General features: G+C 37.3%; 5 pseudogenes; all 5 read left to right on the top strand.

Moving 5' to 3' along the window:
* Window positions 1-2,025: 2,025 nt before the first annotated feature.
* On the top strand, window positions 2,026-19,358 carry LOC129778517 (FAS-associated factor 2-like; annotated as a pseudogene).
* Window positions 19,359-32,708: 13,350 nt separating this feature from the next.
* On the top strand, window positions 32,709-34,204 carry LOC129774862 (FAS-associated factor 2-like; annotated as a pseudogene).
* A 6,680-nt stretch (window positions 34,205-40,884) lies between these two features.
* LOC129772790 (FAS-associated factor 2-like) lies at window positions 40,885-42,176 on the top strand (annotated as a pseudogene).
* A 13,007-nt stretch (window positions 42,177-55,183) lies between these two features.
* On the top strand, window positions 55,184-56,857 carry LOC129773993 (FAS-associated factor 2-like; annotated as a pseudogene).
* An 8,986-nt stretch (window positions 56,858-65,843) lies between these two features.
* Window positions 65,844-67,592, top strand: LOC129780628 (FAS-associated factor 2-like; annotated as a pseudogene).
* Window positions 67,593-72,089: the final 4,497 nt, after the last annotated feature.

The following is a 72,089-nucleotide window of genomic DNA, read 5'->3' as shown; positions in this document are numbered from 1 at the left end:
TTCTTCAGCAGCTATTGAAACAGCATAGAATACATTTTAAAATACTTTATTTAAATTCGGCCAAATTTCTTTTAATCAACAATTCAAACAGGAAAATTCCTAATGGGGGTGAATGTTCATCTTTGCTTAAGTCCAAGTCCATCCCTCGGTGTGGTCTTCCATCTGTGTATAAGGAATAATCCTTTTATAAATTTGCAAATCATATATATGAAATAAATACTTAAATCACATACCAATTTTTTTACGCTTGATCCTACGCTTCTCAGGATTCGCCAGGATATTCGCCTAGAGTCTATAAGTGACAAAGAAGAATAATGTTACTTCAAATTTGTTTGCAAATCGTTTCAGTCGTAAATAAATACTTACATTATATATCCTCTGTGGTTACTTGACTTGAAGCCTTGAACTTTTTTGACCAGCAGCTCAGAACATTTCATGCAAGAAAAAAAAACATTAATAAAATCATTATCGAAAAATCGGAATAAAAAACATATGATCAATATCTCAAATGTATAATAACAATATATAATATGAATAATATTAACCTATAAATATAATATTAAAATCCGCAACAGAAAATAAACAACGAAAAACCCAACCAAAAATCCATAATCAATTTCTAATTACTAAAAAGTCAATAAATACGAACATGAAAACAAGACAATCAACAACAAAGCAAAACAAGGCAACCAAAAATCAACTAAACTCATATTAAAGTCAAAGTAGATCCTGCAATACGAAATGGTAATAAAAACGAACAGCAACAATAACATAGAACGCAATAACAATAGAACAACTCGCAACAAGAAAATCAAATATAACAAACACGCACAATAAAACAACTCAACACAACACAATAACACACGATCACCACTTCATAATTTAGTTTATATGATTAATTTAGAATTAATGAAATACTGATTCCGCCACCTCGCCTACCACAAACAGGAGGAACCTGAAGCAACAACGATTAATGAGGCTCACTCCTCTCATTGCCTTTAGCCGCCGATTCTCCTGTTGAAGCTTATCGTTCATTGCCTTCAATTTCCAGAGCTCTCTTTCGGTCTTTATCCTCCTAAAAATGGCATCTTCAATTTCGGACATGTTGTTTGGTTCCCAATCACACACTTCTTCGTCGTCATCGACAAGATTTGTGTCACTGGGAACAAGCATTGGCGGTGTTTCGTCCTCTATCCATCCTTCGTTCATATCACTGTAGTTCCAAAACCATACCTGGGCGTCGTTGGGAATTAACTGTGGTGGAGATTCATCCTCAATCCTTTCTTCGTTCGAGTCGCTGTAGTTCGAGAACCATTCCCGATGTCTATTCTCCGATTGAAGACCTTTTTTTGCTCCATCTCCAGTCTTCTGACGGGGATAAGAGCTTTTAGCTATCCTCGGTCCTGTGGGAATCCTCGATGCAACTAGTCCTCGCTTCATTTTGGATGCTTCCGGTGATTATAACTGCTTCTCTCATGTAGTTATAATCATCAGTGAGAAAAGGCAACGTATAAACAAAATGTTTGCTTTGATTGAAAATAAAAACTCAAAATATGATTTCCAGCCTACTTTTGCACATTTTTTTCATTCTGACATCATTTCTTGTGTTGTTGTTTTTCTGTTTCATGAAACATTATTTTTCACACAGCTTGAAAATCCCTTTCTCCCAGAAATTATGTGGTTCTTCAGCGAAAAATACCGATCAAAGTGCTTCATGTAGGATTACGTTGAACATGAAGGTATAGAATGATTTACAATGATTTACCTACACTAGCAGTCAGCATTAATAAAATTGCTTCGATTCTTGACCGGTCAACTGAAAAAGTTATGTCACTTCGTTTTGAATGTGATTTGAAATAAGCTCGTGATTCTTGGATGTGGATAGTGAATTATGTACCAACATTACTATGCTGACAGTATTAACCATGACGAATTCAAATTGTTCTCTTTCACCAGCTGCACTCAATCTGGTGAGACACAGTGAAACACAGAGGCTTACCTGACAGCTGAAGTAGCCTTCTAATCATGGACAGTGATGGCCTATCGAATGAACAGACGGAAAAAGTATTAAAATTCCAGCATATAACCGGTCTGGAGGATATTAATGTATGCCGGGACATTCTGATTCGTCATCAGTGGGATCTGGAGGTAGCTTTCCAGGAGCATTTGAATATACGGGAGGGCGTCCATCTGCGTACGCTTCTGAATCCGGTGCGCCACAGGTCGTGAACGATCGCTTCCTGCAGCATGTTTTCGCAGCCCAGCGCGGACCGGGAGCCCCCGTACCGTCCGGTGTGGGTGGAATGATTGGTTTTGTGGGCAACTACGTGTTCAATTTCTGTTACAGCACACTATCCTCGATCGTGGCCGCATTTCTGAACATTTTCAAGGACAAAGAAAGAAGTGAGTACTCTCTACTCTCTACAGTAGTTAGTAGAGAGCAAACAGTAGTGAGTAGAGAAAATAGAGACTAAAGAGCAGAGAGTAAACAGTAGAGAGCGTAAAGAGTGTAGAGTGAAGAGAAAAGAGTACAAAGAGTAGAAAGCAAATAGCAGGAAGTAGAGAGAAAAAAGGATAGAGAGAAAAGATTAGAGAGAGTGAGAGTAAAGAATTGAGAGTACAGAGTAAGATGAAAAGAATGTAAAGAAAAGAGGGTCGAGAGCAAACAGTAGTTAGTAGAGAGAATAGAAAGTAGAGAGCAAACAGTAGTGAGTAGAGAAAATAGAGACTAAAGAGCAGAGAGTAAACAGTAGAGAGCGTAAAGAGTGTAGAGTGAAGAGAAAAAAGTACAAAGAGTAGAAAGCAAATAGCAGACAGTAGAGAGAAAAAAGGATAGAGAGTAAAGATTAGAGAGAGTGAGAGTAAAGAATTGAGAGTACAGAGTAAGATCAAAAGAATATAAAGAAAAAAGGGTTGAGAGCAAACAGTAGTTAGTAGAGAGAATAGAAAGTAGAGAGCAAGCAGTAGTGAGTAGAGAAAATAGAGACTAAAGAGCAGAGAGTAAACAGTAGAGCGCGTAAAGAGTGTAGAGTAAAGAGAAAAGAGTACAAAGAGTAGAAAGCAAATAGCAGACAGTAGAGAGAAAAAAAGATAGAGAGTAAAGATTAGAGAGAGTGAGAGTAAAGAATTGAGAGTACAAAGTAAGATCAAAAGAATATAAAGAAAAAAGGGTCGAGAGCAAACAGTAGTTAGTAGAGAGAATAGAAAGTAGAGAGCAAACAGTAGTGAGTAGAGAAAATAGAGACTAAAGAGCAGAGAGTAAACAGTAGAGAGCATAAAGAGTGTAGAGTGAAGAGAAAAGAGTACAAAGAGTAGAAAGCAAATAGCAGACAGTAGAGAGAAAAGAGAATAAAGAATAAAGATTAGAGAGAGTGAGAGCAAAGAATTGAGAGTACAAAGTAAGATGAAAAGAATGTAAAGAAAAGAGGGTCAAGAGCAAACAGTAGTTAGTAGAGAGAATAGAAAGTAGAGAGCAAACAGTAGTGAGTAGAGAAAATAGAGACTAAAGAGCAGAGAGTAAACAGTAGAGAGCATAAAGAGTGTAGAGTGAAAAGAAAAGAGTACAAAGAGTAAAAGCAAATAGCAGACAGTAGAGAGAAAAAAGGATAGAGAGTAAAGATTAGAGAGAGTGAGAGCAAAGAATTGAGAGTACAAAGTAAGATCAAAAGAATATAAAGAAAAAAGGGTCGAGAGCAAACAGTAGTTAGTAGAGAGAATAGAAAGTAGAGAGCAAACAGTAGTGAGTAGAGAAAATAGAGACTAAAGAGCAGAGAGTAAACAGTAGAGAGCATAAAGAGTGTAGAGTGAAGAGAAAAGAGTACAAAGAGTAGAAAGCAAATAGCAGACAGTAGAGAGAAAAGAGAAAAAGAATAAAGATTAGAGAGAGTGAGAGCAAAGAATTGAGAGTACAAAGTAAGATGAAAAGAATGTAAAGAAAAGAGGGTCGAGAGCAAACAGTAGTTAGTAGAGAGAATAGAAAGTAGAGAGCAAACAGTAGTGAGTAGAGAAAATAGAGACTAAAGAGCAGAGAGTAAACAGTAGAGAGCGTAAAGAGTGTAGAGTGAAGAGAAGAGAGTACAAAGAGTAGAAAGCAAATAGCAGACAGTAGAGAGAAAAAAGGATAGAGAGTAAAAATTAGAGAGAGTGAGAGTAAAGAATTGAGAGTACAGAGTAAGATGAAAAGAATGTAAAGAAAAGAGGGTCGAGAGCAAACAGTAGTTAGTAGAGAGAATAGAAAGTAGATAGCAAACAGTAGTGAGTAGAGAAAATAGAGACTAAAGAGCAGAGAGTAAACAGTAGAGAGCGTAAAGAGTGTAGAGTGAAGAGAAAAGAGTACAAAGAGTAGAAAGCAAATAGCAGACAGTAGAGAGAAAAAAGGATAGAGAGTAAAGATTAGAGAGAGTGAGAGTAAAGAATTGAGAGTACAGAGTAAGATGAAAAGAATGTAAAGAAAAGAGGGTCAAGAGCAAACAGTAGTTAGTAGAGAGAATAGAAAGTAGAGAGCAAACAGTAGTGAGTAGAGAAAATAGAGACTAAAGAGCAGAGAGTAAACAGTAGAGAGCGTAAAGAGTGTAGAGTGAAGAGAAAAGAGTACAAAGAGTAGAAAGCAAATAGCAGACAGTAGAGAGAAAAAAGGATAGAGAGTAAAGATTAGAGAGAGTGAGAGCAAAGAATTGAGAATACAGAGTAAGATCAAAAGAATATAAAGAAAAAAGGGTCGAGAGCAAACAGTAGTTAGTAGAGAGAATAGAAAGTAGATAGCTTACAGTAGTGAGTAGAGAAAACAGAGACTAAAGAGCAAAGAGTAAACAGTAGAGAGCGTAAAGAGTGTAGAGTGAAGAGAAAAGAGTACAAAGAGTAGAAAGCAAATAGCAGACAGTAGAGAGAAAAAATGATAGAGAGTAAAGATTAGAGAGAGTGAGAGCAAAGAATTGAGAGTACAGAGTAAGATCAAAAGAATATAAAGAAAAAAGGGTCGAGAGCAAACAGTAGTTAGTAGAGAGAATAGAAAGTAGAGAGCAAACAGTAGTGAGTAGAGAAAATAGAGACTAAAGAGCAGAGAGTAAACAGTAGAGAGCGTAAAGAGTGTAGAGTGAAGAGAAAAGAGTACAAAGAGTAGAAGGCAAATAGCAGACAGTAGAGAGAAAAAATGATAGAGAGTAAAGATTAGAGAGAGTGAGAGCAAAGAATTGAGAGTACAGAGTAAGATCAAAAGAATATAAAGAAAAAAGGGTCGAGAGCAAACAGTAGTTAGTAGAGAGAATAGAAAGTAGAGAGCAAACAGTAGTGAGTAGAGAAAATAGAGACTAATGAGCAGAGAGTAAACAGTAGAGAGCATAAAGAGTGTAGAAAGAAGAGAAAAGAGTACAAAGAGTAGAAAGCAAATAGCAGACAGTAGAGAGAAAAAGGGATAGAGAGTAAAGATTAGAGAGAGTGAGAGCAAAGAATTGATAGTACAGAGTAAGATCAAATGAATATAAAAAAAAAGTAAGATCTCAATTCTTTACTCTCACTCTCTCTAATCTTTACTCTCTATCTTTTTTTCTCTCTACTGTCTGCTATTTGCTTTCTACTCTTTGTACTCTTTTCTCTTCACTCTACACTCTTTACGCGCTCTACTGTTTACTCTCTGCTCTTTAGTCTCTATTTTCTCTACTCACTACTGTTTGCTATCTACTTTCTATTCTCTCTACTAACTACTGTTTGCTCTCGACTCTTTTTTCTTTATATTCTTTTGATCTTACTCTGTACTATCAATTCTTTGCTCTCACTCTCTCTAATCTTTACTCTCTATCCTATTTTCTCTATATTGTCTGCTATTTGCTTTCTACTCTTTGTACTCTTTTCTCTTCACTCTACACTCTTTACGCTCTCTACTGTTTACTCTCTGCTCTTTAGTCTCTATTTTCTCTACTCACTACTGTTTGCTCTCTACTTTCTATTCTCTGTACTAACTACTGTTTGCCCTCGACCCTCTTTTCTTTACATTCGTTACTTCTTACTCTGTACTCTCAATTCTTTACTCTCACTCTCTCTAATCTTTACTCTCTATTCTTTTTTCTCTCTACTGTCTGCTATTTGCTTTCTACTCTTTGTACTCTTTTCTCTTCACTCTACACTTTTTACGCGCTCTACTGTTTACTCTCTGCTCTTTAGTCTCTATTTTCTCTACTCACTACTGTTTGCTCTCGACTCTTTTTTCTTTATATTCTTTTGATCTTACTCTGTACTATCAATTCTTTGCTCTCACTCTCTCTAATCTTTACTCTCTATCCTATTTTCTCTATAATGTCTGCTATTTGCTTTCTACTCTTTGTACTCTTTTCTCTTCACTCTACACTCTTTACGCTCTCTACTGTTTACTCTCTGCTCTTTAGTCTCTATTTTCTCTACTCACTACTGTTTGCTCTCTACTTTCTATTCTCTGTACTAACTACTGTTTGCCCTCGACCCTCTTTTCTTTACATTCGTTTCTTCTTACTCTGTACTCTCAATTCTTTACTCTCACTCTCTCTAATCTTTACTCTCTATTCTTTTTTCTCTCTACTGTCTGCTATTTGCTTTCTACTCTTTGTACTCTTTTCTCTTCACTCTACACTCTTTACGCTCTCTACTGTTTACTCTATGCTCTTTAGTCTCTATTTTCTCTACTCACTACTGTTTGCTCTCTACTTTCTATTCTCTCTACTAACTACTGTTTGCTCTCGACCCTCTTTTCTTTACATTCTTTTCATCTTACTCTGTACTCTCAATTCTTTACTCTCACTCTCTCTAATCTTTACTCTCTATCCTTTTTTCTCACTACTGTTTGCTATTTGCTTTCTACTCTTTGTACTCTTTTCTCTTCACTCTACACTCTTTACGCGCTCTACTGTTTACTCTCTGCTCATTAGTCTCTATTTTCTCTACTCACTACTGCTTGCTCTCTACTTTCTATTCTCTCTACTAACTACTGTTTGCTCTCAACCCTTTGTTCTTTATATTCTTTTTATCTTACTCTGTACTCTCAATTCTTTACTCTCACTCTCTCTAATCTTTACTCTCTATCCTTTTTTCTCTCTACTGTCTGCTATTTGCTTTCTACTCTTTGTACTCTTTTCTATTCACTCTACACTCTTTACGCTCTCTACTGTTTACTCTCTGCTCTTTAGTCTCTATTTTCTCTACTCACTACTGTTTGCTCTCTACTTTCTATTCTCTCTACTAACTACTGTTTGTTCTCGACCCTTTTTTCTTAATATTCTTTTGAATTTTTTCTACCCTCTCTACACTCTACTGTATACGTTTTAATTTCTTTTTTCTACTATATTTTACCATAGCTCTATGTTGTACTCTTTGTTCGCGCCACGTGTAGCGAGCGCTTACGTGTTTTGACATGTAGGAACAAATCAATTGAAATCCTCTATTTTGTCAGTAACAGAAATTTTCCATTCACTACTCGAAGCAATTGCTCTCCATTTCATTCCATCGTATCACCCCGCAACGCGCGAGAGCGAGATGAATGGAGTTACAACATTACAAACGAACAGCATCCGAGCGAGCCGAGCGGAGCCTACAGGACAATCACCCCACCAACATCCGACAAACATAAAAACAGCGCACAACGTGGTTCATCATCCCAGTTTTTTCCTAACTACCAACGACAAAGTGGTTTACCAAGTGATGCGTAATTAGTGAAATATAAGAGAAAATTTGAACTCCAGAATCTTGTGTTTTTCAATTTCCACAGTGTGCTTAGCCAGAACCATCCAACCGCAGTTAGCCCGGTTTATTCTTCACTCGTTTTCCTACGTTACTTTCTCTACTCTCTACTATCAAATCTTCACTCTCTCTTCTCTATACTCTTTACTCTCTTGCTCTACACATTCTGTACCCTTCATTTTCTCTTTTCACCCTCTAGTTTATCTAATCTCTACTGTTTATACTCTACGCTTTAGAGCTCTCGCAGATTGCAGAATTTGTAACGGTCTATAGTTTGGTCGGGTTGGACTGTTAGCCCAACCAAGCCAACTAAACAGCCGGGTTGCCTTGGTTTGAAGCTCAAATTTTACAAAAAAAATACTGAATCCGTATAATGTACCCATATACAAATCTCCATAATGATTAAGGAAACGACCAAACTATCGACCAATAAAATGTCTGTGGTCCGCGAGGGCTCTCACTCTCTATTTTGTACTCTCTTTAGACCCTACACTTTTCATTTTACTTTTTACGTTTTACTCTTTACTCTTTAGTCTCTATTTTCTCTACTCACTACTATTTGCTCTCTACTTTCTATTCTCTCTACTATCTACTGTTTGCTCTCGACCCTCTTTTCTTTATATTCTTTTGATCTTACTCTGTACTCTCAATTCTTTGCTCTCACTCTCTCTAATCTTTACTCTTTACTCTTTATTCTTTGCTCTCACTCTCTCTAATCTTTACTCTCTATCCTTTTTTCTCTCTACTGTCTGCTATTTGCTTTCTACTCTTTGTACTCTTTTCTCTTCACTCTACACTCTTTACGCGCTCTACTGTTTACTCTCTGCTCTTTAGTCTCCATTTTCTCTACTCACTACTGTTTGCTCTCTACTTTCTATTCTCTCTACTAACTACTGTTTGCTCTCGACCCTCTTTTCTTTATATTCTTTTGATCTTACTCTGTACTATCAATTCTTTGCTCTCAGTCTCTCTAATCTTTACTCTCTATCATTTTTTCTCTCTACTGTCTGCTATTTGCTTTCTACTCTTTGTACTCTTTTCTCTTCACTCTACACTCTTTACGCTCTCTACTGTTTACTCTCTGCTCTTTAGTCTCTATTTTCTCTACTCACTACTGTTTGCTCTCTACTTTCTATTCTCTCTACTAACTACTGTTTGCTCTCGACCCTCTTTTCTTTACATTCTTTTCATCTTACTCCGTACTCTCAATTCTTTGCTCTCACTCTCTCTAATCTTTACTCTTTATTCTCTTTTCTCTCTACTGTCTGCTATTTGCTTACTACTCTTTGTACTCTTTTCTCTTCACTCTACACTCTTTACGCTCTCTACTGTTTACTTCCTGCTCTTTAGTCTCTATTTTCTCTACTCACTACTGTTTGCTCTCTACTTTCTATTCTCTGTACTAACTACTGTTTGCTCTCGACCCTCTTTTCTTTACATTCGTTTCTTCTTACTCTGTACTCTCAATTCTTTACTCTCACTCTCTCTAATCTTTACTCTCTATTCTTTTTTCTCTCTACTGTCTGCTATTTGCTTTCTACTCTTTGTACTCTTTTCTCTTCACGCTACACTTTTTACGCGCTCTACTGTTTACTCTCTGCTCTTTAGTCTCTATTTTCTCTACTCACTACTGTTTGCTCTCTACTTTCTATTCTCTCTACTAACTACTGTTTGCTCTCGACCCTCTTTTCTTTACATTCTTTTCGTCTTACTCTGTACTCTCAATTCTTTACTCTCACTCTCTCTAATCTTTACTCTCTATCCTTTTTTCTCTCTACTGTCTGCTATTTGCTTTCTACTCTTTGTACTCTTTTCTCTTCACTCTACACTCTTTACGCGCTCTACTGTTTACTCTCTGCTCTTTAGTCTCTATTTTCTCTACTCACTACTGCTTGCTCTCTACTTTCTATTCTCTCTACTAACTACTGTTTGCTCTCAACCCTTTTTTCTTTATATTTTTTTGATCTTACTCTGTACTCTCAATTCTTTACTCTCACTCTCTCTAATCTTTACTCTCTATCCTTTTTTCTCTCTACTGTCTGCTATTTGCTTTCTACTCTTTGTACTTTTTTCTCTTCACTCTACACTCTTTACGCTCTCTACTGTTTACTCTCTGCTCTTTAGTCTCTATTTTCTCTACTCACTACTGTTTGCTCTCTACTTTCTATTCTCTCTACTAACTACTGTTTGCTCTCGACCCTCTTTTCTTTACATTCTTTTCATCTTACTCTGTACTCTCAATTCTTTGCTCTCACTCTCTCTAATCTTTACTCTTTATTCTCTTTTCTCTCTACTGTCTGCTATTTGCTTACTACTCTTTGTACTCTTTTCTCTTCACTCTACACTCTTTACGCGCTCTACTGTTTACTCTCTGCTCTTTAGTCTCTATTTTCTCTACTCACTACTGTTTGCTCTCTACTTTCTATTCTCTCTACTAACTACTGTTTGCTCTCAACCCTTTTTTCTTTATATTCTTTTGATCTTACTCTGTACTCTCAATTCTTTACTCTCACTCTCTCTAATCTTTACTCTCTATCCTTTTTTCTCTCTACTGTCTGCTATTTGCTTTCTACTCTTTGTACTTTTTTCTCTTCACTCTACACTCTTTACGCTCTCTACTGTTTACTCTCTGCTCTTTAGTCTCTATTTTCTCTACTCACTACTGTTTGCTCTCTACTTTCTATTCTCTCTACTCACTACTGTTTGCTCTCGACCCTCTTTTCTTTACATTCTTTTCATCTTACTCTGTACTCTCAATTCTTTACTCTCACTCTCTCTAATCTTTACTCTCTATCCTTTTTTCTCTCTACTGTCTGCTATTTGCTTTCTACTCTTTGTACTCTTTTCTCTTCACTCTACACTCTTTATGCTCTCTACTGTTTACTCTCTGCTCATTAGTCTCTATTTTCTCTACTCACAACTGTTTGCTTTCTACTAACTACTGTTTGCTCTCGACCCTTTTTTCTTTATATTCATTTGATCTTACTTTGTACTCTCAATTCTTTGCTCTCACTCTCTCTAATCTTTACTCTCTATCCTTTTTTCTCTCTACTGTCTGCTATTTGCTTTCTACTCTTTGTACTCTTTTCTCTTCACTCTACACTCTTTACGCGCTCTACTGTTTACTCTCTGCTCTTTAGTCTCCATTTTCTCTACTCACTACTGTTTGCTCTCTACTTTCTATTCTCTCTACTAACTACTGTTTGCTCTCGACCCTCTTTTCTTTACATTCTTTTCATCTTACTCTGTACTCTCAATTCTTTGCTCTCACTCTCTCTAATCTTTACTCTTTATTCTCTTTTCTCTCTACTGTCTGCTATTTGCTTACTACTCTTTGTACTCTTTTCTCTTCACTCTACACTCTTTACGCGCTCTACTGTTTACTCTCTGCTCTTTAGTCTCTATTTTCTCTACTCACTACTGTTTGCTCTCTACTTTCTATTCTCTCTACTAACTACTGTTTGCTCTCAACCCTTTTTTCTTTATATTCTTTTGATCTTACTCTGTACTCTCAATTCTTTACTCTCACTCTCTCTAATCTTTACTCTCTATCCTTTTTTCTCTCTACTGTCTGCTATTTGCTTTCTACTCTTTGTACTTTTTTCTCTTCACTCTACACTCTTTACGCTCTCTACTGTTTACTCTCTGCTCTTTAGTCTCTATTTTCTCTACTCACTACTGTTTGCTCTCTACATTCTATTCTCTCTACTAACTACTGTTTGCTCTCGACCCTCTTTTCTTTACATTCTTTTCATCTTACTCTGTACTCTCAATTCTTTGCTCTCACTCTCTCTAATCTTTACTCTTTATTCTCTTTTCTCTCTACTGTCTGCTATTTGCTTTCTACTCTTTGTACTCTTTTCTCTTCACTCTACACTCTTTACGCGCTCTACTGTTTACTCTCTGCTCTTTAGTCTCTATTTTCTCTACTCACTACTGTTTGCTATCTACTTTCTATTCTCTCTACTAACTACTGTTTGCTCTCGACTCTTTTTTCTTTATATTCTTTTGATCTTACTCTGTACTATCAATTCTTTGCTCTCACTCTCTCTAATCTTTACTCTCTATCCTATTTTCTCTATAATGTCTGCTATTTGCTTTCTACTCTTTGTACTCTTTTCTCTTCACTCTACACTCTTTACGCTCTCTACTGTTTACTCTCTGCTCTTTAGTCTCTATTTTCTCTACTCACTACTGTTTGCTCTCTACTTTCTATTCTCTGTACTAACTACTGTTTGCCCTCGACCCTAATTTTCTTTACATTCGTTTCTTCTTACTCTGTACTCTCAATTCTTTACTCTCACTCTCTCTAATCTTTACTCTCTATTCTTTTTTCTCTCTACTGTCTGCTATTTGCTTTCTACTCTTTGTACTCTTTTCTCTTCACTCTACACTTTTTACGCGCTCTACTGTTTACTCTCTGCTCTTTAGTCTCTATTTTCTCTACTCACTACTGTTTGCTCTCTACTTTCTATTCTCTCTACTAACTACTGTTTGCTCTCGACCCTCTTTTCTTTACATTCTTTTCATCTTACTCTGTACTCTCAATTCTTTACTCTCACTCTCTCTAATCTTTACTCTCTATCCTTTTTTCTCTCTACTGTTTGCTATTTGCTTTCTACTCTTTGTACTCTTTTCTCTTCACTCTACACTCTTTACGCGCTCTACTGTTTACTCTCTGCTCTTTAGTCTCTATTTTCTCTACTCACTACTGCTTGCTCTCTACTTTCTATTCTCTCTACTAACTACTGTTTGCTCTCAACCCTTTGTTCTTTATATTCTTTTTATCTTACTCTGTACTCTCAATTCTTTACTCTCACTCTCTCTAATCTTTACTCTCTATCCTTTTTTCTCTCTACTGTCTGCTATTTGCTTTCTACTCTTTGTACTCTTTTCTATTCACTCTACACTCTTTACGCTCTCTACTGTTTACTCTCTGCTCTTTAGTCTCTATTTTCTCTACTCACTACTGTTTGCTCTCTACTTTCTATTCTCTCTACTAACTACTGTTTGTTCTCGACCCTTTTTTCTTAATATTCTTTTGAATTTTTTCTACCCTCTCTACACTCTACTGTATACGTTTTAATTTCTTTTTTCTACTATATTTTACCATAGCTCTATGTTGTACTCTTTGTTCGCGCCACGTGTAGCGAGCGCTTACGTGTTTTGAGATGTAGGAACAAATCAATTGAAATCCTCTATTTTGTCAGTAACAGAAATTTTCCATTCACTACTCGAAGCAATTGCTCTCCATTTCATTCCATCGTATCACCCCGCAACGCGCGAGAGCGAGATGAATGGAGTTACAACATTACAAACGAACAGCATCCGAGCGAGCCGAGCGGAGCCTACAGGACAATCACCCCACCAACATCTGACAAACATAAAAACAGCGCACAACGTGGTTCATCATCCCAGTTTTTTCCTAACTACCAACGACAAAGTGGTTTACCAAGTGATGCGTAATTAGTGAAATATAAGAGAAAATTTGAACTCCAGAATCTTGTGTTTTTCAATTTCCACAGTGTGCTTAGCCAGAACCATCCAACCGCAGTTAGCCCGGTTTATTCTTCACTCGTTTTCCTACGTTACTTTCTCTACTCTCTACTATCAAATCTTCACTCTCTCTTCTCTATACTCTTTACTCTCTTGCTCTACACATTCTGTACCCTTCATTTTCTCTTTTCACCCTCTAGTTTATCTAATCTCTACTGTTTATACTCTACGCTTTAGAGCTCTCGCAGATTGCAGAATTTGTAACGGTCTATAGTTTGGTCGGGTTGGACTGTTAGCCCAACCAAGCCAACTAAACAGCCGGGTTGCCTTGGTTTGAAGCTCAAATTTTACAAAAAAAATACTGAATCCGTATAATGTACCCATATACAAATCTCCATAATGATTAAGGAAACGACCAAACTATCGACCAATAAAATGTCTGTGGTCCGCGAGGGCTCTCACTCTCTATTTTGTACTCTCTTTAGACCCTACACTTTTCATTTTACTTTTTACGTTTTACTCTTTACTCTTTAGTCTCTATTTTCTCTACTCACTACTATTTGCTCTCTACTTTCTATTCTCTCTACTATCTACTGTTTGCTCTCGACCCTCTTTTCTTTATATTCTTTTGATCTTACTCTGTACTCTCAATTCTTTGCTCTCACTCTCTCTAATCTTTACTCTTTACTCTTTATTCTTTGCTCTCACTCTCTCTAATCTTTACTCTCTATCCTTTTTTCTCTCTACTGTCTGCTATTTGCTTTCTACTCTTTGTACTCTTTTCTCTTCACTCTACACTCTTTACGCGCTCTACTGTTTACTCTCTGCTCTTTAGTCTCCATTTTCTCTACTCACTACTGTTTGCTCTCTACTTTCTATTCTCTCTACTAACTACTGTTTGCTCTCGACCCTTTTTTCTTTATATTCTTTTGATCTTACTCTGTACTATCAATTCTTTGCTCTCAGTCTCTCTAATCTTTACTCTCTATCATTTTTTCTCTCTACTGTCTGCTATTTGCTTTCTACTCTTTGTACTCTTTTCTCTTCACTCTACACTCTTTACGCTCTCTACTGTTTACTCTCTGCTCTTTAGTCTCTATTTTCTCTACTCACTACTGTTTGCTCTCTACTTTCTATTCTCTCTACTAACTACTGTTTGCTCTCGACCCTCTTTTCTTTACATTCTTTTCATCTTACTCTGTACTCTCAATTCTTTGCTCTCACTCTCTCTAATCTTTACTCTTTATTCTCTTTTCTCTCTACTGTCTGCTATTTGCTTACTACTCTTTGTACTCTTTTCTCTTCACTCTACACTCTTTGTGCTCTCTACTGTTTACTTCCTGCTCTTTAGTCTCTATTTTCTCTACTCACTACTGTTTGCTCTCTACTTTCTATTCTCTGTACTAACTACTGTTTGCTCTCGACCCTCTTTTCTTTACATTCGTTTCTTCTTACTCTGTACTCTCAATTCTTTACTCTCACTCTCTCTAATCTTTACTCTCTATTCTTTTTTCTCTCTACTGTCTGCTATTTGCTTTCTACTCTTTGTACTCTTTTCTCTTCACGCTACACTTTTTACGCGCTCTACTGTTTACTCTCTGCTCTTTAGTCTCTATTTTCTCTACTCACTACTGCTTGCTCTCTACTTTCTATTCTCTCTACTAACTACTGTTTGCTCTCAACCCTTTTTTCTTTATATTTTTTTGATCTTACTCTGTACTCTCAATTCTTTACTCTCACTCTCTCTAATCTTTACTCTCTATCCTTTTTTCTCTCTACTGTCTGCTATTTGCTTTCTACTCTTTGTACTTTTTTCTCTTCACTCTACACTCTTTACGCTCTCTACTGTTTACTCTCTGCTCTTTAGTCTCTATTTTCTCTACTCACTACTGTTTGCTCTCTACTTTCTATTCTCTCTACTCACTACTGTTTGCTCTCGACCCTCTTTTCTTTACATTCTTTCCATCTTACTCTGTACTCTCAATTCTTTACTCTCACTCTCTCTAATCTTTACTCTCTATCCTTTTTTCTCTCTACTGTCTGCTATTTGCTTTCTACTCTTTGTACTCTTTTCTCTTCACTCTACACTCTTTATGCTCTCTACTGTGTACTCTCTGCTCATTAGTCTCTATTTTCTCTACTCACTACTGTTTGCTCTCTACTTTCTATTCTCTCTACTCACTACTGTTTGCTCTCGACCCTCTTTTCTTTACATTCTTTCCATCTTACTCTGTACTCTCAATTCTTTACTCTCACTCTCTCTAATCTTTACTCTCTATCCTTTTTTCTCTCTACTGTCTGCTATTTGCTTTCTACTCTTTGTACTCTTTTCTCTTCACTCTACACTCTTAATGCTCTCTACTGTTTACTCTCTGCTCTTTAGTCTCTATTTTCTCTACTCACTACTGTTTGCTCTCTACTTTCTATTCTCTCTACTAACTACTGTTTGCTCTCGACCCTTTTTTCCTTATATTCTTTTGATCTTACTCTGTACTCTCAATTCTTTGCTCTCACTCTCTCTAATCTTTACTCTCTATCCTTTTTTTCTCTCTTTTTTTTTTGTACTCTTTTTTCTTCACTCTACTCTCTTTACGCTCTCTACTGTTTACTCTCTGCTCTTTACTGTCTACTTTCTCTACTCACTCTATTTTCTATACCTTATTCTCTACACATTACTCTCAACACACTCCTCATTAATTTATACAAATCAACGACGAGAGAACAACGCAACCGAAGACAATGAAGAACAATTAAACCGAAATTATGAGCGACAGGTGCAATTTTTTGTAATAAGACAGCATAGAATATTTTGAAATACTTTAGTTGGAATCAGTCAGATTTGGTTTCTTCAGCAGCTATTGAAACAGCATAGAATACATTTTAAAATACTTTATTTCAATTCGGCCAAATTTCTTTTAATCAACAATTCAAACAGGAAAATTCCTAATGGGGGTGAATGTTCATCTTTGCTTAAGTCCAAGTCCATCCCTCGGTGTGGTCTTCCATCTGTGTATAAGGAATAATCCTTTTATAAATTTGCAAATCATATATATGAAATAAATACTTAAATCACATACCAATTTTTTTACGCTTGATCCTACGCTTCTCAGGATTCGCCAGGATATTCGCCTAGAGTCTATAAGTGACAAAGAAGAATAATGTTACTTCAAATTTGTTTGCAAATCGTTTCAGTCGTAAATAAATACTTACATTATATATCCTCTGTGGTTACTTGACTTGAAGCCTTGAACTTTTTTGACCAGCAGCTCAGAACATTTCATGCAAGTAAAAAAAACATTAATAAAATCATTATCGAAAAATCGGAATAAAAAACATATGATCAATATCTCAAATGTATAATAACAATATATAATATGAATAATATTAACCTATAAATATAATATTAAAATCCGCAACAGAAAATAAACAACGAAAAACCCAACCAAAAATCCATAATCAATTTCTAATTACTAAAAAGTCAATAAATACGAACATGAAAACAAGACAATCAACAACAAAGCAAAACAAGGCAACCAAAAATCAACTAAACTCATATTAAAGTCAAAGTAGATCCTGCAATACGAAATGGTAATAAAAACGAACAGCAACAATAACATAGAACGCAATAACAATAGAACAACTCGCAACAAGAAAATCAAATATAACAAACACGCACAATAAAACAACTCAACACAACACAATAACACACGATCACCACTTCATAATTTAGTTTATATGATTAATTTAGAATTAATGAAATACTGATTCCGCCACCTCGCCTACCACAAACAGGAGGAACCTGAAGCAACAACGATTAATGAGACTCACTCCTCTCATTGCCTTTAGCCGCCGATTCTCCTGTTGAAGCTTATCGTTCATTGCCTTCAATTTCCAGAGCTCTCTTTCGGTCTTTATCCTCCTAAAAATGGCATCTTCAATTTCGGACATGTTGTTTGGTTCCCAATCACACACTTCTTCGTCGTCATCGACAAGATTTGTGTCACTGGGAACAAGCATTGGCGGTGTTTCGTCCTCTATCCATCCTTCGTTCATATCACTGTAGTTCCAAAACCATACCTGGGCGTCGTTGGGAATTAACTGTGGTGGAGATTCATCCTCAATCCTTTCTTCGTTCGAGTCGCTGTAGTTCGAGAACCATTCCCGATGTCTATTCTCCGATTGAAGACCTTTTTTTGCTCCATCTCCAGTCTTCTGACGGGGATAAGAGCTTTTAGCTATCCTCGGTCCTGTGGGAATCCTCGATGCAACTAGTCCTCGCTTCATTTTGGATGCTTCCGGTGATTATAACTGCTTCTCTCATGTAGTTATAATCATCAGTGAGAAAAGGCAACGTATAAACAAAATGTTTGCTTTGATTGAAAATAAAAACTCAAAATATGATTTCCAGCCTACTTTTGCACATTTTTTTCATTCTGACATCATTTCTTGTGTTGTTGTTTTTCTGTTTCATGAAACATTATTTTTCACACAGCTTGAAAATCCCTTTCTCCCAGAAATTATGTGGTTCTTCAGCGAAAAACACCGATCAAAGTGCTTCATGTAGGATTACGTTGAACATGAAGGTATAGAATGATTTACAATAATTTACCTACACTAGCAGTCAGCATTAATAAAATTGCTTCGATTCTTGACCGGTCAACTGAAAAAGTTATGTCACTTCGTTTTGAATGTGATTTGAAATAAGCTCGTGATTCTTGGATGTGGATAGTGAATTATGTACCAACATTACTATGCTGACAGTATTAACCATGACGAATTCAAATTGTTCTCTTTCACCAGCTGCACTCAATCTGGTGAGACACAGTGAAACACAGAGGCTTACCTGACAGCTGAAGTAGCCTTCTAATCATGGACAGTGATGGCCTATCGAATGAACAGACGGAAAAAGTATTAAAATTCCAGCATATAACCGGTCTGGAGGATATTAATGTATGCCGGGACATTCTGATTCGTCATCAGTGGGATCTGGAGGTAGCTTTCCAGGAGCATTTGAATATACGGGAGGGCGTCCATCTGCGTACGCTTCTGAATCCGGTGCGCCACAGGTCGTGAACGATCGCTTCCTGCAGCATGTTTTCGCAGCCCAGCGCGGACCGGGAGCCACCGTACCGTCCGGTGTGGGTGGAATGATTGGTTTTGTGGGCAACTACGTGTTCAATTTCTGTTACAGCACACTATCCTCGATCGTGGCCGCATTTCTGAACATTTTCAAGGACAAAGAAAGAAGTGAGTACACATGAGCGGCGTTTAACGGATCATTTCTGAATAATGACTTCAATCATTACAGTTGTAACCGACCCTTTGGGCGATGTGCTGAAATTCACTCAGACTTACAACGAAAAATCAAGCGTTGAACGACGCCAAGCGTGAGTTCAAACTTCTCTTAGTATATCTGCATTTCGAGTCAAGCACGGAGGCGAACACGTTTTGCCGAGACACGCTTTCTAACGCTCAGGTCATCGAATACGTCAATAGGCGGATGCTGTACTGGGCCTGTGATACGACGCATGGAAACCGACGAAGAACTGATACGACGCATGGAAACCGTTGTTAATGACAATGAAGTTTGGCACAATCAAGCCCGCCAGGATCGATTGGAAAGAGATCTCACACAAACACTGCGCCAACAGCAGGATGATGCATACCAAATGTCGCTACGCGCGGTCCAGGAGAAACAACGTCGGAAACAGAAGGAACTCGAAAAAGCTTTGGCGGCTCAACAGGCAATCGAAGCCGATAAGCTAGCTGAGATGCAGAGGTTGCAAAACATCGAGATGCTCAAAACGGAATTAGCTTCTCAAGTGCCTTCCGAGCCAGAGCCGGGAGCACCCGGCACGATCAGCATAGTCTTCAAACTACCGAGTGGTTTGCGGTTAGAACGGAGATTCCTTGCGTCCCACACCCCACAGGTAAGATATTTGTTTGCTATAGGAAACTGTATGACTATATCATTCGTTTGCTTTTAAGATGTACATAATTTTATTTTCTGCCATCCGGAGGCACCGGACTCGTTCGAAATTACCACTAACTTTCCGAAGCGGGTATTACAGTGTGCTCCAACAGAAGATCCGTTGCCCACATTAGTTGAGGCGGGTTTGAAAAACCGCGAAGTGCTGCTCGTAGCCGATCTGAACGCATAGAGTAAAAGATGCAAATAACGATATGTTGAGTGTGAGCAAAACAATTAAGATTTAAAAGAATGGATTTTGAGACTGGATTGGATAAACATAGGTTTTGAAGAAGACATACTTGCAGAGGAAAGGCAGCAATTTTTGTTTGCCGGGAGTGATGCTTTTTTCCCTTTTACAGAGAAGCTTTTTTTTATGGAAAACCCTTAGCAAGGTTCCAAAATTTACAAAGTTGTCAATAATAAAGTATATAAAGGCGAATGAACTTCAAAGTTTAAAGCCTCTTAAAAACAAAGAAAGAAAGAATAAAACAACGCATTTGATGCCCTGATGTTGTGATTATGTTGGTTTTGTGTTTTGGTTCTCTTCTAAATTGATGATTGGACATTATCCGTGTAATTTAATAAGTATATGCACACGGGCTATCAGCAGCCCTCAGGTCTGGAAGATAGGAGTCTTTTCAGCCTCATGTTTCGCCTGAGAAAACACAATAGTGAGAAAAATTATTCATTATGTTATGTTTTATCAAACAGTTCATATTCCTCAATTATTTAAAGGTGAAATAAAATATTCTTCATGAAATCGGACACTTGTTACTGTAATAAGATGGATAACATCTCCAACGGTGAGGCTATTAAATATTGGCTCATTTGAAGAATATCTGTAGGTATTTGTCACAAGGTGGTGTTGACAATCATATAGGGCTCTTGCTACACATACATGCGGAGCATCTGTTGGGCATACATCGCTCGTTTACATTCGTATAGCGAATTCGTTTTTAAAATCGGTTAGTTCCAAACCGACTAATAAAAAAACGTTTTCGGCTTCACGAATGAGCCGGTTTGTTGGTGTACGTTATATAGTCTGATTTGTTTATAATTGCGATAACAAATGTAAAGTGTCGACGTCTGATGGCAATATGAGTGCTTGGAGGTAAATTATATTTTTTGTGTACGTATTGTTTTATTCTAAAAGTCTGTTTGTTCGGCATGAAAGCCCATTACTAATTATCAATTCATTACCAATCAATCATCAGCATTGATGCCTGATTTTTTAATTGTTTTGATTCAGTACGTGGAAATAAATTTATGGTTAAATCTTCTTCTTCTATATCTGTAAAAATGGATTTCTGTCTGTCTGTCTGTCTGATTCTTATGGAGTCGGAAACTCCTGAACCGATCGACATGGAAATTGGTATGTAGGGGATTTTGGAGCCGAGGAAGGTTTTTATGATAGTTCGAGACCCCTCCCCCCTCTCTAAGGGGAGCCTGCCATACAAATGAAGGATGAATTTCTGCATAACTCGAAAACTAATCGATCGAATGGAGCCGAATTTGGCATGTGAAGGTTTTATGGGACACGAAACGTTTCAATGGTGAATAGACACTCCTCCCCCTCTCTAAGAGGGCGCTGCCATACAAATCAGGCATAAATTTCTCCATAACTCAAGAACTGATCAATTTTTACTCTCTCTCTCTATATTCTTCGTTCTCCACTTTCTACTTCTTACGCTTTGCTCTGCTCTGCATTCTATATTTTATTTTACCCTACTGTCTCTTTTTTCTCACCGCCTTAATCTTTACTTTATATTCTCAACTTTTCCTACTTTTCGTTCTTTCTAATCCTTCTATTCGCTTTTTTACAGTTTATTCCCTGCTCTTACTCTTTCTTCTTTCCTCTTTCCTCTTTTCTTTCCTTGCTCTCTTTATTTATCTTACTCTTACACTAGACTCTCTATTTTCTATTCACTACTCTTCACTTTTATCTCTTTATTCTCAACTCTCTACTCTCTCTCTCTCACTATTCTCTACTCTCTACTTCCTCCATTCTCTCTATCTTACTCTCTACTCTTTCCACTCCTTACTCTTTCTACTCTTTATTTTCTCATTCTCTACCCTCTCTACACTCTACTGTATACGTTTTAATTTCTTTTTTCTACTATATTTTACCATAGCTCTATGTTGTACTCTTTGTTCGCGCCACGTGTAGCGAGCGCTTACGTGTTTTGACATGTAGGAACAAATCAATTGAAATCCTCTATTTTGTCAGTAACAGAAATTTTCCATTCACTACTCGAAGCAATTGCTCTCCATTTCATTCCATCGTATCATCCCGCAACGCGCGAGAGCGAGATGAATGGAGTTACAACATTACAAACGAATAGCATCCGAGCGAGCCGAGCGGAGCCTACTGGACAATCACCCCACCAACATCCAACAAACATAAAAACAGCGCACAACGTGGTTCATCATCCCAGTTTTTTCCTAACTACCAACGACAAAGTGGTTTACCAAGTGATGCGTAATTAGTGAAATATAAGAGAAAATTTGGACTCCAAAAACTTGTGTTTTTCAATTTCCACAGTGTGCTTAGCCAGAACCATCCGACCGCAGTTAGCCCGGTTTATGCTTCACTCGTTTTCCTACGTTACTTTCTCTACTCTCTACTATCAAATCTTCACTCTCTCTTCTCAATACTCTTTACTCTCTTGCTCTACACTTTCTGTACCCTTCATTTTCTCTTTTCACCCTCTAGTTTATCTAATCTCTACTGTTTATACTCTACGCTTTAGAGCTCTCGCAGATTGCAGAATTTGTAACGGTCTATAGTTTGGTCGGGTTGGACTGTTAGCCCAACCAAGCCAACTAAACAGCCGGGTTGCCTTGGTTTGAAGCTCAAATTTTACATAAAAAATACTGAATCCGTATAATGTACCCATATACAAATCTCCATAATGATTAAGAAAACGACCAAACTATCGACCAATAAAATGTCTGTGGTCCGCGAGGGCTCTCACTCTCTATTTTGTACTCTCTATAGACCCTACACTTTTCATTTTACTTTTTACGTTTAACTCTTTACTCTTTAGTCTCTATTTTCTCTACTCACTACTATTTGCTCTCTATTTTCTATTCTCTCTACTATCTACTGTTTGCTCTCGACACTCTTTTCTTTATATTCTTTTTATCTTACTCTGTACTCTCAATTCTTTACTCTCACTCTCTCTAATCTTTACTCTCTATCCTTTTTTCTCTCTGCTGTCTGCTATTTGCTTTCTACTCTTTGTACTCTTTTCTCTTCACTCTACACTCTTTACGCTCTCTACTGTTTACTCTCTGCTCTTTAGTCTCTATTTTCTCTACTCACTACTGTTTGCTCTCTACTTTCTATTCTCTCTACTAACTACTGTTTGCTCTCGACCCTCTTTTCTTTACATTCTTTTGATCTTACTCTGTACTCTCGCTCTCTCAAGAGCGTAAAGAGTGTAGAGTGAAGAGAAAAGAGTACAAAGAGTAGAAAGCAAATAGCAGACAGTAGAGAGAAAAAAGGATAGAGAGTAAAGATTAGAGAGAGTGAGAGTACAGAGTAAGATCAAGAGAATATAAAGAAAAAAGGGTCGAGAGCAAACAGTAGTTAGTAGAGAGAATAGAAAGTAGAGAGCAAACAGTAGTGAGTAGAGAAAATAGAGACTAAAGAGCAGAGAGTAAACAGTAGAGAGCGTAAAGAGTGTAGAGTGAAGAGAAAAGAGTACAAAGAGTAGAAAGCAAATAGCAGACAGTAGAGAGAAAAAAGGATAGAGAGAAAAGATTAGAGAGAGTGAGAGTGAAGAATTGAGAGTACAGAGTAAGATGAAAAGAATGTAAAGAAAAGAGGGTCGAGAGCAAACAGTAGTTAGTAGAGAGAATAGAAAGTAGAGAGCAAACAGTAGTGAGTAGAGAAAATAGAGACTAAAGAGCAGAGAGTAAACAGTAGAGAGCGTAAAGAGTGTAGAGTGAAGAGAAAAAAGTACAAAGAGTAGAAAGCAAATAGCAGACAGTAGAGAGAAAAAAGGATAGAGAGTAAAGATTAGAGAGAGTGAGAGTAAAGAATTGAGAGTACAGAGTAAGATCAAAAGAATATAAAGAAAAAAGGGTTGAGAGCAAACAGTAGTTAGTAGAGAGAATAGAAAGTAGAGAGCAAGCAGTAGTGAGTAGAGAAAATAGAGACTAAAGAGCAGAGAGTAAACAGTAGAGCGCGTAAAGAGTGTAGAGTGAAGAGAAAAGAGTACAAAGAGTAGAAAGCAAATAGCAGACAGTAGAGAGAAAAGAGAATAAAGAATAAAGATTAGAGAGAGTGAGAGCAAAGAATTGAGAGTACAAAGTAAGATGAAAAGAATGTAAAGAAAAGAGGGTCGAGAGCAAACAGTAGTTAGTAGAGAGAATAGAAAGTAGAGAGCAAACAGTAGTGAGTAGAGAAAATAGAGACTAAAGAGCAGAGAGTAAACAGTAGAGAGCGTAAAGAGTGTAGAGTGAAGAGAAGAGAGTACAAAGAGTAGAAAGCAAATAGCAGACAGTAGAGAGAAAAAAGGATAGAGAGTAAAAATTAGAGAGAGTGAGAGTAAAGAATTGAGAGTACAGAGTAAGATGAAAAGAATGTAAAGAAAAGAGGGTCGAGAGCAAACAGTAGTTAGTAGAGAGAATAGAAAGTAGATAGCAAACAGTAGTGAGTAGAGAAAATAGAGACTAAAGAGCAGAGAGTAAACAGTAGAGAGCGTAAAGAGTGTAGAGTGAAGAGAAAAGAGTACAAAGAGTAGAAAGCAAATAGCAGACAGTAGAGAGAAAAAAGGATAGAGAGTAAAGATTAGAGAGAGTGAGAGTAAAGAATTGAGAGTACAGAGTAAGATGAAAAGAATGTAAAGAAAAGAGGGTCAAGAGCAAACAGTAGTTAGTAGAGAGAATAGAAAGTAGAGAGCAAACAGTAGTGAGTAGAGAAAATAGAGACTAAAGAGCAGAGAGTAAACAGTAGAGAGCGTAAAGAGTGTAGAGTGAAGAGAAAAGAGTACAAAGAGTAGAAAGCAAATAGCAGACAGTAGAGAGAAAAAAGGATAGAGAGTAAAGATTAGAGAGAGTGAGAGCAAAGAATTGAGAATACAGAGTAAGATCAAAAGAATATAAAGAAAAAAGGGTCGAGAGCAAACAGTAGTTAGTAGAGAGAATAGAAAGTAGATAGCTTACAGTAGTGAGTAGAGAAAACAGAGACTAAAGAGTAAAGAGCAAACAGTAGAGAGCGTAAAGAGTGTAGAGTGAAGAGAAAAGAGTACAAAGAGTAGAAAGCAAATAGCAGACAGTAGAGAGAAAAAATGATAGAGAGTAAAGATTAGAGAGAGTGAAAGCAAAGAATTGAGAGTACAGAGTAAGATCAAAAGAATATAAAGAAAAAAGGGTCGAGAGCAAACAGTAGTTAGTAGAGAGAATAGAAAGTAGAGAGCAAACAGTAGTGAGTAGAGAAAATAGAGACTAAAGAGCAGAGAGTAAACAGTAGAGAGCGTAAAGAGTGTAGAGTGAAGAGAAAAGAGTACAAAGAGTAGAAGGCAAATAGCAGACAGTAGAGAGAAATAATGATAGAGAGTAAAGATTAGAGAGAGTAAGAGCAAAGAATTGAGAGTACAGAGTAAGATCAAAAGAATATAAAGAAAAAAGGGTCGAGAGCAAACAGTAGTTAGTAGAGAGAATAGAAAGTAGAGAGCAAACAGTAGTGAGTAGAGAAAATAGAGACTAATGAGCAGAAAGTAAACAGTAGAGAGCATAAAGAGTGTAGAAAGAAGAGAAAAGAGTACAAAGAGTAGAAAGCAAATAGCAGACAGTAGAGAGAAAAAGGGATAGAGAGTAAAGATTAGAGAGAGTGAGAGCAAAGAATTGATAGTACAGAGTAAGATCAAATGAATATAAAAAAAAAGTAAGATCTCAATTCTTTACTCTCACTCTCTCTAATCTTTACTCTCTATCTTTTTTTCTCTCTACTGTCTGCTATTTGCTTTCTACTCTTTGTACTCTTTTCTCTTCACTCTACACTCTTTACGCGCTCTACTGTTTACTCTCTGCTCTTTAGTCTCTATTTTCTCTACTCACTACTGTTTGCTATCTACTTTCTATTCTCTCTACTAACTACTGTTTGCTCTCGACTCTTTTTTCTTTATATTCTTTTGATCTTACTCTGTACTATCAATTCTTTGCTCTCACTCTCTCTAATCTTTACTCTCTATCCTATTTTCTCTATATTGTCTGCTATTTGCTTTCTACTCTTTGTACTCTTTTCTCTTCACTCTACACTCTTTACGCTCTCTACTGTTTACTCTCTGCTCTTTAGTCTCTATTTTCTCTACTCACTACTGTTTGCTCTCTACTTTCTATTCTCTGTACTAACTACTGTTTGCCCTCGACCCTCTTTTCTTTACATTCGTTACTTCTTACTCTGTACTCTCAATTCTTTACTCTCACTCTCTCTAATCTTTACTCTCTATTCTTTTTTCTCTCTACTGTCTGCTATTTGCTTTCTACTCTTTGTACTCTTTTCTCTTCACTCTACACTTTTTACGCGCTCTACTGTTTACTCTCTGCTCTTTAGTCTCTATTTTCTCTACTCACTACTGTTTGCTCTCTACTTTCTATTCTCTCTACTAACTACTGTTTGCTCTCGACCCTCTTTTCTTTACATTCTTTTCATCTTACTCTGTACTCTCAATTCTTTACTCTCACTCTCTCTAATCTTTACTCTCTATCCTTTTTTCTCTCTACTGTTTGCTATTTGCTTTCTACTCTTTGTACTCTTTTCTCTTCACTCTACACTCTTTACGCGCTCTACAGTTTACTCTCTGCTCTTTAGTCTCTATTTTCTCTACTCACTACTGCTTACTCTCTACTTTCTATTCTCTCTACTAACTGCTGTTTGCTCTCAACCCTTTTTTCTTTATATTCTTTTTATCTTACTCTGTACTCTCAATTCTTTACTCTCACTCTCTCTAATCTTTACTCTCTATCCTTTTTTCTCTCTACTGTCTGCTATTAACTTTCTACTCTTTGTACTCTTTTCTATTCACTCTACACTCTTTACGCTCTCTACTGTTTACTCTCTGCTCTTTAGTCTCTATTTTCTCTACTCACTACTGTTTGCTCTCTACTTTCTATTCTCTCTACTAACTACTGTTTGCTCTCGACCCTTTTTTCTTAATATTCTTTTGAATTTTTTCTACCCTCTCTACACTCTACTGTATACGTTTTAATTTCTTTTTTCTACTATATTTTACCATAGCTCTATGTTGTACTCTTTGTTCGCGCCACGTGTAGCGAGCGCTTACGTGTTTTGACATGTAGGAACAAATCAATTGAAATCCTCTATTTTGTCAGTAACAGAAATTTTCCATTCACTACTCGAAGCAATTGCTCTCCATTTCATTCCATCGTATCACCACGCAACGCGCGAGAGCGAGATGAATGGAGTTACAACATTACAAACGAACAGCATCCGAGCGAGCCGAGCGGAGCCTACAGGACAATCACCCCACCAACATCCGACAAACATAAAAACAGCGCACAACGTGGTTCATCATCCCAGTTTTTTCCTAACTACCAACGACAAAGTGGTTTACCAAGTGATGCGTAATTAGTGAAATATAAGAGAAAATTTGAACTCCAGAATCTTGTGTTTTTCAATTTCCACAGTGTGCTTAGCCAGAACCATCCAACCGCAGTTAGCCCGGTTTATTCTTCACTCGTTTTCCTACGTTACTTTCTCTACTCTCTACTATCAAATCTTCACTCTCTCTTCTCTATACTCTTTACTCTCTTGCTCTACACATTCTGTACCCTTCATTTTCTCTTTTCACCCTCTAGTTTATCTAATCTCTACTGTTTATACTCTACGCGTTAGAGCTCTCGCAGATTGCAGAATTTGTAACGGTCTATAGTTTGGTCGGGTTGGACTGTTAGCCCAACCAAGCCAACTAAACAGCCGGGTTGCCTTGGTTTGAAGCTCAAATTTTACAAAAAAAATACTGAATCCGTATAATGTACCCATATACAAATCTCCATAATGATTAAGGAAACGACCAAACTATCGACCAATAAAATGTCTGTGGTCCACGAGGGCTCTCACTCTCTATTTTGTACTCTCTTTAGACCCTACACTTTTCATTTTACTTTTTACGTTTTACTCTTTACTCTTTAGTCTCTATTTTCTCTACTCACTACTATTTGCTCTCTACTTTCTATTCTCTCTACTATCTACTGTTTGCTCTCGACCCTCTTTTCTTTATATTCTTTTGATCATACTCTGTACTCTCAATTCTTTGCTCTCACTCTCTCTAATCTTTACTCTTTACTCTTTATTCTTTGCTCTCACTCTCTCTAATCTTTACTCTCTATCCTTTTTTCTCTCTACTGTCTGCTATTTGCTTTCTACTCTTTGTACTCTTTCCTCTTCACTCTACACTCTTTACGCGCTCTACTGTTTACTCTCTGCTCTTTAGTCTCTATTTTCTCTACTCACTACTGTTTGCTCTCTACTTTCTATTCTCTCTCCTAACTACTGTTTGCTCTCGACCCTTTTTTCTTTATATTCTTTTGATCTTACTCTGTACTATCAATTCTTTGCTCTCAGTCTCTCTAATCTTTACTCTCTATCATTTTTTCTCTCTACTGTCTGCTATTTGCTTTCTGCTCTTTGTACTCTTTTCTCTTCACTCTACACTCTTTACGCTCTCTACTGTTTACTCTCTGCTCTTTAGTCTCTATTTTCTCTACTCACTACTGTTTGCTCTCTACTTTCTATTCTCTCTACTAACTACTGTTTGCTCTCGACCCTCTTTTCTTTACATTCTTTTCATCTTACTCTGTACTCTCAATTCTTTGCTCTCACTCTCTCTAATCTTTACTCTTTATTCTCTTTTCTCTCTACTGTCTGCTATTTGCTTACTACTCTTTGTACTCTTTTCTCTTCACTCTACACTCTTTATGCTCTCTACTGTTTACTCTCTGCTCTTTAGTCTCTATTTTCTCTACTCACTACTGTTTGCTCTCTACTTTCTATTCTCTGTACTAACTACTGTTTGCTCTCGACCCTCTTTTCTTTACATTCGTTTCTTCTTACTCTGTACTCTCAATTCTTTACTCTCACTCTCTCTAATCTTTACTCTCTATTCTTTTTTCTCTCTACTGTCTGCTATTTGCTTTCTACTCTTTGTACTCTTTTCTCTTCACGCTACACATTTTACGCGCTCTACTGTTTACTCTCTGCTCTTTAGTCTCTATTTTCTCTACTCACTACTGTTTGCTCTCTACTTTCTATTCTCTCTACTAACTACTGTTTGCTCTCGACCCTCTTTTCTTTACATTCTTTTCATCCTACTCTGTACTCTCAATTCTTTACTCTCACTCTCTCTAATCTTTACTCTCTATCCTTTTTTCTCTCTACTGTCTGCTATTTGCTTTCTACTCTTTGTACTCTTTTCTCTTCACTCTACACTCTTTATGCTCTCTACTGTTTACTCTCTGCTCTTTAGTCTCTATTTTCTCTACTCACTACTGTTTGCTCTCTACTTTCTATTCTCTCTACTAACTACTGTTTGCTCTTGACCCTCTTTTCTTTACATTCTTTTCATCTTACTCTGTACTCTCAATTCTTTACTCTCACTCTCTCTAATCTTTACTCTCTATCCTTTTATTTTCTCTACTGTCTGCTATTTGCTTTCTACTCTTTGTACTCTTTTCTCTTCACTCTACACTCTTTACGCGCTCTACTGTTTACTCTCTGCTCTTTAGTCTCTATTTTCTCTACTCACTACTGTTTGCCCTCTACTTTCTATTCTCTCTACTAACTACTGTTTGCTCTCGACCCTTTTTTCTTTATATTCTTTTGATCTTACTCTGTACTCTCAATTCTTTGCTCTCACTCTCTCTAATCTTTGCTCTCTATCCTTTTTTCTCTCTTTTTTTTGTACTCTTTTCTCTTCACTCTACTCTCTTTACGCTCTCTACTGTTTACTCTCTGCTCTTTACTGTCTACTTTCTCTACTCACTCTATTTTCTATACCTTATTCTCTACACATTACTCTCAACACACTCCTCATTAATTTATACAAATCAGCGACGAAAGAACAACGCAACCGAAGACAATGAAGAACAATTAAACCGAAATTATGAGCGACAGGTGCAATTTTTTGTAATAAGACAGCATAGAATATTTTGAAATACTTTAGTTGGAATCAGTCAGATTTGGTTTCTTCAGCAGCTATTGAAACAGCATAGAATACATTTTAAAATACTTTATTTAAATTCGGCCAAATTCCTTTTAATCAACAATTCAAACAGGAAAATTCCTAATGTGGGTGAATGTTCATCTTTGCTTAAGTCCAAGTCCATCCCTCGGTGTGGTCTTCCATCTGTGTATAAGGAATAATCCTTTTATAAATTTGCAAATCATATATATGAAATAAAAACTTAAATCACATACCAATTTTTTTACGCTTGATCCTACGCTTCTCAGGATTCGCCAGGATATTCGTCTATAAGTGACAAAGAAGAATAATGTTACTTCAAATTTGTTTGCAAATCGTTTCAGTCGTAAATAAATACTTACATTATATATCCTCTGTGGTTACTTGACTTGAAGCCTTGAACTTTTTTGACCAGCAGCTCAGAACATTCTTTGCTCTCACTCTCTCTAATCTTTACTCTTTACTCTCTCTAATCTTTACTCTCTATCCTTTTTTCTCTCTACTGTCTGCTATTTGCTTTCTACTCTTTGTACTCTTTTCTCTTCACTCTACACTCTTTATGCTCTCTACTGTTTACTCTCTGCTCTTTAGTCTCTATTTTCTCTACTCACTACTGTTTGCTCTCTACTTTCTATTCTCTCTACTAACTACTGTTTGCTCTTGACCCTCTTTTCTTTACATTCTTTTCATCTTACTCTGTACTCTCAATTCTTTACTCTCACTCTCTCTAATCTTTACTCTCTATCCTTTTTTTTCTCTACTGTCTGCTATTTGCTTTCTACTCTTTGTACTCTTTTCTCTTCACTCTACACTCTTTACGCGCTCTACTGTTTACTCTCTGCTCTTTAGTCTCTATTTTCTCTACTCACTACTGTTTGCCCTCTACTTTCTATTCTCTCTACTAACTACTGTTTGCTCTCGACCCTTTTTTCTTTATATTTTTTTGATCTTACTCTGTACTCTCAATTCTTTGCTCTCACTCTCTCTAATCTTTGCTCTCTATCCTTTTTTCTCTCTTTTTTTTGTACTCTTTTCTCTTCACTCTACTCTCTTTACGCTCTCTACTGTTTACTCTCTGCTCTTTACTGTCTACTTTCTCTACTCACTCTATTTTCTATACCTTATTCTCTACACATTACTCTCAACACACTCCTCATTAATTTATACAAATCAGCGACGAAAGAACAACGCAACCGAAGACAATGAAGAACAATTAAACCGAAATTATGAGCGACAGGTGCAATTTTTTGTAATAAGACAGCATAGAATATTTTGAAATACTTTAGTTGGAATCAGTCAGATTTGGTTTCTTCAGCAGCTATTGAAACAGCATAGAATACATTTTAAAATACTTTATTTAAATTCGGCCAAATTCCTTTTAATCAACAATTCAAACAGGAAAATTCCTAATGTGGGTGAATGTTCATCTTTGCTTAAGTCCAAGTCCATCCCTCGGTGTGGTCTTCCATCTGTGTATAAGGAATAATCCTTTTATAAATTTGCAAATCATATATATGAAATAAAAACTTAAATCACATACCAATTTTTTTACGCTTGATCCTACGCTTCTCAGGATTCGCCAGGATATTCGCCTAGAGTCTATAAGTGACAAAGAAGAATAATGTTACTTCAAATTTGTTTGCAAATCATTTCAGTCGTAAATAAATACTTACATTATATATCCTCTGTGGTTACTTGACTTGAAGCCTTGAACTTTTTTGACCAGCAGCTCAGAACATTTCATGCAAGAAAAAAAAACATTAATAAAATCATTATCGAAAAATCGGAATAAAAAACATATGATCAATATCTCAAATGTATAATAACAATATATAATATGAATAATATTAACCTATAAATATAATATTAAAATCCGCAACAGAAAATAAACAACGAAAAACCCAACCAAAAATCCATAATCTATTTCTAATTACTAAAAAGTCAATAAATACGAACATGAAAACAAGACAATAAACAACAAAGCAAAACAAGGCAACCAAAAATCAACTAAACTCATATTAAAGTCAAAGTAGATCCTGCAATACGAAATGGTAATAAAAACGAACAGCAACAATAACATAGAACGCAATAACAATAGAACAACTCGCAACAAGAAAATCAAATATAACAAACACGCACAATAAAACAACTCAACACAACACAATAACACACGATCACCACTTCATAATTTAGTTTATATGATTAATTTAGAATTAATGAAATACTGATTCCACCACCTCGCCTACCACAAACAGGAGGAACCTGAAGCAACAACGATTAATGAGGCTCACTCCTCTCATTGCCTTTAGCCGCCGATTCTCCTGTTGAAGCTTATCGTTCATTGCCTTCAATTTCCAGAGCTCTCTTTCGGTCTTTATCCTCCTAAAAATGGCATCTTCAATTTCGGACATGTTGTTTGGTTCCCAATCACACACTTCTTCGTCGTCATCGACAAGATTTGTGTCACTGGGAACAAGCATTGGCGGTGTTTCGTCCTCTATCCATCCTTCGTTCATATCACTGTAGTTCCAAAACCATACCTGGGCGTCGTTGGGAATTAACTGTGGTGGAGATTCATCCTCAATCCTTTCTTCGTTCGAGTCGCTGTAGTTCGAGAACCATTCCCGATGTCTATTCTCCGATTGAAGACCTTTTTTTGCTCCATCTCCAGTCTTCTGACGGGGATAAGAGCTTTTAGCTATCCTCGGTCCTGTGGGAATCCTCGATGCAACTAGTCCTCGCTTCATTTTGGATGCTTCCGGTGATTATAACTGCTTCTCTCATGTAGTTATAATCATCAGTGAGAAAAGGCAACGTATAAACAAAATGTTTGCTTTGATTGAAAATAAAAACTCAAAATATGATTTCCAGCCTACTTTTGCACATTTTTTTCATTCTGACATCATTTCTTGTGTTGTTGTTTTTCTGTTTCATGAAACATTATTTTTCACACAGCTTGAAAATCCCTTTCTCCCAGAAATTATGTGGTTCTTCAGCGAAAAACACCGATCAAAGTGCTTCATGTAGGATTACGTTGAACATGAAGGTATAGAATGATTTACAATGATTTACCTACACTAGCAGTCAGCATTAATAAAATTGCTTCGATTCTTGACCGGTCAACTGAAAAAGTTATGTCACTTCGTTTTGAATGTGATTTGAAATAAGCTCGTGATTCTTGGATGTGGATAGTGAATTATGTACCAACATTACTATGCTGACAGTATTAACCATGACGAATTCAAATTGTTCTCTTTCACCAGCTGCACTCAATCTGGTGAGACACAGTGAAACACAGAGGCTTACCTGACAGCTGAAGTAGCCTTCTAATCATGGACAGTGATGGCCTATCGAATGAACAGACGGAAAAAGTATTAAAATTCCAGCATATAACCGGTCTGGAGGATATTAATGTATGCCGGGACATTCTGATTCGTCATCAGTGGAATCTGGAGGTAGCTTTCCAGGAGCATTTGAATATACGGGAGGGCGTCCATCTGCGTACGCTTCTGAATCCCGTGCGCCACAGATCGTGAACGATCGCTTCCTGCAGCATGTTTTCGCAGCCCAGCGCGGACCGGGAGCCCCCGTACCGTCCGGTGTGGGTGGAATGATTGGTTTTGTGGGCAACTACGTGTTCAATTTCTGTTACAGCACACTATCCTCGATCGTGGCCGCATTTCTGAACATTTTCAAGGATAAAGAAAGAAGTGAGTACACATGAGCGGCGTTTAACGGATCATTTCTGAATAATGACTTCAATCATTACAGTTGTAACCGACCCTTTGGGCGATGTGCTGAAATTCACTCAGACTTACAACGAAAAATCAAGCGTTGAACGACGCCAAGGGTGAGTTCAAACTTCTCTTAGTATATCTGCATTTCGAGTCAAGCACGGAGGCGAACACGTTTTGCCGAGACACGCTTTCTAACGCTCAGGTTATCGAATACGTCAATAGGCGGATGCTGTACTGGGCCTGTGACATATCTTCTCTAGAAGGATACCGCGCCTATCCACTGCTTGTGATTATCGCTTTGAGGGCAAACAAAATGGTCATTATGGGTCGCATGGAGGGTCATTGAAATGGCGAAGAACTGATATGACGCATGGAAACCGTTGTCAAGTCAATGACAATGAAGTTTGGCACAACCAAGCCAGGATCGATTGGAAAGAGATCTCACACAAACACTGCGCCAACAGCAGGATGATGCATACCAAATGTCGCTACGCGCGGTCCAGGAGAAACAACGTCGGAAACAGAAGGAACTCGAAAAAGCTTTGGAGGCTCAACAGGCAATCGAGGCCGATAAGCTAGCTGAGATGCAGAGGTTGCAAAACATCGAGATGCTTAAAACGGAATAAGCTTCTCAAGTGCCTTCCGAGCCAGAGCCGGGAGCACCCGGCACGATCAGCATAGTCTTCAAACTATCGAGTGGTTTGCGGTTAGAACGGAGATTCCTTGCGTCTCACACCCCACAGGTAAGATATTTGTTTGCTATAGGAAACTGTATGACTATATCATTCGTTTGCTTTTAAGATGTACATAATTTTATTTTCTGCCATCCGGAGGCACCGGACTCGTTCGAAATTACCACTAACTTTCCGAAGCGGGTATTACAGTGTGCTCCAACAGAAGATCCGTTGCCCACATTAGTTGAGGCGGGTTTGAAAAACCGCGAAGTGCTGCTCGTAGCCGATCTGAACGCATAGAGTAAAAGATGCAAATAACGATATGTTGAGTGTGAGCAAAACAATTAAGATTTAAAAGAATGGATTTTGAGACTGGATTGGATAAACATAGGGTTTGAAGAAGACATACTTGCAGAGGAAAGGCAGCAATTTTTGTTTGCCGGGAGTGATGCTTTTTTCCCTTTTACAGAGAAGCTTTTTTTTATGGAAAACCCTTAGCAAGGTTCCAAAATTTACAAAGTTGTCAATAATAAAGTATATAGAGGCGAATGAACTTCAAAGTTTAAAGCCTCTTAAAAATAAAGAAAGAAAGAATAAAACAACGCATTTGATACCCTGATGTTGTGATTATGTTGGTTTTGTGTTTTGGTTCTCTTCTAAATTGATGATTGGACATTATCCGTGTAATTTAATAAGTATATGTAAACGGGCTATCAGCAGCCCTCAGGTCTGGAAGATAGGAGTCTTTTCAGCCTCATGTTTCGCCTGAGAAAACACAATAGTGAGAAAAATTATTCATTATGTTATGTTTTATCAAACAGTTCATATTCCTCAATTATTTAAAGGTGAAATAAAATATTCTTCATGAAATCGGACACTTGTTACTGTAATAAGATGGATAACATCTCCAACGGTGAGGCTATTAAATATTGGCTCATTTGAAGAATATCTGCAGGTATTTGTCACAAGGTGGTGTTGACAATCATATAGGGCTCTTTCTACACATACATGCGGAGCATCTGTTGGGCATACATCGCTTGTTTACATTCGTATAGCGAATTCGTTTTTAAAATCGGTTAGTTCCAAACCGACTAATAAAAAAACGTTTTCGGCTTCACGAATGAGCCGGTTTGTTGGTGTGCGTTATATAGTCTGATTTGTTTATAATACAAATCAGGCATAAATTTCTCCATAACTCAAGAACTAATCAATTTTTACTCTCTCTCTATATTCTTCGTTCTCCACTTTCTACTTCTTACGCTTTGCTCTGCTCTGCATTCTATATTTTATTTTACCCTACTGTCTCTATTTTCTCACCGCCTTAATCTTTACTTTATATTCTCAACTTTTCCTACTTTTCGTTCTTTCTAATCCTTCTATTCGCTTTTTTACAGTTTATTCCCTGCTCTTACTCTTTCTTCTTTCCTCTTTCCTCTTTTCTTTCCTTACTCTCTTTATTTATCTCTTTATTCTCAAATCTCTACTCTCTCTCTCTCACTATTCTCTACTCTCTACTTCCTCCATTCTCTCTATCTTACTCTCTACTCTTTCCACTCCTTACTCTTTCTACTCTCTATTTTCTCATTTTCTACCCTCTCTACACTCTACTGTATACGTTTTAATTTCTTTTTTCTACTATATTTTACCATAGCTCTATGTTGTACTCTTTGTTCGCGCCACGTGTAGCGAGCGCTTACGTGTTTTGACATGTAGGAACAAATCAATTGAAATCCTCTATTTTGTCAGTAACAGAAATTTTCCATTCACTACTCGAAGCAATTGCTCTCCATTTCATTCCATCGTATCACCCCGCAACGCGCGAGAGCGAGATGAATGGAGTTACAACATTACAAACGAACAGCATCCGAGCGAGCCGAGCGGAGCCTACAGGACAATCACCCCACCAACATCCGACAAACATAAAAACAGCGCACAACGTGGTTCATCATCCCAGTTTTTTCCTAACTACCAACAACAAAGTGGTCTACCAAGTGATGCGTAATTAGTGAAATATAAGAGAAAATTTGGACTCCAAAATCTTGTGTTTTTCAATTTCCACAGTGTGCTTAGCCAGAACCATCCAACCGCAGTTAGCCCGGTTTATTCTTCACTCGTTTTCCTACGTTACTTTCTCTACTCTCTACTATCAAATCTTCACTCTCTCTTCTCTATACTCTTTACTCTCTTGCTCTACACATTCTGTACCCTTCATTTTCTCTTTTCACCCTCTAGTTTATCTAATCTCTACTGTTTATACTCTACGCTTTAGAGCTCTCGCAGATTGCAGAATTTGTAACGGTCTATAGTTTGGTCGGGTTGGACTGTTAGCCCAACCAAGCCAACTAAACAGCCGGGTTGCCTTGGTTTGAAGCTCAAATTTTACAAAAAAAATACTGAATCCGTATAATGTACCCATATACAAATCTCCATAATGATTAAGAAAACGACCAAACTATCGACCAATAAAATGTCTGTGGTCCGCGAGGGCTCTCACTCTCTATTTTGTACTCTCTTTAGACCCTACACTATTCATTTTACTTTTTACGTTTTACTCTTTACTCTTTAGTCTCTATTTTCTCTACTCACTACTATTTGCTCTCTACTTTCTATTCTCTCTACTATCTACTGTTTGCTCTCGACCCTCTTTTCTTTATATTCTTTTGATCTTACTCTGTACTCTCAATTCTTTACTCTCACTCTCTCTAATCTTTACTCTTTATTCTCTTTTCTCTCTACTGTCTGCTATTTGCTTTCTACTCTTTGTACTCTTTTCTCTTCACTCTACACTCTTTATGCTCTCTACTGTTTACTCTCTGCTTTTTAGTCTCTATTTTCTCTACTCACTACTGTTTGCTCTCTACTTTCTATTCTCTCTACTAACTACTGTTTGCTCTCGACCCTTTTTTCTTTATATTCTTTTGATCTTACTCTGTACTATCAATTCTTTGCTCTCACTCTCTCTAATCTTTACTCTCTATCCTTTTTTCTCTCCACTGTCTGCTATTTGCTTTCTACTCTTTGTACTATTTTCTCTTCACTCTACACTCTTTATGCTCTCTACTGTTTACTCTCTGCTCTTTAGTCTCTATTTTCTCTACTCACTACTGTTTGCTCTCTACTTTCTATTCACTCTACTAACTACTGTTTGCTCTCGACCCTTTTTTCTTTATATTCTTTTCATCTTACTATGTACTCTCAATTCTTTGCTCTCACTCTCTCTAATCTTTACTCTCTATCCTTTTTTCTCTCTACTGTCTGCTATTTGCTTTCTACTCTTTGTACTCTTTTCTCTTCACTCTACACTCTTTACGCTCTCTACTGTTTAGTCTCTGCTCTTTAGTCTCTATTTTCTCTACTTACTACTGTTTGCTATCTACTTTCAATTCTCTGTACTAACTACTGTTTGCTCTCGACCCTTTTTTCTTTACATTCTTTTCATCTTACTCTGTACTCTCAATTCTTTACTCTCACTCTCTAATCTTTACTCTCTATCCTTTTTTCTCTCTACTGTCTGCTATTTGCTTTCTACTCTTTGTACTCTTTCCTCTTCACTCTACACTCTTTACGCGCTCTACTGTTTACTCTCTGCTCTTTAGTCTCTATTTTCTCTACTCACTACTGTTTGCTCTCTACTTTCTATTCTCTCTACTAACTACTGTTTGCTCTCGACCCTCTTTTCTTTACATTCTTTTCATCTTACTCTGTACTCTCAATTCTTTACTCTCACTCTCTAATCTTTACTCTCTATCCTTTTTTCTCTCTACTGTCTGCTATTTGCTTTCTACTCTTTGTACTCTTATCTCTTCACTCTACACTCTTTATGCTCTCTACTGTTTACTCTCTGCTCTTTAGCCTCTATTTTCTCTACTCACTACTGCTTGCTTCCTACTTTCTATTCTCTCTACTAACTACTGTTTGCTCTCAACCCTTTTTTCTTTATATTCTTTTGATCTTACTCTGTACTCTCAATTCTTTACTCTCACTCTCTCTAATCTTTACTCTCTATCCTTTTTTCTCTCTACTGTCTGCTATTTGCTTTCTACTCTTTGTACTTTTTTCTCTTCACTCTACACTCTTTACGCTCTCTACTGTTTACTCTCTGCTCTTTAGTCTCTATTTTCTCTACTCACTACTGTTTGCTCTCTACTTTCTATTCTCTCTACTCACTACTGTTTGCTCTCGACCCTCTTTTCTTTACATTCTTTTCATCTTACTCTGTACCCTCAATTCTTTACTCTCACTCTCTCTAATCTTTACTCTCTATCCTTTTTTCTCTCTACTGTCTGCTATTTGCTTTCTACTCTTTGTACTCTTTTCTCTTCACTCTACACTCTTTATGCTCTCTACTGTTTACTCTCTGCTCATTAGTCTCTATTTTCTCTACTCACAACTGTTTGCTTTCTACTAACTACTGTTTGCTCTCGACCCTTTTTTCTTTATATTCATTTGATCTTACTTTGTACTCTCAATTCTTTGCTCTCACTCTCTCTAATCTTTACTCTCTATCCTTTTTTCTCTCTACTGTCTGCTATTTGCTTTCTACTCTTTGTACTCTTTTCTCTTCACTCTACACTCTTTATGCTCTCTACTGTTTACTCTCTGCTCTTTAGTCTCTATTTTCTCTACTCACTACTGTTTGCTCTCTACTTTCTATTCTCTCTACTAACTACTGTTTGCTCTCGACCCTTTTTTCCTTATATTCTTTTGATCTTACTCTGTACTCTCAATTCTTTGCTCTCACTCTCTCTAATCTTTACTCTCTATCCTTTTTTTCTCTCTTTTTTTTTGTACTCTTTTTTCTTCACTCTACTCTCTTTACGCTCTCTACTGTTTACTCTCTGCTCTTTACTGTCTACTTTCTCTACTCACTCTATTTTCTATACCTTATTCTCTACACATTACTCTCAACACACTCCTCATTAATTTATACAAATCAACGACGAGAGAACAACGCAACCGAAGACAATGAAGAACAATTAAACCGAAATTATGAGCGACAGGTGCAATTTTTTGTAATAAGACAGCATAGAATATTTTGAAATACTTTAGTTGGAATCAGTCAGATTTGGTTTCTTCAGCAGCTATTGAAACAGCATAGAATACATTTTAAAATACTTTATTTAAATTCGGCCAAATTTCTTTTAATCAACAATTCAAACAGGAAAATTCCTAATGGGGGTGAATGTTCATCTTTGCTTAAGTCCAAGTCCATCCCTCGGTGTGGTCTTCCATCTGTGTATAAGGAATAATCCTTTTATAAATTTGCAAATCATATATATGAAATAAATACTTAAATCACATACCAATTTTTTTACGCTTGATCCTACGCTTCTCAGGATTCGCCAGGATATTCGCCTAGAGTCTATAAGTGACAAAGAAGAATAATGTTACTTCAAATTTGTTTGCAAATCGTTTCAGTCGTAAATAAATACTTACATTATATATCCTCTGTGGTTACTTGACTTGAAGCCTTGAACTTTTTTGACCAGCAGCTCAGAACATTTCATGCAAGAAAAAAAAAAACATTAATAAAATCATTATCGAAAAATCGGAATAAAAAACATATGATCAATATCTCAAATGTATAATAACAATATATAATATGAATAATATTAACCTATAAATATAATATTAAAATCCGCAACAGAAAATAAACAACGAAAAACCCAACCAAAAATCCATAATCAATTTCTAATTACTAAAAAGTCAATAAATACGAACATGAAAACAAGACAATCAACAACAAAGCAAAACAAGGCAACCAAAAATCAACTAAACTCATATTAAAGTCAAAGTAGATCCTGCAATACGAAATGGTAATAAAAACGAACAGCAACAATAACATAGAACGCAATAACAATAGAACAACTCGCAACAAGAAAATCAAATATAACAAACACGCACAATAAAACAACTCAACACAACACAATAACACACGATCACCACTTCATAATTTAGTTTATATGATTAATTTAGAATTAATGAAATACTGATTCCGCCACCTCGCCTACCACAAACAGGAGGAACCTGAAGCAACAACGATTAATGAGGCTCACTCCTCTCATTGCCTTTAGCCGCCGATTCTCCTGTTGAAGCTTATCGTTCATTGCCTTCAATTTCCAGAGCTCTCTTTCGGTCTTTATCCTCCTAAAAATGGCATCTTCAATTTCGGACATGTTGTTTGGTTCCCAATCACACACTTCTTCGTCGTCATCGACAAGATTTGTGTCACTGGGAACAAGCATTGGCGGTGTTTCGTCCTCTATCCATCCTTCGTTCATATCACTGTAGTTCCAAAACCATACCTGGGCGTCGTTGGGAATTAACTGTGGTGGAGATTCATCCTCAATCCTTTCTTCGTTCGAGTCGCTGTAGTTCGAGAACCATTCCCGATGTCTATTCTCCGATTGAAGACCTTTTTTTGCTCCATCTCCAGTCTTCTGACGGGGATAAGAGTTTTTAGCTATCCTCGGTCCTGTGGGAATCCTCGATGCAACTAGTCCTCGCTTCATTTTGGATGCTTCCGGTGATTATAACTGCTTCTCTCATGTAGTTATAATCATCAGTGAGAAAAGGCAACGTATAAACAAAATGTTTGCTTTGATTGAAAATAAAAACTCAAAATATGATTTCCAGCCTACTTTTGCACATTTTTTTCATTCTGACATCATTTCTTGTGTTGTTGTTTTTCTGTTTCATGAAACATTATTTTTCACACAGCTTGAAAATCCCTTTCTCCCAGAAATTATGTGGTTCTTCAGCGAAAAATACCGATCAAAGTGCTTCATGTAGGATTACGTTGAACATGAAGGTATAGAATGATTTACAATGATTTACCTACACTAGCAGTCAGCATTAATAAAATTGCTTCGATTCTTGACCGGTCAACTGAAAAAGTTATGTCACTTCGTTTTGAATGTGATTTGAAATAAGCTCGTGATTCTTGGATGTGGATAGTGAATTATGTACCAACATTACTATGCTGACAGTATTAACCATGACGAATTCAAATTGTTCTCTTTCACCAGCTGCACTCAATCTGGTGAGACACAGTGAAACACAGAGGCTTACCTGACAGCTGAAGTAGCCTTCTAATCATGGACAGTGATGGCCTATCGAATGAACAGACGGAAAAAGTATTAAAATTCCAGCATATAACCGGTCTGGAGGATATTAATGTATGCCGGGACATTCTGATTCGTCATCAGTGGGATCTGGAGGTAGCTTTCCAGGAGCATTTGAATATACGGGAGGGCGTCCATCTGCGTACGCTTCTGAATCCCGTGCGCCACAGATCGTGAACGATCGCTTCCTGCAGCATGTTTTCGCAGCCCAGCGCGGACCGGGAGCCCCCGTACCGTCCGGTGTGGGTGGAATGATTGGTTTTGTGGGCAACTACGTGTTCAATTTCTGTTACAGCACACTATCCTCGATCGTGGCCGCATTTCTGAACATTTTCAAGGACAAAGAAAGAAGTGAGTACACATGAGCGGCGTTTAACGGATCATTTCTGAATAATGACTTCAATCATTACAGTTGTAACCGACCCTTTGGGCGATGTGCTGAAATTCACTCAGACTTACAACGAAAAATCAAGCGTTGAACGACGCCAAGCGTGAGTTCAAACTTCTCTTAGTATATCTGCATTTCGAGTCAAGCACGGAGGCGAACACGTTTTGCCGAGACACGCTTTCTAACGCTCAGGTCATCGAATACGTCAATAGGCGGATGCTGTACTGGGCCTGTGATACGACGCATGGAAACCGACGAAGAACTGATACGACGCATGGAAACCGTTGTCAATGACAATGAAGTTTGGCACAATCAAGCCCGCCAGGATCGATTGGAAAGAGATCTCACACAAACACTGCGCCAACAGCAGGATGATGCATACCAAATGTCGCTACGCGCGGTCCAGGAGAAACAACGTCGGAAACAGAAGGAACTCGAAAAAGCTTTGGCGGCTCAACAGGCAATCGAAGCCGATAAGCTAGCTGAGATGCAGAGGTTGCAAAACATCGAGATGCTCAAAACGGAATTAGCTTCTCAAGTGCCTTCCGAGCCAGAGCCGGGAGCACCCGGCACGATCAGCATAGTCTTCAAACTACCGAGTGGTTTGCGGTTAGAACGGAGATTCCTTGCGTCCCACACCCCACAGGTAAGATATTTGTTTGCTATAGGAAACTGTATGACTATATCATTCGTTTGCTTTTAAGATGTACATAATTTTATTTTCTGCCATCCGGAGGCACCGGACTCATTCGAAATTACCACTAACTTTCCGAAGCGGGTATTACAGTGTGCTCCAACAGAAGATCCGTTGCCCACATTAGTTGAGGCGGGTTTGAAAAACCGCGAAGTGCTGCTCGTAGCCGATCTGAACGCATAGAGTAAAAGATGCAAATAACGATATGTTGAGTGTGAGCAAAACAATTAAGATTTAAAAGAATGGATTTTGAGACTGGATTGGATAAACATAGGTTTTGAAGAAGACATACTTGCAGAGGAAAGGCAGCAATTTTTGTTTGCCGGGAGTGATGCTTTTTTCCCTTTTACAGAGAAGCTTTTTTTTTATGGAAAACCCTTAGCAAGGTTCCAAAATTTACAAAGTTGTCAATAATAAAGTATATAAAGGCGAATGAACTTCAAAGTTTAAAGCCTCTTAAAAACAAAGAAAGAAAGAATAAAACAACGCATTTGATGCCCTGATGTTGTGATTATGTTGGTTTTGTGTTTTGGTTCTCTTCTAAATTGATGATTGGACATTATCCGTGTAATTTAATAAGTATATGCACACGGGCTATCAGCAGCCCTCAGGTCTGGAAGATAGGAGTCTTTTCAGCCTCATGTTTCGCCTGAGAAAACACAATAGTGAGAAAAATTATTCATTATGTTATGTTTTATCAAACAGTTCATATTCCTCAATTATTTAAAGGTGAAATAAAATATTCTTCATGAAATCGGACACTTGTTACTGTAATAAGATGGATAACATCTCCAACGGTGAGGCTATTAAATATTGGCTCATTTGAAGAATATCTGCAGGTATTTGTCACAAGGTGGTGTTGACAATCATATAGGGCTCTTGCTACACATACATGCGGAGCATCTGTTGGGCATACATCGCTCGTTTACATTCGTATAGCGAATTCGTTTTTAAAATCGGTTAGTTCCAAACCGACTAATAAAAAAACGTTTTCGGCTTCACGAATGAGCCGGTTTGTTGGTGTGCGTTATATAGTCTGATTTGTTTATAATTGCGATAACAAATGTAAAGTGTCGACGTCTGATGGCAATATGAGTGCTTGGAGGTAAATTATATTTTTTGTGTACGTATTGTTTTATTCTAAAAGTCTGTTTGTTCGGCATGAAAGCCCATTACTAATTATCAATTCATTACCAATCAATGATCAGCATTGATGCCTGATTTTTTAATTGTTTTGATTCAGTACGTGGAAATAAATTTATGGTTAAATCTTCTTCTTCTATATCTGTAAAAATGGATTTCTGTCTGTCTGTCTGTCTGATTCTTATGGAGTCGGAAACTCCTGAACCGATCGACATGGAAATTGGTATGTAGGGGATTTTGGAGCCGAGGAAGGTTTTTATGATAGTTCGAGACCCCTCCCCCCTCTCTAAGGGGAGCCTGCCATACAAATGAAGGATGAATTTCTGCATAACTCGAAAACTAATCGATCGAATGGAGCCGAATTTGGCATGTGAAGGTTTTATGGGACACGAAACGTTTCAATGGTGAATAGACACTCCTCCCCCTCTCTAAGAGGGCGCTGCCATACAAATCAGGCATAAATTTCTCCATAACTCAAGAACTGATCAATTTTTACTCTCTCTATATTCTTCGTTCTCCACTTTCTACTTCTTACGCTTTGCTCTGCTCTGCATTCTATATTTTATTTTACCCTACTGTCTCTATTTGCTCACCGCCTTAATCTTTACTTTATATTCTCAACTTTTCCTACTTTTCGTTCTTTCTAATCCTTCTATTCGCTATTTTACAGTTTATTCCCTGCTCTTACTCTTTCTTCTTTCCTCTTTCCTCTTTTCTTTCCTTACTCTCTTTATTTATCTTACTCTTACACTAGACTCTCTATTTTCTATTCACTACTCTTCACTTTTATCTCTTTATTCTCAACTCTCTACTCTCTCTCTCTCACTATTCTCTACTCTCTACTTCCTCCATTCTCTCTATCTTACTCTCTACTCTTTCCACTCCTTACTCTTTCTACTCTTTATTTTCTCATTCTCTACCCTCTCTACACTCTACTGTATACGTTTTAATTTCTTTTTTCTACTATATTTTACCATAGCTCTATGTTGTACTCTTTGTTCGCGCCACGTGTAGCGAGCGCTTACGTGTTTTGACATGTAGGAACAAATCAATTGAAATCCTCTATTTTGTCAGTAACAGAAATTTTCCATTCACTACTCGATGCAATTGCTCTCCATTTCATTCCATCGTATCATCCCGCAACGCGCGAGAGCGAGATGAATGGAGTTACAACATTACAAACGAATAGCATCCGAGCGAGCCGAGCGGAGCCTACTGGACAATCACCCCACCAACATCCAACAAACATAAAAACAGCGCACAACGTGGTTCATCATCCCAGTTTTTTCCTAACTACCAACGACAAAGTGGTTTACCAAGTGATGCGTAATTAGTGAAATATAAGAGAAAATTTGGACTCCAAAAACTTGTGTTTTTCAATTTCCACAGTGTGCTTAGCCAGAACCATCCAACCGCAGTTAGCCCGGTTTATGCTTCACTCGTTTTCCTACGTTACTTTCTCTACTCTCTACTATCAAATCTTCACTCTCTCTTCTCAATACTCTTTACTCTCTTGCTCTACACTTTCTGTACCCTTCATTTTCTCTTTTCACCCTCTAGTTTATCTAATCTCTACTGTTTATACTCTACGCTTTAGAGCTCTCGCAGATTGCAGAATTTGTAACGGTCTATAGTTTGGTCGGGTTGGACTGTTAGCCCAACCAAGCCAACTAAACAGCCGGGTTGCCTTGGTTTGAAGCTCAAATTTTACATAAAAAATACTGAATCCGTATAATGTACCCATATACAAATCTCCATAATGATTAAGAAAACGACCAAACTATCGACCAATAAAATGTCTGTGGTCCGCGAGGGCTCTCACTCTCTATTTTGTACTCTCTATAGACCCTACACTTTTCATTTTACTTTTTACGTTTTACTCTTTACTCTTTAGTCTCTATTTTCTCTACTCACTACTATTTGCTCTCTATTTTCTATTCTCTCTACTATCTACTGTTTGCTCTCGACCCTCTTTTCTTTATATTCTTTTTATCTTACTCTGTACTCTCAATTCTTTACTCTCACTCTCTCTAATCTTTACTCTCTATCCTTTTTTCTCTCTGCTGTCTGCTATTTGCTTTCTACTCTTTGTACTCTTTTCTCTTCACTCTACACTCTTTATGCTCTCTACTGTTTACTCTCTGCTCATTAGTCTCTATTTTCTCTACTCACAACTGTTTGCTTTCTACTTTCTATTCTCTCTACTAACTACTGTTTGCTCTCGACCCTCTTTTCTTTACATTCTTTTGATCTTACTCTGTACTCTCGCTCTCTCAAGAGCGTAAAGAGTGTAGAGTGAAGAGAAAAGAGTACAAAGAGTAGAAAGCAAATAGCAGACAGTAGAGAGAAAAAAGGATAGAGAGTAAAGATTAGAGAGAGTGAGAGTACAGAGTAAGATCAAGAGAATATAAAGAAAAAAGGGTCGAGAGCAAACAGTAGTTAGTAGAGAGAATAGAAAGTAGAGAGCAAACAGTAGTGAGTAGAGAAAATAGAGACTACAGAGCAGAGAGTAAACAATAGAGAGCGTAAAGAGTGTAGAGTGAAGAGAAAAGAGTACAAAGAGTAGAAAGCAAATAGCAGACAGTAGAGAGAAAAAAGGATAGAGAGAAAAGATTAGAGAGAGTGAGAGTAAAGAATTGAGAGTACAGAGTAAGATGAAAAGAATGTAAAGAAAAGAGGGTCGAGAGCAAACAGTAGTTAGTAGAGAGAATAGAAAGTAGAGAGCAAACAGTAGTGAGTAGAGAAAATAGAGACTAAAGAGCAGAGAGTAAACAGTAGAGAGCGTAAAGAGTGTAGAGTGAAGAGAAAAAAGTACAAAGAGTAGAAAGCAAATAGCAGACAGTAGAGAGAAAAAAGGATAGAGAGTAAAGATTAGAGAGAGTGAGAGTAAAGAATTGAGAGTACAGAGTAAGATAAAAAGAATATAAAGAAAAAAGGGTTGAGAGCAAACAGTAGTTAGTAGAGAGAATAGAAAGTAGAGAGCAAGCAGTAGTGAGTAGAGAAAATAGAGACTAAAGAGCAGAGAGTAAACAGTAGAGCGCGTAAAGAGTGTAGAGTGAAGAGAAAAGAGTACAAAGAGTAGAAAGCAAATAGCAGACAGTAGAGAGAAAAAAAGATAGAGAGTAAAGATTAGAGAGAGTGAGAGTAAAGAATTGAGAGTACAGAGTAAGATGAAAAGAATGTAAAGAAAAGAGGGTCAAGAGCAAACAGTAGTTAGTAGAGAGAATAGAAAGTAGATAGCAAACAGTAGTGAGTAGAGAAAATAGAGACTAAAGAGCAGAGAGTAAACAGTAGAGAGCATAAAGAGTGTAGAGTGATGAGAAAAGAGTACAAAGAGTAAAAGCAAATAGCAGACAGTAGAGAGAAAAAAGGATAGAGAGTAAAGATTAGAGAGAGTGAGAGCAAAGAATTGAGAGTACAAAGTAAGATAAAAAGAATATAAAGAAAAAAGGGTCGAGAGCAAACAGTAGTTAGTAGAGAGAATAGAAAGTAGAGAGCAAACAGTAGTGAGTAGAGAAAATAGAGACTAAAGAGCAGAGAGTAAACAGTAGAGAGCATAAAGAGTGTAGAGTGAAGAGTAAAGAGTACAAAGAGTAGAAAGCAAATAGCAGACAGTAGAGAGAAAAGAGAATAAAGAATAAAGATTAGAGAGAGTGAGAGCAAAGAATTGAGAGTACAAAGTAAGATGAAAAGAATGTAAAGAAAAGAGGGTCGAGAGCAAACAGTAGTTAGTAGAGAGAATAGAAAGTAGAGAGCAAACAGTAGTGAGTAGAGAAAATAGAGACTAAAGAGCAGAGAGTAAACAGTAGAGAGCGTAAAGAGTGTAGAGTGAAGAGAAGAGAGTACAAAGAGTAGAAAGCAAATAGCAGACAGTAGAGAGAAAAAAGGATAGAGAGTAAAAATTAGAGAGAGTGAGAGTAAAGAATTGAGAGTACAGAGTAAGATGAAAAGAATGTAAAGAAAAGAGGGTCGAGAGCAAACAGTAGTTAGTAGAGAGAATAGAAAGTAGATAGCAAACAGTAGTGAGTAGAGAAAATAGAGACTAAAGAGCAGAGAGTAAACAGTAGAGCGCGTAAAGAGTGTAGAGTGAAGAGAAAAGAGTACAAAGAGTAGAAAGCAAATAGCAGACAGTAGAGAGAAAAAAGGATAGAGAGTAAAGATTAGAGAGTGAGAGTAAAGAATTGAGAGTACAGAGTAAGATGAAAAGAATGTAAAGAAAAGAGGGTCGAGAGCAAACAGTAGTTAGTAGAGAGAATAGAAAGTAGAGAGCAAACAGTAGTGAGTAGAGAAAATAGAGACTAAAGAGCAGAGAGTAAACAGTAGAGAGCGTAAAGAGTGTAGAGTGAAGAGAAGAGAGTACAAAGAGTAGAAAGCAAATAGCAGACAGTAGAGAGAAAAGAGAATAAAGAATAAAGATTAGAGAGAGTGAGAGCAAAGAATTGAGAGTACAAAGTAAGATGAAAAGAATGTAAAGAAAAGAGGGTCGAGAGCAAACAGTAGTTAGTAGAGAGAATAGAAAGTAGAGAGCAAACAGTAGTGAGTAGAGAAAATAGAGACTAAAGAGCAGAGAGTAAACAGTAGAGAGCGTAAAGAGTGTAGAGTGAAGAGAAGAGAGTACAAAGAGTAGAAAGCAAATAGCAGACAGTAGAGAGAAAAAAGGATAGAGAGTAAAAATTAGAGAGAGTGAGAGTAAAGAATTGAGAGTACAGAGTAAGATGAAAAGAATGTAAAGAAAAGAGGGTCGAGAGCAAACAGTAGTTAGTAGAGAGAATAGAAAGTAGATAGCAAACAGTAGTGAGTAGAGAAAATAGAGACTAAAGAGCAGAGAGTAAACAGTAGAGCGCGTAAAGAGTGTAGAGTGAAGAGAAAAGAGTACAAAGAGTAGAAAGCAAATAGCAGACAGTAGAGAGAAAAAAGGATAGAGAGTAAAGATTAGAGAGTGAGAGTAAAGAATTGAGAGTACAGAGTAAGATGAAAAGAATGTAAAGAAAAGAGGGTCGAGAGCAAACAGTAGTTAGTAGAGAGAATAGAAAGTAGAGAGCAAACAGTAGTGAGTAGAGAAAATAGAGACTAAAGAGCAGAGAGTAAACAGTAGAGAGCGTAAAGAGTGTAGAGTGAAGAGAAAAGAGTACAAAGAGTAGAAAGCAAATAGCAAACAGTATAGAGAAAAAAGGATAGAGAGTAAAGATTAGAGAGAGTGAGAGCAAAGAATTGAGAATACAGAGTAAGATCAAAAGAATATAAAGAAAAAAGGGTCGAGAGCAAACAGTAGTTAGTAGAGAGAATAGAAAGTAGATAGCTTACAGTAGTGAGTAGAGAAAACAGAGACTAAAGAGTAAAGAGTAAACAGTAGAGAGCGTAAAGAGTGTAGAGTGAAGAGAAAAGAGTACAAAGAGTAGAAAGCAAATAGCAGACAGTAGAGAGAAAAAATGATAGAGAGTAAAGATTAGAGAGAGTGAGAGCAAAGAATTGAGAGTACAGAGTAAGATCAAAAGAATATAAAGAAAAAAGGGTCGAGAGCAAACAGTAGTTAGTAGAGAGAATAGAAAGTAGAGAGCAAACAGTAGTGAGTAGAGAAAATAGAGACTAAAGAGCAGAGAGTAAACAGTAGAGAACGTAAAGAGTGTAGAGTGAAGAGAAAAGAGTACAAAGAGTAGAAGGCAAATAGCAGACAGTAGAGAGAAATAATGATAGAGAGTAAAGATTAGAGAGAGTAAGAGCAAAGAATTGAGAGTACAGAGTAAGATCAAAAGAATATAAAGAAAAAAGGGTCAAGAGAAACAAGTAGTTAGTAGAGAGAATAGAAAGTAGAGAGCAAACAGTAGTGAGTAGAGAAAATAGAGACTAATGAGCAGAGAGTAAACAGTAGAGAGCATAAAGAGTGTAGAAAGAAGAGAAAAGAGTACAAAGAGTAGAAAGCAAATAGCAGACAGTAGAGAGAAAAAGGGATAGAGAGTAAAGATTAGAGAGAGTGAGAGCAAAGAATTGATAGTACAGAGTAAGATCAAATGAATATAAAAAAAAAGTAAGATCTCAATTCTTTACTCTCACTCTCTCTAATCTTTACTCTCTATCTTTTTTTCTCTCTACTGTCTGCTATTTGCTTTCTACTCTTTGTACTCTTTTCTCTTCACTCTACACTCTTTACGCGCTCTACTGTTTACTCTCTGCTCTTTAGTCTCTATTTTCTCTACTCACTACTGTTTGCTATCTACTTTCTATTCTCTCTACTAACTACTGTTTGCTCTCGACTCTTTTTTCTTTATATTCTTTTCATCTTACTCTGTACTCTCAATTCTTTACTCTCACTCTCTCTAATCTTTACTCTCTATCCTTTTTTCTCTCTACTGTTTGCTATTTGCTTTCTACTCTTTGTACTCTTTTCTCTTCACTCTACACTCTTTACGCGCTCTACAGTTTACTCTCTGCTCTTTAGTCTCTATTTTCTCTACTCACTACTGCTTACTCTCTACTTTCTATTCTCTGTACTAACTACTGTTTGCCCTCGACCCTCTTTTCTTTACATTCGTTACTTCTTACTCTGTACTTTCAATTCTTTACTCTCACTCTCTCTAATCTTTACTCTCTATTCTTTTTTCTCTCTACTGTCTGCTATTTGCTTTCTACTCTTTGTACTCTTTTCTATTCACTCTACACTCTTTACGCTCTCTACTGTTTACTCTCTGCTCTTTAGTCTCTATTTTCTCTACTCACTACTGTTTGCTCTCTACTTTCTATTCTCTCTACTAACTACTGTTTGCTCTCGACCCTTTTTTCTTAATATTCTTTTGATTTTTTTCTACCCTCTCTACACTCTACTGTATACGTTTTAATTTCTTTTTTCTACTATATTTTACCATAGCTCTATGTTGTACTCTTTGTTCGCGCCACGTGTAGCGAGCGCTTACGTGTTTTGACATGTAGGAACAAATCAATTGAAATCCTCTATTTTGTCAGTAACAGAAATTTTCCATTCACTACTCGAAGCAATTGCTCTCCATTTCATTCCATCGTATCACCCCGCAACGCGCGAGAGCGAGATGAATGGAGTTACAACATTACAAACGAACAGCATCCGAGCGAGCCGAGCGGAGCCTACAGGACAATCACCCCACCAACATCCGACAAACATAAAAACAGCGCACAACGTGGTTCATCATCCCAGTTTTTTCCTAACTACCAACGACAAAGTGGTTTACCAAGTGATGCGTAATTAGTGAAATATAAGAGAAAATTTGAACTCCAGAATCTTGTGTTTTTCAATTTCCACAGTGTGCTTAGCCAGAACCATCCAACCGCAGTTAGCCCGGTTTATTCTTCACTCGTTTTCCTACGTTACTTTCTCTACTCTCTACTATCAAATCTTCACTCTCTCTTCTCTATACTCTTTACTCTCTTGCTCTACACATTCTGTACCCTTCATTTTCTCTTTTCACCCTCTAGTTTATCTAATCTCTACTGTTTATACTCTACGCTTTAGAGCTCTCGCAGATTGCAGAATTTGTAACGGTCTATAGTTTGGTCGGGTTGGACTGTTAGCCCAACCAAGCCAACTAAACAGCCGGGTTGCCTTGGTTTGAAGCTCAAATTTTACAAAAAAAATACTGAATCCGTATAATGTACCCATATACAAATCTCCATAATGATTAAGGAAACGACCAAACTATCGACCAATAAAATGTCTGTGGTCCGCGAGGGCTCTCACTCTCTATTTTGTACTCTCTTTAGACCCTACACTTTTCATTTTACTTTTTACGTTTTACTCTTTACTCTTTAGTCTCTATTTTCTCTACTCACTACTATTTGCTCTCTACTTTCTATTCTCTCTACTATCTACTGTTTGCTCTCGACCCTCTTTTCTTTATATTCTTTTGATCATACTCTGTACTCTCAATTCTTTGCTCTCACTCTCTCTAATCTTTACTCTTTACTCTTTATTCTTTGCTCTCACTCTCTCTAATCTTTACTCTCTATCCTTTTTTCTCTCTACTGTCTGCTATTTGCTTTCTACTCTTTGTACTCTTTCCTCTTCACTCTACACTCTTTACGCGCTCTACTGTTTACTCTCTGCTCTTTAGTCTCTATTTTCTCTACTCACTACTGTTTGCTCTCTACTTTCTATTCTCTCTCCTAACTACTGTTTGCTCTCGACCCTTTTTTCTTTATATTCTTTTGATCTTACTCTGTACTATCAATTCTTTGCTCTCAGTCTCTCTAATCTTTACTCTCTATCATTTTTTCTCTCTACTGTCTGCTATTTGCTTTCTACTCTTTGTACTCTTTTCTCTTCACTCTACACTCTTTACGCTCTCTACTGTTTACTCTCTGCTCTTTAGTCTCTATTTTCTCTACTCACTACTGTTTGCTCTCTACTTTCTATTCTCTCTACTAACTACTGTTTGCTCTCGACCCTCTTTTCTTTACATTCTTTTCATCTTACTCTGTACTCTCCATTCTTTGCTCTCACTCTCTCTAATCTTTACTCTTTATTCTCTTTTCTCTCTACTGTCTGCTATTTGCTTACTACTCTTTGTACTCTTTTCTCTTCACTCTACACTCTTTATGCTCTCTACTGTTTACTCTCTGCTCTTTAGTCTCTATTTTCTCTACTCACTACTGTTTGCTCTCTACTTTCTATTCTCTGTACTAACTACTGTTTGCTCTCGACCCTCTTTTCTTTACATTCGTTTCTTCTTACTCTGTACTCTCAATTCTTTACTCTCACTCTCTCTAATCTTTACTCTCTATTCTTTTTTCTCTCTACTGTCTGCTATTTGCTTTCTACTCTTTGTACTCTTTTCTCTTCACTCTACACATTTTACGCGCTCTACTGTTTACTCTCTGCTCTTTAGTCTCTATTTTCTCTACTCACTACTGTTTGCTCTCTACTTTCTATTCTCTCTACTAACTACTGTTTGCTCTCGACCCTCTTTTCTTTACATTCTTTTCATCTTACTCTGTGCTCTCAATTCTTTACTCTCACTCTCTCTAATCTTTACTCTCTATCCTTTTTTCTCTCTACTGTCTGCTATTTGCTTTCTACTCTTTGTACTCTTTTCTCTTCACTCTACACTCTTTATGCTCTCTACTGTTTACTCTCTGCTCATTAGTCTCTATTTTCTCTACTCACAACTGTTTGCTTTCTACTAACTACTGTTTGCTCTCGACCCTTTTTTCTTTATATTCATTTGATCTTACTTTGTACTCTCAATTCTTTGCTCTCACTCTCTCTAATCTTTACTCTCTATCCTTTTTTCTCTCTACTGTCTGCTATTTGCTTTCTACTCTTTGTACTCTTTTCTCTTCACTCTACACTCTTTATGCTCTCTACTGTTTACTCTCTGCTCTTTAGTCTCTATTTTCTCTACTCACTACTGTTTGCTCTCTACTTTCTATTCTCTCTACTAACTACTGTTTGCTCTTGACCCTCTTTTCTTTACATTCTTTTCATCTTACTCTGTACTCTCAATTCTTTACTCTCACTCTCTCTAATCTTTACTCTCTATCCTTTTTTTTTCTCTACTGTCTGCTGTTTGCTTTCTACTCTTTGTACTCTTTTCTCTTCACTCTACACTCTTTACGCGCTCTACTGTTTACTCTCTGCTCTTTAGTCTCTATTTTCTCTACTCACTACTGTTTGCCCTCTACTTTCTATTCTCTCTACTAACTACTGTTTGCTCTCGACCCTTTTTTCTTTATATTTTTTTGATCTTACTCTGTACTCTCAATTCTTTGCTCTCACTCTCTCTAATCTTTGCTCTCTATCCTTTTTTCTCTCTTTTTTTTGTACTCTTTTCTCTTCACTCTACTCTCTTTACGCTCTCTACTGTTTACTCTCTGCTCTTTACTGTCTACTTTCTCTACTCACTCTATTTTCTATACCTTATTCTCTACACATTACTCTCAACACACTCCTCATTAATTTATACAAATCAGCGACGAAAGAACAACGCAACCGAAGACAATGAAGAACAATTAAACCGAAATTATGAGCGACAGGTGCAATTTTTTGTAATAAGACAGCATAGAATATTTTGAAATACTTTAGTTGGAATCAGTCAGATTTGGTTTCTTCAGCAGCTATTGAAACAGCATAGAATACATTTTAAAATACTTTATTTAAATTCGGCCAAATTCCTTTTAATCAACAATTCAAACAGGAAAATTCCTAATGTGGGTGAATGTTCATCTTTGCTTAAGTCCAAGTCCATCCCTCGGTGTGGTCTTCCATCTGTGTATAAGGAATAATCCTTTTATAAATTTGCAAATCATATATATGAAATAAAAACTTAAATCACATACCAATTTTTTTACGCTTGATCCTACGCTTCTCAGGATTCGCCAGGATATTCGTCTATAAGTGACAAAGAAGAATAATGTTACTTCAAATTTGTTTGCAAATCGTTTCAGTCGTAAATAAATACTTACATTATATATCCTCTGTGGTTACTTGACTTGAAGCCTTGAACTTTTTTGACCAGCAGCTCAGAACATTTCATGCAAGAAAAAAAAACATTAATAAAATCATTATCGAAAAATCGGAATAAAAAACATATGATCAATATCTCAAATGTATAATAACAATATATAATATGAATAATATTAACCTATAAATATTATATTAAAATCCGCAACAGAAAATAAACAACGAAAAACCCAACCAAAAATCCATAATCTATTTCTAATTACTAAAAAGTCAATAAATACGAACATGAAAACAAGACAATCAACAACAAAGCAAAACAAGGCAACCAAAAATCAACTAAACTCATATTAAAGTCAAAGTAGATCCTGCAATACGAAATGGTAATAAAAACGAACAGCAACAATAACATAGAACGCAATAACAATAGAACAACTCGCAACAAGAAAATCAAATATAACAAACACGCACAATAAAACAACTCAAAACAACACAATAACACACGATCACCACTTCATAATTTAGTTTATATGATTAATTTAGAATTAATGAAATACTGATTCCACCACCTCGCCTACCACAAACAGGAGGAACCTGAAGCAACAACGATTAATGAGGCTCACTCCTCTCATTGCCTTTAGCCGCCGATTCTCCTGTTGAAGCTTATCGTTCATTGCCTTCAATTTCCAGAGCTCTCTTTCGGTCTTTATCCTCCTAAAAATGGCATCTTCAATTTCGGACATGTTGTTTGGTTCCCAATCACACACTTCTTCGTCGTCATCGACAAGATTTGTGTCACTGGGAACAAGCATTGGCGGTGTTTCGTCCTCTATCCATCCTTCGTTCATATCACTGTAGTTCCAAAACCATACCTGGGCGTCGTTGGGAATTAACTGTGGTGGAGATTCATCCTCAATCCTTTCTTCGTTCGAGTCGCTGTAGTTCGAGAACCATTCCCGATGTCTATTCTCCGATTGAAGACCTTTTTTTGCTCCATCTCCAGTCTTCTGACGGGGATAAGAGCTTTTAGCTATCCTCGGTCCTGTGGGAATCCTCGATGCAACTAGTCCTCGCTTCATTTTGGATGCTTCCGGTGATTATAACTGCTTCTCTCATGTAGTTATAATCATCAGTGAGAAAAGGCAACGTATAAACAAAATGTTTGCTTTGATTGAAAATAAAAACTCAAAATATGATTTCCAGCCTACTTTTGCACATTTTTTTCATTCTGACATCATTTCTTGTGTTGTTGTTTTTCTGTTTCATGAAACATTATTTTTCACACAGCTTGAAAATCCCTTTCTCCCAGAAATTATGTGGTTCTTCAGCGAAAAACACCGATCAAAGTGCTTCATGTAGGATTACGTTGAACATGAAGGTATAGAATGATTTACAATAATTTACCTACACTAGCAGTCAGCATTAATAAAATTGCTTCGATTCTTGACCGGTCAACTGAAAAAGTTATGTCACTTCGTTTTGAATGTGATTTGAAATAAGCTCGTGATTCTTGGATGTGGATAGTGAATTATGTACCAACATTACTATGCTGACAGTATTAACCATGACGAATTCAAATTGTTCTCTTTCACCAGCTGCACTCAATCTGGTGAGACACAGTGAAACACAGAGGCTTACCTGACAGCTGAAGTAGCCTTCTAATCATGGACAGTGATGGCCTATCGAATGAACAGACGGAAAAAGTATTAAAATTCCAGCACATAACCGGTCTGGAGGATATTAATGTATGCCGGGACATTCTGATTCGTCATCAGTGGGATCTGGAGGTAGCTTTCCAGGAGCATTTGAATATACGGGAGGGCGTCCATCTGCGTACGCTTCTGAATCCCGTGCGCCACAGGTCGTGAACGATCTCTTCCTGCAGCATGGTTTCGCAGCCAAGCGCGGACCGGGAGCTCCCGTACCGTCCGGTGTGGGTGGAATGATTGGTTTTGTGGGCAACTACGTGTTCAATTTCTGTTACAGCACACTATCCTCGATCGTGACCGCATTTCTGAACATTTTCAAGGACAAAGAAAGAAGTGAGTACACATGAGCGGCGTTTAACGGATCATTTCTGAATAATGACTTCAATCATTACAGTTGTAACCGACCCTTTGGGCGATGTGCTGAAATTCACTCAGACTTACAACGAAAAATCAAGCGTTGAACGACGCCAAGCGTGAGTTCAAACTTCTCTTAGTATATCTGCATTTCGAGTCAAGCACGGAGGCGAACACGTTTTGCCGAGACACGCTTTCTAACGCTCAGGTCATCGAATACGTCAATAGGCGAATGCTGTACTGGGCCTGTGATACGACGCATGGAAACCGACGAAGAACTGATACGACGCATGGAAACCGTTGTCAATGACAATGAAGTTTGGCACAATCAAGCCCGCCAGGATCGATTGGAAAGAGATCTCACACAAACACTGCGCCAACAGCAGGATGATGCATACCAAATGTCGCTACGCGCGGTCCAGGAGAAACAACGTCGGAAACTGAAGGAACTCGAAAAAGCTTTGGCGGCTCAACAGGCAATCGAAGCCGATAAGCTAGCTGAGATGCAGAGGTTGCGAAACATCGAGATGCTCAAAACGGAATTAGCTTCTCAAGTGCCTTCCGAGCCAGAGCCGGGAGCACCCGGCACGATCAGCATAGTCTTCAAACTACCGAGTGGTTTGCGGTTAGAACGGAGATTCCTTGCGTCCCACACCCCACAGGTAAGATATTTGTTTGCTATAGGAAACTGTATGACTATATCATTCGTTTGCTTTTAAGATGTACATAATTTTATTTTCTGCCATCCGGAGGCACCGGACTCGTTCGAAATTACCACTAACTTTCCGAAGCGGGTATTACAGTGTGCTCCAACAGAAGATCCGTTGCCCACATTAGTTGAGGCGGGTTTGAAAAACCGCGAAGTGCTGCTCGTAGCCGATCTGAACGCATAGAGTAAAAGATGCAAATAACGATATGTTGAGTGTGAGCAAAACAATTAAGATTTAAAAGAATGGATTTTGAGACTGGATTGGATAAACATAGGGTTTGAAGAAGACATACTTGCAGAGGAAAGGCAGCAATTTTTGTTTGCCGGGATTGATGCTTTTTTCCCTTTTACAGAGAAGCTTTTTTTTATGGAAAACCCTTAGCAAGGTTCCAAAATTTACAAAGTTGTCAATAATAAAGTATATAGAGGCGAATGAACTTCAAAGTTTAAAGCCTCTTAAAAACAAAGAAAGAAAGAATAAAACAACGCATTTGATGCCCTGATGTTGTGATTATGTTGGTTTTGTGTTTTGGTTCTCTTCTAAATTGATGATTGGACATTATCCGTGTAATTTAATAAGTATATGCATACGGGCTATCAGCAGCCTGAGAAAACACAATAGTGAGAAAAATTATTCATTATGTTATGTTTTATCAAACAGTTCATATTCCTCAATTATTTAAAGGTGAAATAAAATATTCTTCATGAAATCGGACACTTGTTACTGTAATAAGATGGATAACATCTGCAACGGTGAGGTTATTAAATATTGGCTCATTTGAAGAATATCTGCAGGTATTTGTCACAAGGTGGTGTTGACAATCATATAGGGCTCTTTCTACACATACATGCGGAGCATCTGTTGGGCATACATTGCTTGTTTACATTCGTATAGCGAATTCGTTTTTAAAATCGGTTAGTTCCAAACCGACTAATAAAAAAACGTTTTCGGCTTCACGAATGAGCCGGTTTGTTGGTGTGCGTTATATAGTCTGATTTGTTTATAATACAAATCAGGCATAAATTTCTCCATAACTCAAGAACTAATCAATTTTTACTCTCTCTCTATATTCTTCGTTCTCCACTTTCTACTTCTTACGCTTTGCTCTGCTCTGCATTCTATATTTTATTTTACCCTACTGTCTCTATTTTCAAACCGCCTTAATCTTTACTTTATATTCTCAACTTTTCCTACTTTTCGTTCTTTCTAATCCTTCTATTCGCTTTTTTACAGTTTATTCCCTGCTCTTACTCTTTCTTCTTTCCTCTTTCCTCTTTCCTCTTTCCTCTTTCCTCTTTCCTCTTTTCTTTCCTTACTCTCTTTATTTATCTCTTTATTCTCAACTCTCTACTCTCTCTCTCACTATTCTCTACTCTCTACTTCCTCCATTCTCTCTATCTTACTCTCTACTCTTTCCACTCCTTACTCTTTCTACTCTCTATTTTCTCATTTTCTACCCTCTCTACACTCTACTGTATACGTTTTAATTTCTTTTTTCTACTATATTTTACCATAGCTCTATGTTGTACTCTTTGTTCGCGCCACGTGTAGCGAGCGCTTACGTGTTTTGACATGTAGGAACAAATCAATTGAAATCCTCAATTTGTCAGTAACAGAAATTTTCCATTCACTACTCGAAGCAATTGCTCTCCATTTCATTCCATCGTATCACCCCGCAACGCGCGAGAGCGAGATGAATGGAGTTACAACATTACAAACGAACAGCATCCGAGCGAGCCGAGCGGAGCCTACAGGACAATCACCCCACCAACATCCGACAAACATAAAAACAGCGCACAACGTGGTTCATCATCCCAGTTTTTTCCTGACTACCAACAACAAAGTGGTCTACCAAGTGATGCGTAATTAGTGAAATATAAGAGAAAATTTGGACTCCAAAATCTTGTGTTTTTCAATTTCCACAGTGTGCTTAGCCAGAACCATCCAACCGCAGTTAGCCCGGTTTATTATTCACTCGTTTTCCTACGTTACTTTCTCTACTCTCTACTATCAAATCTTCACTCTCTCTTCTCTATACTCTTTACTCTCTTGCTCTACACATTCTGTACCCTTCATTTTCTCTTTTCACCCTCTAGTTTATCTAATCTCTACTGTTTATACTCTACGCTTTAGAGCTCTCGCAGATTGCAGAATTTGTAACGGTCTATAGTTTGGTCGGGTTGGACTGTTAGCCCAACCAAGCCAACTAAACAGCCGGGTTGCCTTGGTTTGAAGCTCAAATTTTACAAAAAAAATACTGAATCCGTATAATGTACCCATATACAAATCTCCATAATGATTAAGAAAACGACCAAACTATCGACCAATAAAATGTCTGTGGTCCGCGAGGGCTCTCACTCTCTATTTTGTACTCTCTTTAGACCCTACACTATTCATTTTACTTTTTACGTTTTACTCTTTACTCTTTAGTCTCTATTTTCTCTACTCACTACTATTTGCTCTCTACTTTCTATTCTCTCTACTATCTACTGTTTGCTCTCGACCCTCTTTTCTTTATATTCTTTGATCTTACTCTGTACTCTCAATTCTTTGCTCTCACTCTCTCTAATCTTTACTCTTTATTCTCTTTTCTCTCTACTGTCTGCTATTTGCTTTCTACTCTTTGTACTCTTTTCTCTTCACTCTACACTCTTTATGCTCTCTACTGTTTACTCTCTGCTTTTTAGTCTCTATTTTCTCTACTCACTACTGTTTGCTCTCTACTTTCTATTCTCTCTACTAACTACTGTTTGCTCTCGACCCTTTTTTCTTTATATTCTTTTGATCTTACTCTGTACTATCAATTCTTTGCTCTCACTCTCTCTAATCTTTACTCTCTATCCTTTTTTCTCTCCACTGTCTGCTATTTGCTTTCTACTCTTTGTACTCTTTTCTCTTCACTCTACACTCTTTATGCTCCCTACTGTTTACTCTCTGCTCTTTAGTCTCTATTTTCTCTACTCACTACTGTTTGCTCTCTACTTTCTATTCTCTCTACTAACTACTGTTTGCTCTCGACCCTCTTTTCTTTACATTCTTTTCATCTTACTCGGTACTATCAATTCTTTACTCTCACTCTCTCTAATCTTTACTCTCTATCCTTTTTTCTCTCTACTGTCTGCTATTTGCTTTCTACTCTTTGTACTATTTTCTCTTCACTCTACACTCTTTATGCTCTCTACTGTTTACTCTCTGCTCTTTAGTCTCTATTTTCTCTACTCACTACTGTTTGCTCTCTACTTTCTATTCTCTGTACTAACTACTGTTTGCTCTCGACCCTCTTTTCTTTACATTCTTTTCATCTTACTCTGTACTCTCAATTCTTTGCTCTCACTCTCTAATCTTTACTCTCTATCCTTTTTTCTCTCTACTGTCTGCTATTTGCTTTCTACTCTTTGTACTCTTTCCTCTTCACTCTACACTCTTTACGCGCTCTACTGTTTACTCTCTGCTCTTTAGTCTCTATTTTCTCTACTCACTACTGTTTGCTCTCTACTTTTTATTCTCTCTACTAACTACTGTTTGCTCTCGACCCTCTTTTCTTTACATTCTTTTCATCTTACTCTGTACTCTCAATTCTTTACTCTCACTCTCTAATCTTTACTCTCTATCCTTTTTTCTCTCTACTGTCTGCTATTTGCTTTCTACTCTTTGTACTCTTTTCTCTTCACTCTACACTCTTTACGCGCTCTACTGTTTACTCTCTGCTCTTTAGTCTCTATTTTCTCTACTCACTACTGTTTGCTCTCTACTTTCTATTCTCTGTACTAACTACTGTTTGCTCTCGACCCTCTTTTCTTTACATTCGTTTCTTCTTACTCTGTACTCTCAATTCTTTACTCTCACTCTCTCTAATCTTTACTCTCTATTCTTTTTTCTCTCTACTGTCTGCTATTTGCTTTCTACTCTTTGTACTCTTTCCTTTTTACTCTACACTCTTTACGCGCTCTACTGTTTACTCTCTGCTCTTTAGTCTCTATTTTCTCTACTCACTACTGTTTGCTCTCTACTTTCTATTCTCTCTACTAACTACTGTTTGCTCTCGACCCTCTTTTCTTTACATTCTTTTCATCTTACTCTGTACTCTCAATTCTTTACTCTCACTCTCTAATCTTTACTCTCTATCCTTCTTCTCTCTACTGTCTGCTATTTGCTTTCTACTCTTTGTACTCTTTTCTCTTCACTCTACACTCTTTACGCGCTCTACTGTTTACTCTCTGCTCTTTAGTCTCTATTTTCTCTACTCACTACTGTTTGCTCTCTACTTTCTATTCTCTCTACTAACTACTGTTTGCTCTCGACCCTCTTTTCTTTACATTATTTTCATCTTACTCTGTACTCTCAATTCTTTACTCTCACTCTCTCTAATCTTTACTCTCTATCCTTTTTTCTCTCTACTGTCTGCTATTTGCTTTCTACTCTTTGTACTCTTTTCTCTTCACTCTACACTCTTTACGCTCTCTACTGTTTAGTCTCTGCTCTTTAGTCTCTATTTTCTCTACTTACTACTGTTTGCTATCTACTTTCAATTCTCTGTACTAACTACTGTTTGCTCTCGACCCTTTTTTCTTTATATTCTTTTGATCTTACTCTGTACTATCAATTCTTTGCTCTCACTCTCTCTAATCTTTACTCTCTATCCTTTTTTCTCTCCACTGTCTGCTATTTGCTTTCTACTCTTTGTAATCTTTTCTCTTCACTCTACACTCTTTATGCTCCCTACTGTTTACTCTCTGCTCTTTAGTCTCTATTTTCTCTACTCACTACTGTTTGCTCTCTACTTTCTATTCTCTCTACTAACTACTGTTTGCTCTCGACCCTCTTTTCTTTACATTCTTTTCATCTTACTCGGTACTATCAATTCTTTACTCTCACTCTCTCTAATCTTTACTCTCTATCCTTTTTTCTCTCTACTGTCTGCTATTTGCTTTCTACTCTTTGTACTATTTTCTCTTCACTCTACACTCTTTATGCTCTCTACTGTTTACTCTCTGCTCTTTAGTCTCTATTTTCTCTACTCACTACTGTTTGCTCTCTACTTTCTATTCACTCTACTAACTACTGTTTGCTCTCGACCCTTTCTTCTTTATATTCTTTTCATCTTACTATGTACTCTCAATTCTTTGCTCTCACTCTCTCTAATCTTTACTCTCTATCCTTTTTTCTCTCTACTGTCTGCTATTTGCTTTCTACTCTTTGTACTCTTTTCTCTTCACTCTACACTCTTTACGCTCTCTACTGTTTAGTCTCTGCTCTTTAGTCTCTATTTTCTCTACTTACTACTGTTTGCTATCTACTTTCAATTCTCTGTACTAACTACTGTTTGCTCTCGACCCTTTTTTCTTTATATTCTTTTGATCTTACTCTGTACTCTCAATTCTTTGCTCTCACTCTCTCTAATCTTTACTCTCTATCCTTTTTTCTCTCTACTGTCTGCTATTTGCTTTCTACTCTTTGTACTCTTTTCTCTTCACTCTACACTCTTTACGCGCTCTACTGTTTACTCTCTGCTCTTTAGTCTCTATTTTCTCTACTCACTACTGTTTGCTCTCTACTTTCTATTCTCTGTACTAACTACTGTTTGCTCTCGACCCTCTTTTATTTACATTCTTTTCATCTTACTCTGTACTCTCAATTCTTTACTCTCACTCTCTAATCTTTACTCTCTATCCTTTTTTCTCTCTACTGTCTGCTATTTGCTTTCTACTCTTTGTACTCTTTTCTCTTCACTCTACACTCTTTACGCGCTCTACTGTTTACTCTCTGCTCTTTAGTCTCTATTTTCTCTACTCACTACTGTTTGCTCTCTACTTTCTATTCTCTGTACTAACTACTGTTTGCTCTCGACCCTCTTTTCTTTACATTCGTTTCTTCTTACTCTGTACTCTCAATTCTTTACTCTCACTCTCTCTAATCTTTACTCTCTATTCTTTTTTCTCTCTACTGTCTGCTATTTGCTTTCTACTCTTTGTACTCTTTCCTTTTTACTCTACACTCTTTACGCGCTCTACTGTTTACTCTCTGCTCTTTAGTCTCTATTTTCTCTACTCACTACTGTTTGCTCTCTACTTTCTATTCTCTCTACTAACTACTGTTTGCTCTCGACCCTCTTTTCTTTACATTCTTTTCATCTTACTCTGTACTCTCAATTCTTTACTCTCACTCTCTAATCTTTACTCTCTATCCTTTTTTCTCTCTACTGTCTGCTATTTGCTTTCTACTCTTTGTACTCTTTTCTCTTCACTCTACACTCTTTACGCGCTCTACTGTTTACTCTCTGCTCTTTAGTCTCTATTTTCTCTACTCACTACTGTTTGCTATCTACTTTCTATTCTCTCTACTAACTACTGTTTGCTCTCGACCCTCTTTTCTTTACATTCTTTTCATCTTACTCTGTACTCTCAATTCTTTACTCTCACTCTCTCTAATCTTTACTCTCTATCCTTTTTTCTCTCTACTGTCTGCTATTTGCTTTCTACTCTTTGTACTCTTTTCTCTTCACTCTACACTCTTTATGCTCTCTACTGTTTACTCTCTGCTCATTAGTCTCTATTTTCTCTACTCACAACTGTTTGCTCGCTACTTTCTATTCTCTCTACTAACTACTGTTTGCTCTCGACCCTTTTTTCTTTATATTCATTTGATCTTACTTTGTACTCTCAATTCTTTGCTCTCACTCTCTCTAATCTTTACTCTCAATCCTTTTTTCTCTCTACTGTCTGCTATTTGCTTTCTACTCTTTGTACTCTTTTCTCTTCACTCTACACTCTTTATGCTCTCTACTGTTTACTCTCTGCTCTTTAGTCTCTATTTTCTCTACTCACTACTGTTTGCTCTCTACTTTCTATTCTCTCTACTAACTACTGTTTGCTCTTGACCCTCTTTTCTTTACATTCTTTTCATCTTACTCTGTACTCTCAATTCTTTACTCTCACTCTCTCTAATCTTTACTCTCTATCCTTTTTTTTCTCTACTGTCTGCTATTTGCTTTCTACTCTTTGTACTCTTTTCTCTTCACTCTACACTCTTTACGCGCTCTACTGTTTACTCTCTGCTCTTTAGTCTCTATTTTCTCTACTCAGTACTGTTTGCTCTCTACTTTCTATTCTCTCTACTAACTACTGTTTGCTCTCGACCCTTTTTTCTTTATATTCTTTTGATCTTACTCTGTACTCTCAATTCTTTGCTCTCACTCTCTCTAATCTTTGCTCTCTATCCTTTTTTCTCTATTTTTTTGTACTCTTTTCTCTTCACTCTACTCTCTTTACGCTCTCTACTGTTTACTCTCTGCTCTTTACTGTCTACTTTCTCTACTCACTCTATTTTCTATACCTTATTCTCTACACATTACTCTCAACACACTCCTCATTAATTTATACAAATCAGCGACGAGAGAACAACGCAACCGAAGACAATGAAGAACAATTAAACCGAAATTATGAGCGACAGGTGCAATTTTTTGTAATAAGACAGCATAGAATATTTTGAAATACTTTAGTTGGAATCAGTCAGATTTGGTTTCTTCAGCAGCTATTGAAACAGCATAGAATACATTTTAAAATACTTTATTTAAATTCGGCCAAATTTCTTTTAATCAACAATTCAAACAGGAAAATTCCTAATGTGGGTGAATGTTCATCTTTGCTTAAGTCCAAGTCCATCCCTCGGTGTGGTCTTCCATCTGTGTATAAGGAATAATCCTTTTATAAATTTGCAAATCATATATATGAAATAAATACTTAAATCACATACCAATTTTTTTACGCTTGATCCTACGCTTCTCAGGATTCGCCAGGATATTCGCCTAGAGTCTATAAGTGACAAAGAAGAATAATGTTACTTCAAATTTGTTTGCAAATCGTTTCAGTCGTAAATAAATACTTACATTATATATCCTCTGTGGTTACTTGACTTGAAGCCTTGAACTTTTTTGACCAGCAGCTCAGAACATTTCATGCAAGAAAAAAAAAACATTAATAAAATCTTTATCGAAAAATCGGAATAAAAAACATATGATCAATATCTCAAATGTATAATAACAATATATAATATGAATAATATTAACCTATAAATATAATATTAAAATCCGCAACAGAAAATAAACAACGAAAAACCCAACCAAAAATCCATAATCTATTTCTAATTACTAAAAAGTCAATAAATACGAACATGAAAACAAGACAATCAACAACAAAGCAAAACAAGGCAACCAAAAATCAACTAAACTCATATTAAAGTCAAAGTAGATCCTGCAATACGAAATGGTAATAAAAACGAAACGCAACAATAACATAGAACGCAATAACAATAGAACAACTCGCAACAAGAAAATCAAATATAACAAACACGCACAATAAAACAACTCAACACAACACAATAACACACGTTCACCACTTCATAATTTAGTTTATATGATTAATTTAGAATTAATGAAATACTGATTCCGCCAACTCGCCTACCACAAACAGGAGGAACCTGAAGCAACAACGATTAATGAGGCTCACTCCTCTTATTGCCTTTAGCCGCCGATTCTCCTGTTGAAGCTTATCGTTCATTGCCTTCAGTTTCCAGAGCTCTCTTTCGGTCTTTATCCTCCTAAAAATGGCATCTTCAATTTCGGACATGTTGTTTGGTTCCCAATCACACACTTCTTCGTCGTCATCGACAAGATTTGTGTCACTGGGAACAAGCATTGGCGGTGTTTCGTCCTCTATCCATCCTTCGTTCATATCACTGTAGTTCCAAAACCATACCTGGGCGTCGTTGGGAATTAACTGTGGTGGAGATTCATCCTCAATCCTTTCTTCGTTCGAGTCGCTGTAGTTCGAGAACCATTCCCGATGTCTATTCTCCGATTGAAGACCTTTTTTTGCTCCATCTCCAGTCTTCTGACGGGGATAAGAGCTTTTAGCTATCCTCGGTCCTGTGGGAATCCTCGATGCAACTAGTCCTCGCTTCATTTTGGATGCTTCCGGTGATTATAACTGCTTCTCTCATGTAGTTATAATCATCAGTGAGAAAAGGCAACGTATAAACAAAATGTTTGCTTTGATTGAAAATAAAAACTCAAAATATGATTTCCAGCCTACTTTTGCACATTTTTTTCATTCTGACATCATTTCTTGTGTTGTTGTTTTTCTGTTTCATGAAACATTATTTTTCACACAGCTTGAAAATCCCTTTCTCCCAGAAATTATGTGGTTCTTCAGCGAAAAACACCGATCAAAGTGCTTCATGTAGGATTACGTTGAACACACTAGCAGTCAGCATTAATAAAATTGCTTCGATTCTTGACCGGTCAACTGAAAAAGTTATGTCACTTCATTTTGAATGTGATTTGAAATAAGCTCGTGATTCTTGGATGTGGATAGTGAATTATGTACCAACATTACTATGCTGACAGTATTAACCATGACGAATTCAAATTGTTCTCTTTCACCAGCTGCACTCAATCTGGTGAGACACAGTGAAACACAGAGGCTTACCTGACAGCTGAAGTAGCCTTCTAATCATGGACAGTGATGGCCTATCGAATGAACAGACGGAAAAAGTATTAAAATTCCAGCATATAACCGGTCTGGAGGATATTAATGTATGCCGGGACATTCTGATTCGTCATCAGTGGAATCTGGAGGTAGCTTTCCAGGAGCATTTGAATATACGGGAGGGCGTCCATCTGCGTACGCTTCTGAATCCCGTGCGCCACAGATCGTGAACGATCGCTTCCTGCAGCATGTTTTCGCAGCCCAGCGCGGACCGGGAGCCCCCGTACCGTCCGGTGTGGGTGGAATGATTGGTTTTGTGGGCAACTACGTGTTCAATTTCTGTTACAGCACACTATCCTCGATCGTGGCCGCATTTCTGAACATTTTCAAGGATAAAGAAAGAAGTGAGTACACATGAGCGGCGTTTAACGGATCATTTCTGAATAATGACTTCAATCATTACAGTTGTAACCGACCCTTTGGGCGATGTGCTGAAATTCACTCAGACTTACAACGAAAAATCAAGCGTTGAACGACGCCAAGGGTGAGTTCAAACTTCTCTTAGTATATCTGCATTTCGAGTCAAGCACGGAGGCGAACACGTTTTGCCGAGACACGCTTTCTAACGCTCAGGTCATCGAATACGTCAATAGGCGGATGCTGTACTGGGCCTGTGACATATCTTCTCTAGAAGGATACCGCGCCTATCCACTGCTTGTGATTATCGCTTTGAGGGCAAACAAAATGGTCATTATGGGTCGCATGGAGGGTCATTGAAATGGCGAAGAACTGATATGACGCATGGAAACCGTTGTCAAGTCAATGACAATGAAGTTTGGCACAACCAAGCCAGGATCGATTGGAAAGAGATCTCACACAAACACTGCGCCAACAGCAGGATGATGCATACCAAATGTCGCTACGCGCGGTCCAGGAGAAACATCGTCGGAAACAGAAGGAACTCGAAAAAGCTTTGGAGGCTCAACAGGCAATCGAGGCCGATAAGCTAGCTGAGATGCAGAGGTTGCAAAACATCGAGATGCTTAAAACGGAATAAGCTTCTCAAGTGCCTTCCGAGCCAGAGCCGGGAGCACCCGGCACGATCAGCATAGTCTTCAAACTATCGAGTGGTTTGCGGTTAGAACGGAGATTCCTTGCGTCTCACACCCCACAGGTAAGATATTTGTTTGCTATAGGAAACTGTATGACTATATCATTCGTTTGCTTTTAAGATGTACATAATTTTATTTTCTGCCATCCGGAGGCACCGGACTCGTTCGAAATTACCACTAACTTTCCGAAGCGGGTATTACAGTGTGCTCCAACAGAAGATCCGTTGCCCACATTAGTTGAGGCGGGTTTGAAAAACCGCGAAGTGCTGCTCGTAGCCGATCTGAACGCATAGAGTAAAAGATGCAAATAACGATATGTTGAGTGTGAGCAAAACAATTAAGATTTAAAAGAATGGATTTTGAGACTGGATTGGATAAACATAGGGTTTGAAGAAGACATACTTGCAGAGGAAAGGCAGCAATTTTTGTTTGCCGGGAGTGATGCTTTTTTCCCTTTTACAGAGAAGCTTTTTTTTTATGGAAAACCCTTAGCAAGGTTCCAAAATTTACAAAGTTGTCAATAATAAAGTATATAGAGGCGAATGAACTTCAAAGTTTAAAGCCTCTTAAAAACAAAGAAAGAAAGAATAAAACAACGCATTTGATGCCCTGATGTTGTGATTATGTTGGTTTTGTGTTTTGGTTCTCTTCTAAATTGATGATTGGACATTATCCGTGTAATTTAATAAGTATATGCACACGGGCTATCAGCAGCCCTCAGGTCTGGAAGATAGGAGTCTTTTCAGCCTCATGTTTCGCCTGAGAAAACACAATAGTGAGAAAAATTATTCATTATGTTATGTTTTATCAAACAGTTCATATTCCTCAATTATTTAAAGGTGAAATAAAATATTCTTCATGAAATCGGACACTTGTTACTGTAATAAGATGGATAACATCTCCAACGGTGAGGCTATTAAATATTGGCTCATTTGAAGAATATCTGCAGGTATTTGTCACAAGGTGGTGTTGACAATCATATAGGGCTCTTTCTACACATACATGCGGAGCATCTGTTGGGCATACATCGCTTGTTTACATTCGTATAGCGAATTCGTTTTTAAAATCGGTTAGTTCCAAACCGACTAATAAAAAAACGTTTTCGGCTTCACGAATGAGCCGGTTTGTTGGTGTGCGTTATATAGTCTGATTTGTTTATAATACAAATCAGGCATAAATTTCTCCATAACTCAAGAACTAATCAATTTTTACTCTCTCTCTATATTCTTCGTTCTCCACTTTCTACTTCTTACGCTTTGCTCTGCTCTGCATTCTATATTTTATTTTACCCTACTGTCTCTATTTTCTCACCGCCTTAATCTTTACTTTATATTCTCAACTTTTCCTACTTTTCGTTCTTTCTAATCCTTCTATTCGCTTTTTTACAGTTTATTCCCTGCTCTTACTCTTTCTTCTTTCCTCTTTCCTCTTTTCTTTCCTTACTCTCTTTATTTATCTCTTTATTCTCAACTCTCTACTCTCTCTCTCTCACTATTCTCTACTCTCTACTTCCTCCATTCTCTCTATCTTACTCTCTACTCTTTCCACTCCTTACTCTTTCTACTCTCTATTTTCTCATTTTCTACCCTCTCTACACTCTACTGTATACGTTTTAATTTCTTTTTTCTACTATATTTTACCATAGCTCTATGTTGTACTCTTTGTTCGCGCCACGTGTAGCGAGCGCTTACGTGTTTTGACATGTAGGAACAAATCAATTGAAATCCTCTATTTTGTCAGTAACAGAAATTTTCCATTCACTACTCGAAGCAATTGCTCTCCATTTCATTCCATCGTATCACCCCGCAACGCGCGAGAGCGAGATGAATGGAGTTACAACATTACAAACGAACAGCATCCGAGCGAGCCGAGCGGAGCCTACAGGACAATCACCCCACCAACATCCGACAAACATAAAAACAGCGCACAACGTGGTTCATCATCCCAGTTTTTTCCTAACTACCAACGACAAAGTGGTTTACCAAGTGATGCGTAATTAGTGAAATATAAGAGAAAATTTGAACTCCAGAATCTTGTGTTTTTCAATTTCCACAGTGTGCTTAGCCAGAACCATCCAACCGCAGTTAGCCCGGTTTATTCTTCACTCGTTTTCCTACGTTACTTTCTCTACTCTCTACTATCAAATCTTCACTCTCTCTTCTCTATACTCTTTACTCTCTTGCTCTACACATTCTGTACCCTTCATTTTCTCTTTTCACCCTCTAGTTTATCTAATCTCTACTGTTTATACTCTACGCTTTAGAGCTCTCGCAGATTGCAGAATTTGTAACGGTCTATAGTTTGGTCGGGTTGGACTGTTAGCCCAACCAAGCCAACTAAACAGCCGGGTTGCCTTGGTTTGAAGCTCAAATTTTACAAAAAAAATACTGAATCCGTATAATGTACCCATATACAAATCTACATAATGATTAAGAAAACGACCAAACTATCGACCAATAAAATGTCTGTGGTCCGCGAGGGCTCTCACTCTCTATTTTGTACTCTCTTTAGACCCTACACTATTCATTTTACTTTTTACGTTTTACTCTTTAGTCTCTATTTTCTCTACTCACTACTATTTGCTCTCTACTTTCTATTCTCTCTACTATCTACTGTTTGCTCTCGACCCTCTTTTCTTTATATTCTTTTGATCTTACTCTGTACTCTCAATTCTTTGCTCTCACTCTCTCTAATCTTTACTCTTTATTCTCTTTTCTCTCTACTGTCTGCTATTTGCTTTCTACTCTTTGTACTCTTTTCTCTTCACTCTACACTCTTTATGCTCTCTACTGTTTACTCTCTGCTTTTTAGTCTCTATTTTCTCTACTCACTACTGTTTGCTCTCTACTTTCTATTCTCTCTACTAACTACTGTTTGCTCTCGACCCTTTTTTCTTTATATTCTTTTGATCTTACTCTGTACTATCAATTCTTTGCTCTCACTCTCTCTAATCTTTACTCTCTATCCTTTTTTCTCTCTACTGTCTGCTATTTGCTTTCTACTCTTTGTACTATTTTCTCTTCACTCTTCACTCTTTATGCTCTCTACTGTTTACTCTCTGCTCTTTAGTCCCTATTTTCTCTACTCACTACTGTTTGCTCTCTACTTTCTATTCTCTCTACTAACTACTGTTTGCTCTCGACCCTTTTTTCTTTATATTCTTTTCATCTTACTATGTACTCTCAATTCTTTGCTCTCACTCTCTCTAATCTTTACTCTCTATCCTTTTTTCTCTCTACTGTCTGCTATTTGCTTTCTACTCTTTGTACTCTTTTCTCTTCACTCTACACTCTTTACGCTCTCTACTGTTTAGTCTCTGCTCTTTAGTCTCTATTTTCTCTACTTACTACTGTTTGCTATCTACTTTCAATTCTCTCTACTAACTACTGTTTGCTCTCGACCCTTTTTTATTTATATTCTTTTGATCTTACTCTGTACTCTCAATTCTTTGCTCTCACTCTCTCTAATCTTTACTCTCTATCCTTTTTTCTCTCTACTGTCTGCTATTTGCTTTCTACTCTTTGTACTCTTTTCTCTTCACTCTACACTCTTTACGCGCTCTACTGTTTACTCTCTGCTCTTTAGTCTCTATTTTCTCTACTCACTACTGTTTGCTCTCTACTTTCTATTCTCTGTACTAACTACTGTTTGCTCTCGACCCTCTTTTCTTTACATTCGTTTCTTCTTACTCTGTACTCTCAATTCTTTACTCTCACTCTCTCTAATCTTTACTCTCTATTCTTTTTTCTCTCTACTGTCTGCTATTTGCTTTCTACTCTTTGTACTCTTTCCTCTTCACTCTACACTCTTTTCGCGCTCTACTGTTTACTCTCTGCTCTTTAGTCTCTATTTTCTCTACTCACTACTGTTTGCTCTCTACTTTCTATTCTCTCTACTAACTACTGTTTGCTCTCGACCCTCTTTTCTTTACATTCTTTTCATCTTACTCTGTACTCTCAATTCTTTACTCTCACTCTCTAATCTTTACTCTCTATCCTTTTTTCTCTCTACTGTCTGCTATTTGCTTTCTACTCTTTGTACTCTTTTCTCTTCACTCTACACTCTTTACGCGCTCTACTGTTTACTCTCTGCTCTTTAGTCTCTATTATCTCTACTCACTACTGTTTGCTATCTACTTTCTATTCTCTCTACTAACTACTGTTTGCTCTCGACCCTCTTTTCTTTACATTCTTTTCATCTTACTCTGTACTCTCAATTCTTTACTCTCACTCTCTCTAATCTTTACTCTCTATCCTTTTTTCTCTCTACTGTCTGCTATTTGCTTTCTACTCTTTGTACTCTTTCCTCTTAACTCTACACTCTTTATGCTCTCTACTGTTTACTCTCTGCTCATTAGTCTCTATTTTCTCTACTCACAACTGTTTGCTCTCTACTTTCTATTCTCTCTACTAACTACTGTTTGCTCTCGACCCTTTTTTCTTTATATTCATTTGATCTTACTTTGTACTCTCAATTCTTTGCTCTCACTCTCTCTAATCTTTACTCTCTATCCTTTTTTCTCTCTACTGTCTGCTATTTGCTTTCTACTCTTTGTACTCTTTTCTCTTCACTCTACACTCTTTATGCTCTCTACTGTTTACTCTCTGCTCTTTAGTCTCTATTTTCTCTACTCACTACTGTTTGCTCTCTACTTTCTATTCTCTCTACTAACTACTGTTTGCTCTTGACCGTCTTTTCTTTACATTCTTTTCATCTTACTCTGTACTCTCAATTCTTTACTCTCACTCTCTCTAATATTTACTCTCTATCCTTTTTTTTCTCTACTGTCTGCTATTTGCTTTCTACTCTTTGTACTCTTTTCTCTTCACTCTACACTCTTTACGCGCTCTACTGTTTACTCTCTGCTCTTTAGTCTCTATTTTCTCTACTCAGTACTGTTTGCTCTCTACTTTCTATTCTCTCTACTAACTACTGTTTGCTCTCGACCCTTTTTTCTTTATATTCTTTTGATCTTACTCTGTACTCTCAATTCTTTGCTCTCACTCTCTCTAATCTTTGCTCTCTATCCTTTTTTCTCTATTTTTTGTACTCTTTTCTCTTCACTCTACTCTCTTTACGCTCTCTACTGTTTACTCTCTGCTCTTTACTGTCTACTTTCTCTACTCACTCTATTTTCTATACCTTATTCTCTACACATTA

Source organism: Toxorhynchites rutilus, chromosome 3 (assembly GCF_029784135.1).
Source record: "Toxorhynchites rutilus septentrionalis strain SRP chromosome 3, ASM2978413v1, whole genome shotgun sequence".
NCBI classification, from domain to species: Eukaryota; Metazoa; Arthropoda; class Insecta; order Diptera; family Culicidae; genus Toxorhynchites; species Toxorhynchites rutilus.
This window is presented reverse-complemented; position numbering and strand designations above follow the sequence as displayed.